Genomic DNA, 70,732 nt, shown 5'->3' with positions numbered 1-70,732 from the left:
AATATGAATCAACTAGGGTTCAAATTTAGAACCTTAAATACCAATCATCAAATTCTTTGTCACTTGCATTAGGAGCAGTAGGTAAGAGAATGATTCATTTTAAAATAAAAAAGTAAGATACATAAATGCAGTTTTGTCACGTAATTTTCTTAAACCAAATGACAACAACATGCACTTTCAGTTCCTTTTCATGCATGCAACTCACACGATTCGCTACAACATACAGTAAGCTACTCGATCATTTTTGTAACCACTAAATAAAACATCAATAAATCGCCCCTGAAGCACTAGATCAAGAACTTGCACTCTCCTGATCACCTTCCATTTTCGCAATCTCAAACTGTTTCGATCCGGCCGATCCGTCCGTCGACCTCCGCCTCCTCCTCCTGCTCGAGCTGAACACTTCCTCCATCTCCTCCAACGGCCTCCCGCGCGTCTCCGGACAAGCCAAGAAGAAGAACAGCCACGCCAGGACCGCGATCCCCGCGAACAGGAAGAACGCGCCGCCGATCGTGATCGCCTTGTAGAGCGAAATGAACGTCATCGACACGATCCCGTTCATCAACCGATTCACCGCCACCCCCAGACTCGCCCCCTGCGCCCTCAGCCTCAGCGGGAAGATCTCCGAGCTGTAAACCCACGTGATCGGCCCCAGCCCGATCGAGAAGAAGGCGAGGAACACGAACACGGCCGCGATGGAGAGCGCGATGTCCCAGCCCAGTCTCTCGCCGGAGCACTCCACCATCGTGAGTCCAAACCCTAGCCCGGCGAGGGACAGCGCCATGCCCCCCAAGCTGGTGAGCAAGAGAGGCCGCCTCCCTACTTTGTCGATGAGGAACGTGGCGATCAGTAGGAAGCAGGTCTTCGTCAGGCCTACGCCCATGGTGGCGATCAGCAGCTTGTTCTGGGTCCGGATCCCGGCTTTCTTGAAGATTCTGGGGCTGTAGAGAACGACGGCCTCGATGCCGGTGGCGTGTTCGAAGAAATGTATCCCGATGGCGGCGATCAGGATCCGCCGGACGGCGGGGGTCGGCCGGAGCAGGAGCTCCTTCCACACGCCCTTCCCTGCAGGCTGCTTCGTCAGCTGGACGGTGCCGTCGTCGTCGGAGGCCTCGGATATCCCCGCGGCTGACTTGATTTCCCTCAGCCGGAGCTCTGCCTCTTCAGGCGCGTTCGATACCTAAGAAAGCATGTTTTGTTTATCCTTTGTATATATATACAAAAAAAAAAAAAAAAAAAAAAAACTTCAAATACACCTATTGTGGTTTCACTCTTTCTCACTTTAATACCCTATGGTTTAAAGTGTATCAAGTTAGTACCCTGTGGTTTTGCACTTTTTTACTTTAGTACCATGTGGTTTAAAGTGTATCAAGTTAGTACTCTGTGGTTTCACACTTTCTCACTTTAGTACTCTGTAGTTCCGCACTTTCTCACTTTAGTACCCTGTGGTTTAATATTTCATTAAGAGAAAAATAAAATCACATAGTACTAACTTGATACAAAAATAAAATCATAGAGTACTAACTTGATACACTTTAAACCTCAGGGTACTAAAGTGAGAAAGTACGAAACCATAGCTACTAACTTGATACACTTTAAACGACAGGGTACTAAAATAAAAAGCTGCGAAACCACAAGCGAGTTTTTTGAAGTTTTCTCAAAAAAAAAACCATTTCTATGATTTTCTATTTTTCCACTTTAGTGCTATGTGAGTTTTTTTTTCTTTTCATTATTCACTCTGTTAATTTTTTTATTAAATTAGTGAGAAAGTTAAAATTGTAGGGTACAAAAATAAAAATTTGATAAAATAGAGGATATTAAAGTGTATGTTCGATAAGTTACAAGTGAGATGTCTAAAGTGTTTTTTATATGATTTAACGGAGAATTAATAGAGATTCCAATGTAAAAAAAAAAAAGAAATGACGGAATAAAATTTAACTAGTTATGTAAAACAATCAGCTTTCCAACTTTGGATTTTGGACAGCGACCATCAAATTCTTAAATAACTAAAGTTCTATAGAGAAACAATTGTTTTACATAAACGTAAGATATATAGAATCCATCTAATGTTTTATAATTAAAGAAAATATATATATATGCAAGTTTAATTAAAAGTTTCCATCTCAAGTATGAAGGAATGCTAATTAAGTACGACAAACAAAAAAGGTATTCTTCCGAGATCTATTAATTACAACTCTTTTCCCTCCAATGTAAATTTATTTTCGAGTATCTTTTTGCGTGCAACCATGCATCATCTCAGTGCTTGTTTATTTTGCTGGAAAGAGGGATAAAGTGACTTATGATGGTGAAAGCCCATTTTTATTATTTGATTTATTATAAATTAAGTTTGGACGTAATTGATCAATTTTTATAGTATAATTACAAAATAAATAAATAATTATTGTAAATGTATTTTCAAATCTCTTTACCAGTGAGGAAATTTTCAGCAAAACAAATACAAAAGGTGAGAAAATTTCAATTTCGAAGATATTGACTCTCCATTAAATAAACGGTACAGAAAAAACTAACTTTTATCAATTGGTCGATAGTTGGTAAGTTCTGTTCGTTTTTACCTAAAAAAACAAACTTTTCCTTATTTACCTTTTATTATTATTTAAAATTTTCAAATTTATTCTGAAATTTCAAAATTATTTTTTTAAAATCCAATCTTATTAAATCCTAAAAAAAATAGGAATATTTGAAAGAATCAATTAAAATCTACATAGTTATTTTGTTTCTGTATGTATATATAAATATAATATTTTTGCTTCTAAGAATATAAAAAAATTAGTGCTTTCAAATTTTTAATTCTTGAATCAATCCCCGACCACTAAATACACCACTAGCATTCCAACCGCCGAGTTCTTCAACTAAGGATTAAAAAGTTGAAAGTACCGACTGACTGCTGTATACTTCTGAAAAAAAGTATAGTAGCTCCGCACATATTTAATTTCGAAGTTTTAGAAAAAGGGAAAAAAATTAACATTACCCTTAGAAGCACTTCCCTAGCCTCCTTGATCTGGCCCTGCATGACCAGCCACCTGTACGCCAGCGGCAGCTTGGCGAGCAGGTAGTTGGCGACGTAGCCGAGCAGGATGCCGACGCTGATGCACATCTCCGGCAGCGACGTCAGGAACCCGCGCGTGGCCGGCGCCGACACCTCCGCAGAGTAGACCGGCGCGATCATCAGCGCGTACCCGACCCCCACCCCCGCCACGCACCGCCCGGCCACCAGCGCCGCGAAGCCCGGCGCCGCGCCCATCAGCGCGGAGCCGACGAAGAACACGGCCGCGCCCACCGCGATCGTGCGCCGCCGGCCCAGCCAGTCCGACACCCGCCCCGCCGTCAGCGACCCGCCCAGCGCGCAGATGTTGATGATCCCCGCCAGCACCTCCACCTGCCCGTCCCCGATCTTCAGGTCCTTCTTGATGAACAGCATCGCCCCGCTCATCACCCCCGTGTCTGCACAAACATTTATATATTCGCGCACTGTTTACAGTCGAATAGATTCATTCGCTCGCGCGCGAGCTGAGCGAGCGAAAAATACTAATAATAATTTTATGAACATATGTATGTATATATATATACCGTAGCCCATTAAGATGGAGATGATCGACGCAATGATGCAGCAGGCGATCGCATACTTGTTCCGCTTCTCCTCCAGGTGTTGTTCCATCTTCTTTCTTTGAGATGTGTTGTTACCTTCCATTTTTATGGAAATGCTTAAAACTGATCATCCTATGCATTTATGTGGGTGTATATGTGTATATATATATATACACACACGGCACGCGCGCGCAAAGGAGATTAATTAATTAATTAATTAAGTGCTTGCCAAATCTAAGCTTTTTAGGCTTTTGGTTGGGAGAGGGAATGATTGCGTGGATTTGGTCTACTGCAGCACCTGTGGACCGCTCACTGGTCATTTTTTTTTAATATATTTCAAAAACTGCATCTTTGTCGTCTTAATTTTATTAAATTTTATTTCCAATTTTAATTACTGTTTTGTCCGCCTCTCTGAGAAGAAAGTCTGCATTATAACACTTACGTCACATCATCTATTTCTAACCAATCACATCGCATCTCTTTTTGAGAGCAAAATACAATAAAAATATTTTTTCTAATAACCATAATAGAGTGGGTGAATTCAAAAAAAATGATCTGATTCATTGGAACGCCTTATTAGCAATATAACTAGCACATTCTAGACTTTTTTTTTTATCCAAGGGAATCATCTATTATAAAATTACTCTAATCTTAAACTCGCTCAATTTTTTTAACCTCTTGAGCGTAGCTAACCCTCAAAATGCCACATCCAAGTTAAAAGATTTTGCTCTATTATAAGCTTATATGTAAAATTATTCTATATTTTAGGGGTGTAACCATAACAAACCATCGTTTCACATTCCAACTCCAGTTGGTTCACAAATAATGTGGTGCACAGAGTCCACAGAATAGTTTTACAGGGGGGCAAATGGTCGTGGGTAAGATTCGAAATATTAGGAGTGGGAGTGGGAAAGCATTAATCCGGGTACTGGGAATTGTTGTTGTTTTTTTTCAAGAAATTTTTAGTTTTTTTTTCAAATTTTTATCCTCAGTGTATATAATTTGATACTTATCCATTATTAATTCCCTTCGCCTACGCCTTCGGTCAAAGTCAACGGTTGGGATCCTTGCTGTGCCCGAGAGGGAGCACGGAGAGAAATTTATTGCATGCACCGTGGTGTATACACCAGAGTCTTCAAAAATCAAATTCAAAATATTTTACGTTTTAAATATAATATTTTAGATGTAACTTACAATACTTAATATTGAATAGCAAAATATTAAAATATTACTCTCTCTCTCTCTCTATCTCTATCTCCTAATTTAGAATTTAAGGGGTGATTAGTAGTCTGAAAAAATATTTTTATTTATTTGATTCTTTAAAAAAAAGCAGTTTTTTCAATTTTCGATGAAATACTTTTTAAAACAATATATATAGTTTTTTATTATTTTTTGAAAGGAATAATGGTTGTGTAGGTTTCATGTCTGATTCTCGTTTAATGAATTTTGTGATTAATTTGATGTCTAAATAACAAATTTCTACAAATTATAATTTTCGTACGTAGCCCAAATCAAAAAATTTCTAAAAAATTTTAAAAAAAAATTTGATACTTTGCACATATGCATGGTGCACCAAATAATTTGGAAAGCATATATACGTGGGTGGGATATAATAATAAGTAAATAATATCCAAGATCTTTTTGATGTTGAATAAACTATCCAAATATGCTTTTGTTTTGATGTTGAATAAAACTATCCAAATTTGCTTTTGTTTTGATGTTGAATAAAACTACCCAAATAATTTGGAAAGCATATGCGGTGGGATAACTACTATTAGGATAACTTTGTCTTATTATCTTATAAGTGTCCAAATTTGTGATGGATTTGGCAAGTGCTAATAAAAGTAAAAGCTAATGAAAAAGTTATAATAATCAGTGACCGATCCAGACATTCAGTATAACAGGTAAGTGTGAAAACAGTCGAATACGGTCGGATTTTTAACAAAGCCTTATCCGCATCCATATTTTTGTTTTCGGATGTGAATTCGAATGTTTCGTTGCCATATCCACTTAAAAACGGATTCGAAAATATTATTCAGACAATAATATCCACTAATATGTATTTATAAATATGTGTTGGACGCGTGATTTTCTCTTGTACCAATTGTTGGAACTGGTATTTTTCCTGATACCGATTATACAATCCAAGATCTAAAATTAGAACAAAATAATATGGAGAAGAGATATATGTTGGATGAGAAAGAAGATAACTAAAATAATAAGCATTTAATTACATTCTGGACGACACCCTCGGCCATATCTATTATGGCTTATTCATCTAATTAACCAATGCCTAACTATATATAGCCATCAAATCATAACAAATGATAAATTCAACTTTTACTTTGGATAACTACAAATCCTAACCATAATCAAATAAAAGATTTAAATTTATCTATAACTATATTTTAATTAAGTTTGGATTATTATTTCCAACAATATGAACCAAAAATAACCGCAAATTAATATAACACACAAAGCAATTTAAGGTTCACATCCGTACTATTCAAACTTCATATATCAATATTTTATTCAATAAAAATTAATATTTTAATAAATATAAATATAATTGAAACATAAAATTTATAATAAAATAAATAAAGAGCACAATAGAAAACCACTTTATCCCCTTCACAATATATATTAACATCTTTTTTTTTTAATTTTTTTTAATACCAATTCAAATACGAATATGTATTAAATGCTAAATTTTGACAGCCACATTCGCATCCTATCGAATCCGATGTCGAATTCGATCGGAATTTACTCTAACCACCTCCACCGCTAATGATAAATTTAATATTTTTACAATCAAAAGTTATTTGAAAGTTAAAAATATGCACATTTAATTTTAAAAATACAGAGACAAGAGTGCAAATTTAGGCCCTGTTTGGATAAGTGCGTGGATAACTTTGTCTTATTCTCCTTCTTAGCATCCGAATTTGAGATGGATTTGTCAAGTGCTAGGACAAGTAAAAAAGCTTAAAAAAAGTGAAACTCAAGGGGAAACGAGCATGAAATTTAGTTTAGTGGAAACACTATAAATAATAAATTAAACTTATTTTTACAAAACCCTCTAAAGGATTTGGTGGTTGGTACCCGAGATCCCAAGTTCAAATCCTAGTTGATTCACATTTCTAGCTAAGTTTATTTCTAAATGAAGTAAACGAAGCGGGTAGCATGCTACCTATCTCTCAAAAAAAAAAAAAAAATTCTGTTCATTTTTTTCGCCAACCATCAAATTCTTTGCCACTGGAACTAGAGACGATCAGTAAAAATTATTCTAAAGTTAATATTATAATTCATACATTCAAATTTAAAAAAATATAATAACATTATAAATATAGGGAGATAATTAGAAATAGAATTTTATTTTTTGCAAAAAAAAAAGTTCTATGTCCATTTAAATATTTCTTTTTCTCATCTTTCAAAATACTACCACACAGTAAATTTAGTTTTCTTGAATTAAAAAAAAAAACTTCTTTATTGATGACGATATAAAACTAAGGAAATATATATATATATATATATATATATATATATATATATATATATATATGATTAAGCATATATATTTAAAAAATAATTTGTTTTTTTGTACAAATATAGGAAAATGTCTCAATCAAGGGGGACACGTGGCCCCTTGTTTTTGCCTCCACCCCTTCGAAAGTGATGGAGTTCATGTGTCTGATCCGCAAGCTAAAAATAGCAATGGTTACGTAGGTTCTCGACGCATGCACATGCGATGTTGGCATAAGATAGGTATGTATCCATTTCCCCGTAAAGGGAAATTAAAGTTTGTTTCTTTTTGTTTGTTTGTTTTTGGTTTTTTTTGGTCGAAAGAGCCAACAGGTTAATTTATTAAAAGCAAAAATCGATTACACTTTATGCAAAAAGATTCTACCTGCAGGGTCTTAAAAAAGTATCCTAACAAAGTCTATGGGAAGGTCACTGGTAGAATCAAAAACCAGTTTACTTCTTTGAATTAAGCGCATGACTTGCTAAACCAGTTTCTTTTATTTGTTAGTGCATAACAGTTCATATAGTTAAAAGACTAATAATAAGAATAATAATAATAATTTAATAAGAAGTATGAAATAAATGAAACAACGGTTATACTTCTGATACCATATAAAATTATATGAAACAATCATTATACTATAATTAAGAACTTAAACTAATAGAGAATAGTATTTAAATATTTTTATATTTAACAAGAAGAAGAAGATGCTACGTTACAACGAACTCCCTACATGCATACTTATTAGTCTAAAAATTTAAAATTCTCTTTGGGACTATTAGTATTACAACAAAGAAGGGAATATTAGTCTTTGGATGCATGGTAGTGTATAAAATTTACATCCTATATATAGGTGTACAAACAGGAGTGCTCTAAGGGACAATTTGGTCGGGGATGTAATTAAAAATAGAGTGTAGCTGGAGATACATGTAGTTAAAAATGCAACACTTGTTTCGTTCGATATGTTAAAAAACATAACAACTATAAATAATTTGCATGTTTGGTTTTATTTGAGAATTGCGTTTCAAAATTTTATTACTTTATATATGTGATGGTGAGGTCACTTCTAATAGAAAAATATATATATATACTTCTATTTAGAAGTTTATTAGGGAGGTAAACCTATTTTTTATTTAAAATAACTCTCTCCAACTGCTGCAGTTGAAACTGTCTACAACAGTTGAATTCAAATGTATCATATCAAATATCAAATTTGAATCTGCATGCAACCAAACGACTCCTAAAATTAACTCAAGCCATCACCCGCAGCGCATCATAAGAAATTCTGAATCATAATTTAAGATTTTTCTTAAGACTCTATATTTTTTGTGAACTGTAATGAAGTACAATACTGAGATTAATATAATTTTTGATGTAGAAAATAATTGAGACATAATTTAGAGTGTGCAAGGGCTTCATGGTCTTCAACAGGTACCTTGGGTAAGCTATATTGGTCGACCACAAATTCCTTTTTCTTTTTTTCCCCTTATGTATAGGGCAAAACAAAATTTGGTTCAACTTAAACTGAAACCAAAGCTCAATTAGCAACCAAGCACAAAAGTTATTCATGATAATCAATTGTTGCCCCAGTATTAAAGATATTAATTACTTTTCTCATTTTTAAGAGCAAATTATGTCAAAAATTATTATCACCCAATGTATTCATACATCTCATTCACTGTACTCCATCTATCGTTCATTTCATCTTATACTTCAACTCCAATCATCTTTTTAGATTAGTATCTTTTTTATTTAAAATTAAAGAGTTGAATTTAAAATATTAAAATATAAATGAAGGTGCATGAGATATACAACAACAACTGTCTAGTACAGCGGTTCTTATTCTACAGGGTTTTTAATGGCAGGGAGTCGAATCTCGTGCGTGCATATTTACGGAGCTTGATCCTCCAACCTTCTCATATCTAGTAGCAGATTAGTTTGGAATAAGGTGGGGTTATTGGCTCTACAAGCAATGCTCTAAAAAAAAAATAAAAAAAAAAAGAAAAGAAAAAAAAAACCTTAATAATTATAAAAGCCCCTTACACTTTAGCAAATGTCTCAAGAGCAATACTAGATCTACAACATTTCGCATTCAAGGACTAGTTTTTGCTCCCTTGTCCCTTCATTTTTTCTTTTTTTAATTGCTAAAACCCATTTTGGGTTTTTAAACCCTAAATTAAGGGAATTACAACCCTCTTAGATGAGGGTTATAATCGCCATAGCTCTTGTTGGGTAGTAAACATAGAGTTTCTCAAGTCTCAATTATCTCCTTGCATAAAAAATTATATTAATTACCTTCATACACTTTGTAATTGTTTAAATAGGTTCAGCTTTCTAGGATAATTGTTGAATTCAACTATAAATTTTATAAAAAATGAATTTGCAGATAAAATTATGTATAAGTAATGCAATTTATACATTTCTCAATAAATTAGCTACCAATTTTGATAGCACAAGCAAAATAGGAGATTTTCTTTATTTAAATATTTTAAAATATTTTTTGAGCTGAAATTTTGATATATATTGAGATGTGAAATAGTGCGATTTGCCTATTCGTTTTAGTGAAATTTTACAGCCTAATTTATTAATTTTCTAAACTTTTTGGGATCTTTTTAAAATGATGACAAATTGTAGGATGGTAATTGATGCAATTTTTAATGCAGCGAGTAATTGAGATTGGGGATAAGGTGTAAGAAGGCTTTTTATATTTTAGCAAAAAAAAGAAAAAAAAAAGGTGATGCACACATGATCGTCAACTTCCATGGCTGGATGTAACTTTGTGACAAATATTCATTTTGTATGTTATTGACTTATATTTTAGCCTCTAGTAGTGTCACGTTCCTGAACATAATTTTTGTGCATCGTTTGGATCACATCATCACTGTGGAGTGAAACAGTGAAACTTAGTTCAGTTTCACTTGTTTACTTATCTAATTTTTAATACTTTTATATATCCTTTTTAGGTTGAAAACATAATAAACTTATCTATTGTTAACACCATAGGTAATAGAGCAAGTCCTAAATCTCTTTTGTTCTAAGAAGTTTAAATTTAAATCTTATGTTTGCCATTTAATGACATAAATTCTAGTTTTTCTCTCCTATTAATTGGTGTAGTAGGATTTGCTTGATCTCCAGAAATAATAAGACTAATTTTGAGCCGCCGCCAGTTTGTTTTGTTGTTTTTTCGGAGAGCATTTGATTTTGAAACCAAACTAAAAACTGATAAACAGAGTTTATGTATTATGATTACAAGAGATTTTTTAAGGAGTAAGTCTATCAAATCTTTTTTGTTCCAGTAGACTTGCAATTCACTGGAACCTGGGTATCACCTGGGCCACAAGCCATACATAGACTTTATAAATATGAGGATAGCAGCATGAATTATTAATCCTATAGCTCAATCTTAGCCAGGATTAATCTTAGCCAATAGATCCAGATTTTGCGTTCAGATCAATTTTGTCTTTCAATTGACTCCAAAATAATTTGTCAAACAACAAATACAGGATACCATCCATCAATTATGATCAGAAGAGATAAGTTCTCTCTTCCTTGCATGTTTTCTTACAATCAGTAGCCTTCCCTAAAGACAAGTTAGAAAGATTTTCCTTACCAAACAACTCTCTATAGCTAATTTAGTAACTTATGTCACACTTACAACGAGCCTGATCCGACAGAATCCTAAACTTTCTCTTCTGGCAATAGTTTAACAACAACTGAATGGCAGTACTCTAGCATTATTGCCGAGGCACATTGAGATGAGACTTTGTACAAGTGGAGTCGTCCCAGCAATCTCACGATCTCTGCGTAAGGAGCTTGCCTCGGAATTGTGCAGATTATTTAGCTTTCTTCTATGAGGATCATAGACATAGAAGGATGCTAAAAATAGTTTTGCATCTTTGTTTTAAGACCCAACTTTCTCGGTTTCAGGTCCGTCAAGAGAACTTGCCTGTTGATTGAAAACCTTAACATGGCAGAGCATGCCGCCTGCTTCATCTGCAAAAGTTATCTTCCTCCGGCCCTTGTGAACACCATTAACAGGAGAAGCTGCGTTGTTCCCTGCTGATCTCTGCCCATTGACCAACATGATTTAGATTAGATCACGAAGAAGCATGGGCATGAGTTGTTCAGAATTATAGAGCTTCAGAGAGAGATAGCAAGCAAACCAATATTTTGCAGAAACGGTTGCAATCTTTCATCATTATATTTAGCCACCTCCTTGTTGTCCTCTCAAGCTCTGTTGCATTCTCTGTGGTTGCTTTGATCTGTGTTGAATAAGTTAGAAAAGAATAATCTCCGTAAGATTCACGAGTTTAAATAATATGTTATCCACCTTGAAATTTATGACTAGCAAACACTAACAGTGCATTTTACTTCACTAAGGCAGATATAGAAACTAGCAACAAAGCATATAGAATGCGAAATATAAGCTGCATGGAGGTTGGGAAACCTGGCTAGGACTAAAACGAAAATAGAGAAGAATCTAAAGTCTCTTTAGTTTTCAATAGAAACACTAAGATATAATTTATACTTAAAAATGGTAAATAACATAAATCAAAGTAAAATTATCAGTTATAACATGTGTTAAAGGCATCCAATGTTAAGTAGCATCTCAGTTCCAATAATTATGGCATAGAGGTGAAGCAAGCAAAATATTACTAAATTCAGCATCTAAGATGCACTTATATGATCAGCACAAAAGGAATAAATGTTGTAAGTATCAAAAACATTCCCTTACAAACAACATAAAAAATATGGTTATGGTTATACGAGGAACTAAGATAGAACTGCAATACTTGATTATTGAGGAGCTATATCGCTATGTCAAGCTCAAAATTTAGATGATGTGCAGTGAATTTAATGGAGGGATGTTGCTAAAGCATGTTAATTCATTATGAAAAGCCTCAAAGCTAACTTTACATGCACGTTGGTTCATTATTAAAGCATTCCTGCACAGGGAATCACCATGTGCCTGAACAGTCAATATAAAATAAAATAAAATAAAATAAATTCCAGATTATTCAAACTATAATATAAACAGCTAGCAAATGGAGATAGTGTGTTTACCTCATCAACAGTGTATTTTGAAAGCAAAGAATGTGCCTCTGAAGACACCGTTTCCTCCACTATGCTTTTCATGGACTTCAAACCCTTTAGAAGTTTCACTGCAACATTTTCTATGCCGCGCATCTGCGACTGTGAGAATTCAATGGCCTTCTCTATGTCTACGTCAGGCGATGTACTCTTCATGCAAGAAGAAGCTGTCGTGCGAGAAGTTTCTCTTGATTTGAGAATCCCTTTGGGTACTGGTGAAAGAGAACAATCCCTACTGTTTTTTGGCTTCTTAGGGGTGCTATCAGTTTGTAGCGAGGATTGAGGTTCCCCACTTCCAGACAGTAACAAAAGCCTCTTCCTACTCCCTGGAAATTTGTATTAAGCCACAAGTAAGCATAATGAATCAAGTAAAAAAAAAAAAAAAAGGTAACAAAATATAGACGATGCTGAAGTACTTACTGGGCATTTCATTCCCATCGCATAGATAAATACCAGTTATAGCCCGACAAAGCTTTTCCTGAGAAGTTGGAGAAATAGTCTGCAAAAATGCCATAACTAATATGATTAAACATAAGTGGTAATTATGATTGCTAAGGTGGAAAAATACATGAGGCAATCCATACCATTCTATTGGATAATAACTTTTTCGGAGGATGTTCTTCTGGCAATATTTGATTATTTCTTATATCTTGTTTCATGTGACTGACTTCATCTTCCGCTTCCAGATAAATTGTAGCTGAAGCTGGCTGTTCAACAGTGATTTGCCACTTTTCCTCTGCTTCAGAATGTGAAAGCTCTTCCACGTCAGTGTTTTCCATGTTAGCACATGGCGGTAAAATCTGAGCAGACTTGACTTCAAGAGCTTCTGTAGATCCCTTATCATCATCATCATCCATTTCATACATATCACCAGCATAATAAGTTGTTTTAGCTGTTTGGTTATTCATACTTTGCCACACATTTGAAGATAAGGCAGTGTCAGTTTTAGGCGAGCTTACATTAAATGTTGGTGAGTCTTCCACAGTATTAAAGCATTCAGATAACTGAGGCATGGATGTACGCCAGGTCCCTTCTGCAGCACCATCTGCTCCATGAGATGACGTGGTTTCACTAGTCTCTATCTCTGAATAGTTATTAATGGCATCATACACTATGCTTTCAAGACGCCCATCCTGTGCACCAAATTTAAAAGTGTCGACGAGACTACGTGCTTCATTATAAAGAAAAACAGGATCAATGGTCACATCCTTTGTTTCAGTTTCTATTGGCAACTCCTGCAAAGGTAATCCATCATCTTTAGAATTTTCACTTGCTGTAATGGTAATACAAGTATCATCACCACTGTTTTCCCGATTGCTGCCAGTGAGGCATATAAACGATGGATCCAATTGATTTACGGTGCTTTTGTGCATGCTTCCCTCAAGTGCAATGCCTTTGATCGCCAGGTCATGTTCAATATTTAAAGCTCCACCCAGGAGCTCTTGAGCACCTTCAGAAGCACAGCAGTACTCGCTGTTTTCCACATAATCAGCAGAAGATTTGTTTAAAGAACAAGTAGGATAATCACTATCACTAGAGGTTATATCTTCATTACTTGCTGAATTTCCATTATTAATCTCAATCAGATCAGAAGAGAGGTTCAATGTGCAATTGTGTTTTGCACTGGAATCATTTGAAGTAGAAACAACACTATTTGCATTACCATACATCATACTAGCACTATCATTTTCAATGGTACAAACTAAATCAGGACTGCTAGGAGAAATGTAAGCTGGTTCAGCTGGATGGAGACACAAATCAAGGAGATTGTTAGTGAAACGAGCTGATTCTGTACAATCTGAATCGACTGATTCTACCTTTTGAAATAGCTCACTCGATGAACTGTCAAGAGGGCTGATGTCTGAAAGAGAATTGGCATCTACATCTAAGTCAATTGATGAACAGATCTCCGAGGCCTCACTTTTGACATGATAAACTAAATCAGGGCTGGAGTGCGGATCCCTCCTTAGATCATGTTCTGATGACAGGAAAGAATCATCTTTTTTGATCAAAACTATCGTTCTGCTCACTCTAATATTTTCTTTATCATCTGCTGGAAAAGAGAAATCATCATTAGTCAAATTGATTGCAACTCAATCAGGCAATCCAAAACATCGCTAGCATTAGAAAATATAATAAGTCACTTACCTGCTGCACTCTTTGTATATTGTAGGTCTGAAGTACTGTATTTTGCATTGGGAGAAATAGAACACTGCGAAGATATTTGCTCACTCTTTCTCATCGTATATCTTTTGGAAGGAGATACTTTAGATCGCTTCAACTTTAAGATGATAAGGGGCTCCTCAAGATCGACTTCCTCTTCTTTTGGCTTAAGATTAGTAGGATCCTTCTTTTGAGATTCATCATTAGTAGGATCCTTCTTTTGAGATTCATCAAGATGGAGGATGCCGCAAACATCACCTTCTTTGGAAGGAGAAGATTCTAGGACTTTGCGCTTTTTAGCTTTACATCTGGCTCGTAGATCCTTTAATGATATGTCCTGAGGATTTTGTTCATCAATGTCATAGTTGCTTTCTTTCTTGCAAGAATTCTTGTCACTTCTGCTGTTAGCGGCAACAGTTACACAATCGTTTAGTATGGAAGAAGAGGTGCTTTCTTCAGGATCTGTCACCTCAACTTTGATACGACTATGAGAAGTTATTTCACCACTAGGGCCCTCTGATATGCCATTAATTCCCATAAGCCTTAACGAGCGTCTTCTTGGGAGATTCACATAATGATCCTTCAATGGCGAGCGACCCATTAGAAGTTGAAAGACTGTTGTTTTGCTTATCACGTTGTTGCAGGAAGCAATATTGTTCCTTCAGGTTTCCTACACCTCAAACAGCCATTGACTTTGAAATGTAATCCTGAAAGCATGAAGATAGATGGACAGACTAGTTAACACTGATGCTGATAAATTAATATGCATGTACAACAAGGGCAAAATTTATCCAAAACAATAGTGTTATGACTTAAGTGAAGGGTGAGAAAAATAATTCAAGGGCATAATACACTCCCAAGTAGCTGGTATGATCAAATGTGGCCAATAAATGAGTTAATGAGTCAACATGCCTAACATACTTTGATCAAAAACTGCCACGAATCATATAGGTATACTAGAGCTCAATTCAATAATCATCCTTCCAACTTCAATTTTTCTATTTTAAATATCCTACTTAAGTCACAAAACAAAGTTTAAAGCGAGTATCTGCAACCACTCTATCTATTCTACATATATGTGTTGCTTTTTCTGCGAATTGCAATGTTTACACCAAAGTATTGACTTTCAAGCTGGCTGAAATTGGCTGCTATTGGTGAAAACCTTGAATGTAGTATTCTACATTCCTTTTCCTTCCTTAGTAAACTTATGACAAAATCTACTCTACATGTAGAATCTGATAGTTTTTTTTTCCTTTTTTTTCTGGAAAACGAAAGTGAATTTGAAAGCACCAGTGCACAACTATTGTTATCTAGTGGCACTATGGAATATCAAAGGGATGAGAATATAGACTTCTTGCAAAGAGAGAATACGGGCATATTTCATCATTTTCACAAGTTACCCAATACTATTATACCAATATCTAACCCAAGAAGTGATAGAATACATTGCCATTCATGGAAGTGGCTTTATCAAAAAGTTGCAACCTTTACAAGCCCCCTGGAAATTTATAGTAGTATCATCTTCTAAATCAAACCCATTTCCTCAAGTTCATAAGTAATTGAACGACCCTAGGAGAAGATTCATGAAATCCAAAGAAAATGGAAACTAGTGCGAGAGAAGTACACGTTGCAAGAGAAATCCTAACCAAATCGGATCTAAAATTCCCGAATTAGAGCCAAAGCACCAAATAGTCGAGAAAATATGAAAACATACTGAATGAAAGTAAAATTAAAAAAAAAAATCAGGAGACTTGGGGAATAAACCCTAAAAGTGGTACCGGAACAAACCATAGCATGATCGGAACTCAGATCCGGTAGGGTTGGAGCACGGATCCGGAACGGAAACGCCGATACTACGAGAATCGGAGAAAATTGCCCTAATTTGCGGAGATTGGGCGATCGATCGAATAAAAGGAGATGAGAATCGATTCACCTGCTCAAAAATTGGCCCCTGTGGAAGTGATTCGCATAGCGGGAGGCTCCAAGGAGGGGGATTTGGTTGGGGCTTGGGAGGAGAAACCCTAGAACGAGAGAGAGAGAGAAAGAGAGAGAGAGAATAGTTAAAAAAGAAAAAGGAGGGAAAAAAACTTCGCGCCAACCCTTTGGCGGGAAATGGGAATGTGTACTTGACGTATATATGTTCGGCGAACCCATAAATGTACCCCGAGTTCTCCCAAGGAAACTTTAGGGGTAGAAAGGTAAATTTTCCAAACTGGGAAAATTCCCCTCTCTTTAAAATGTACGAAGACCCCTTAAACTAAAGATATTTTAAAACAGCTACCTCAATGGTTTTTTCTCTTTTTTTTTGTTGAAATTCGCTCAACTTTTATTTTTTTATTTAAATTCTCATACTTTAATTATGTTAAGAATTTTATCAGATTTAAAGGCTAAAATTTAGTTATTAACCTCTAATTAATGTAATTTTATTTTCTCAAAAGTAATTAAATTTATTAAAGTGAGTGAAATTATCAATAATTTGATAAAGTCCTAAAAAATTTTGACTTAGATCACTTAATTTCAAAAAGTTAGTAGTTAAGGGGTCCCAATTAAAAAAAAAAAAAATCTGAGAAACCTATTTCAGAAAAGCCTATAGTTGGCGGGTCTCTATGCATTTTTTCCACTTTTTTGTTCCACTCTTTTTCAACAAAAATACAATAGAATTGATTTAATTAAACTTAATTCAATTGATCTACAACTTTATTAAACTCTATTTATATTTAGTGCCAAATCAAATATAAAATCAACATTTGACATCACGACTTAATGCGAATTTAATTCACTTCATATCATATCATAATGTTTAGCCAATTCTTGTAATTTGAGATTGGAGTTGATGAAAATAAAATAAAGAAAATAATTCACATATACTTCTTTTTTTTTTATCTAAAAGAGAGTATTCAGTTGTTCCGTCAATTTTTAGTGGATTAGTGAACCAAACCAAATTTCTCAATTTTATAGTTTTTTGAACTATATAAATAAAACTATTATTCCCACCAAAAACCAAACCCAACGGAAATTTTTTGATTAGGTTTTGTTGGTTTGGGTCTTTTTAAAATGCACTTTCAAAATTGTAATTAATTTATATTAAAAGAATTAAGTGAAAATAATAGTAAAATTTTTCTTAGCTCTGATATCAACTGTGACACCCCACTTTTCATAGAAACACTCATCCTAAAATTATTTTTGTTATAGCACATTTAACTCTCTTAACCTCTTGAATCTCACCATCGCTCGGAATACTATAATTGGATTAAAAATTTTAGCTCTATTATATTTTATATATATAACTATTCCAAATCTTAAGGATGTCGTACATATAGTTGAATCTTTAACATAAGAAAAGAATAATTTGGCTCATTTAATCAATTAATTCGCTCAGTTCGAGTTTCAAGTCAGACACTCGAACTCAACACCAAAGTCAAAATTTCAAGTCAAATTGAATAGTTAAATCAAAAAATTGATCGAACTGAATATTTTTTTTAATAGAATTACGCCAGTTCAGTTCGATAATTCCGTTTTAACTCAAATAGTGCTCACTCTACCTAATAGAGTAAATAATCACGCCAAAATAATTTATTCTCATTCACTTAACAACAAAACAGAGTAAAATTTTATTAAACTCTTTGTATCTTATTTACATTTTTTATTTCTTTTTTTTTTTTATAGGAGACGTAACTACGTCCAAAGTTGAGCAGTTCACGCAACCGCCGTAACGGCCTCTCACCATCACAACGCCGCACGTGCCGCACGTGCCATTTTTCCGCTACGTGGACGTTATTCAAATCCCGTTCCGTTCCTCCCCGCGTCGGACCCAGAATAACGAACTCATTCTCGCTTAAAATAAAAATAAAAAAATAATATAATAAATTAAATTTTAAAAAGGCAAAAAATGTAGAAAGCTCCTGTAGTATTTGTTTTTTCGACTCAGCTTCTTATCTTTTCAAATAGACTCTAAAATTTTAAAATCGTACCATTTTGTCTAACAACCATTACTATTCTATTCGATCACTATTTTGTATAGATATTATAATATTATATAGTAAATTTGAATAACTTATCGAAATATTCATTATACTGTTTTCAAAATAGATATTTTATGATAGTTTTTTTAATATAAAAAATAATAACGCAAGTTTAGTGCTACAATTTTATATTTTGAGAGGTTTTTTTTGCAAATGGCCTTCTGAAAAAATTTTATTTTAAAATAATCTCGACAAATTTATAATTGGCCCTACCTTGCCACACAGGTGCCATACAAGCGTCACGTGGCGGATTGGGCGCTTGCTTGGCAAGTTGAACACGGTTAATCATTCACCGTGTTAAAACACGGTGAATGGTTCATCGTGTTTCTTTTGGTTATTCGCGCCGCTTGATATAAACCCAAAACATATTGTACATCATTTTTTTCGGGATAGAATAACTAACTGAACACGGTGAATGATTTATAGTGTTCAACTTGCCAGACCAGTCACCTAGCTCGCTCGAGTGGCGCCTACATGGCAGGGGTAGGGCTATTTTTGTAATTATAAATTTATCGGAGGTATTTTTAAAATAAAATTTTTTTAGGAGGCCATTTGCAAAGAAAGCCCTATTTTGAGAGACTAAATAAAGATTTTTAGAATATAGAAGAGTGCAGAGCAAAAATAAGATATGTATAGGGGCTTTCTTGCATTTTAGCCAAAAAAAAAAAAAGAAGAAGAGAGGGTTAAAATAGAGTCGAAATGTTTTTGAACGTCTCCCTCGCTCACGGGGGCGAGAGAGAACTCTTTCTCTCTCTTCTCTCTCTCTCTTACACCCGTTTGACTCCCTCTCTCTTTCCCCTCTTTCCACCTCTCTCTCCTCTTCGACCAAGCCCTCGACATCTCCAAAACCCTAGCTCAGAGGCGATCGGATTAGGCGACGGGGATTGGACTCTAGGGTTTTTTTTTTGAAGGGGGGGGGATGTTGGATGGCGATGGAGGAGAAAGAAGGTAAGGGGGTTGGGATTCCAAAGGGGCTTAATCGGATCAGGACGCGGCGGATCGCCGGGGATGAGTCGCCGCCGCCACAGAGCGATCGGGGCGGCGGCGGAGCTCGGGCTCCGGCCAGGGCCGGTAAGATCGATGGCAACGGCAAATCATGGATAGGAGATTGGAGAGGTAAATTATTTCCATTGGATTCCTCAAGAATTTTCTCTTTTTCTGGTTGCTATGTTTATGAAGCGTCTGAAATGTTAATAGTTGTCTAGAACTAAGCAGCTCGATGAAAGTTAAATGGAGCGTTTTAAGTAGAATGAGCGCAATTACTTAGAAGGTTGCAAACTAAAGAGTGTAAATTAATTTTGAAGTTTTTGTGAAGATGGTGGTTGTCGAAACGTGTTCTATATATTTGTATGATTTGCTTTTGTTTAACTGTTTTCAACAATCTGAAACAAGAATTTAGTTTTTAAAGCAGGAATGGTCTTTCCTGTTTTCGAGCGCGATTATGCAAACCCCAATTTTGCACATAAACCAAAGATATAACACTCTTCAACCTTTTTTTCTCTTGAGTATATGGCCGTGTCATCCCAGGTGGTGGTGACTTAATAACTAGGGCTACCACTGTAAGCATCTCATCTCCAGGGCAACCATTGAAAGAACAAGGTATATATGCCACAGAACACCGTAGGATGAAATGTTTAAGATTGCTTGGCCACTTAAGGGAGCGAAAAGCAACCAAAATATTCTGTGAACACTTGATGAATTAGGCAAATGCTCAACATACCATCAGCTAAGATATGAGTTTGTACGGGGACATATTGTGAAGCTCTAGACTTTGTGACCCATGCATTGGAACCATTCAATGCAAATGCTTTATCCTTTGGGTTCGGACCCAGTAGAAAATGTCAACTCTATACTCTCTCATTCATTTTCTGTAGGGGACTGTTTTTCACATGCCAATGCCTTGACCAATCGTACCTTCTTTTTTCTGCCCCGTGGTGAACATGTACCAACTAAACTTTAATTGCAATGACTACTGTAGACTAAGGAACAATTTTTACTAGAGCGGTAAGTGATTATTAGTTTTGATTGAACTTCAGTAATTTTTGGCACCGTTTACAATTAGTTTGGCTTGCTCTGAAAGCATATGTCTCTGATGTGATAACAGAGGTCAGAGCCAATATTTTCTTGAGTCCTGTATTAGTGTTGTTCACTTAATTAAATTCAGGACTTCGTGAAGGAATTGCACACTGGTTTATATCGGAAGGCACTTCCAAGAAGTCTAATAAAGCCGACCATTGTACTACTTCCTGCTCTAAGGTAACAAAGCACAAAGATCTTTTGGTGCTTTTTAATGAGGTCGTGTTGGCCTTATACATCATTGCTCAAAATTTTTATGCATGAAATATATTGCTATGAAGCAGATTCGTGAATCAGATTTTACAATGCTCAAGGGGGAGGAAGATTTGGGATCCATACGTTCTATAAAATGGAGATATTTTAGTGGAAAGCTATCACTGCCAGAAAGCAGTTTCCTAAGAAATGCTCCACATGAGAAGAAAAGCTTTTCATATGAACTAGGACCAAGAGGTGGTATTCCACTTTCTCGTCTCCGAACACACAGCTACAACGATCTAAAGGTACTGTTGATACCTTTTAAATTTTTCTTGTTTGACGTTGGATGACGCAATATCGTGACGATAACTCTAATGATTTTAAATCCAGGAGATTTGGCAATCACTAAATTCAAAATTTGATGATGCCAAAGTAGTGGTGAATGTAGAGCTAGCTGCATTTGTAGAGGATGTTTTAGAAGCATTGGGAAAGGGCTTGCTATCAGAAGCACAAATAACAGCGGAAGAGTTAGTAATTCTGTCACGGCAGTGTATAGAGATGTCCTTATCTCAGTTTCGTGAAAAATGTGAGAGAATTGTTCAGGTTCTTACTGAAATGAGGCAGCAATCCCAATCAGTTCTTGTGAAAAAACTCGTAACACGTATGTTATATATCTTAACACGATGTAATAGGCTTTTGCAACTTCACAAAGATGGGGGGGAAATGAATGTGAATTCCCTTGAAAAATTCAGACGATGCCTGGAAAGTGTTCCTAATGTTGAAATGAAATGGGTTGATAGTTCTGCGAATGCTGAGATTGGTTTAAATAACATTGCAGAGCGGCCAGACCTCTACAGACATGAGATAAAGGAGCAAACTGAGGTACTTCTCACTTGGCCCACTTTGTGCATGTTTTAATGTTTTCTCAGTTTGTGCAGAAGTAACACTTTGTTCCTTATTTGATGTTTCAGACTCCTATTTGTTCGACAGGACGCTTTGAAAATTTCAGTTCTCCTTGGACACAGAAAATTCAGTATACTACGTATCTATTTCACGACCAAGAAGGATATCATGAAGGGTTAGATATGGTAATATGCAGGATATGCGAGGAGAACGTTCCAGCTTCTCATTTGGAATCCCATTCATACATTTGTGCTTATGCTGAAAAGTGTGTTTCAGAAGGTCTAGATGTGGATGAGCAGCTAGTAAAGATTGCAGACTTATTGGAACAAATTGTGGAGTCATATAACACAATTTTGGGTGAATTATGCAGCAGTCCTGAGAATTCAAGAGTACAAAATGCTAGCCTTACTCTTGAATATGAAGGTCAATTACCTAAAGCACAAGAGTGGCACACTAAAGGTGCTGAAGGGATGTTCGAAGATTTGCATCAGATGGATACTGCTTACCTAGATGATTCGCACATTGCATGCACTAATAGTATAAAAAGCCTAGCAGCAATAAAACTAGGGGAGTTGAATCTCACTTGTACCAGTGGTAGCCTAACTCCTGCTTCATCAATAAACACTCCAAATGCAGGTCACTTTGACTTGTTTTGGTTAGAGCACAGCAATCCATCCCAGCATGAGGATGTGAATCAGGTGAGATCCTCATTTTAGCTATTTTCGATGAGTTAAAAGTTCTGAACTATGACCACATTTTATGTTGAAAAAAAAATCTAATAATTACCATAAAGGACAGACCGGTACATCGATCAGAAGGCTGTGCTGGTTTATTAAGGTGATTGTCTGACATTTTGATGGGTTAGTCTTTTTAGTTTGCTATCCATGTCACTTTGGATCCAATAAATCTCAGCTGTGGAAGTTTAAGTGTTCCGTATAGTTTCATGCATAAGTATTTGGGCTTCTCACATATGCATGTTTGTGTAGATGTAAAAAGAGGGACTGCTACAATAAAAGTTAACTGTTTCATATTCTTAAAAGTTGAAAGGTACCCCAAGATGCAATACCGACCCTTCTTTTGAGAGGAGAGCAGTGCCAGCTTGGAAGACTCTGGCCTCATAGGCACATGACTGAAGACGCGTTGTTAAAAATGTGTTCTAGAACTAAGTAATAGCGAAATTCAGGTCGATCTTAGTTTGGTAGTTTTATTGCCTTTTGCATAATCAGGAGATGCTGATGGATTTTTTTCTTGTATTTTGTTTAGGGCTAGTATCTATGCATCGGCTAGGCCTGTAATACAGGCCATGTGGCTTGTGGGCTACCCCAATCTATCCTGGCCTTAGGCCATGCTAGGCTCTGCAATTAGAATGGTTCGCAGAAACCCACTGCACAGCCTATTTAGTGCCATTCTTACTATGCCAGCATGGTCCATGATGACTTTTTGGTTTAATTTTTAGCACTTTTTATTATTTTTTGTCAAATATAATTTGAACTACTAAGATTTTGAATAATTTTCTATAAAAAATTCATCTAAAATTTATTTGCTGCATAAATAACAATAAATACTTTATAAACTATGAATAACAATAAACTCTTTATAAACTAGTGTTTAAAAAATATTTAAGATAAGATTACAATAACTTTAAATAATTTTTAAAATAAGAAAACGAAATGCTTGCAATTTGGCGACTTTCGATTTCAACTAGACCACAAAAGAGTTAGCATGGCGCAGCTTGGACCCGTCCGTGCCAAAGGCTACGTGGCGGACTAGGAAGTGCAGCTCAGCACAGCAGACTTATTTTGTGCCAGGCTTCTCCATCCCATGTCAGCACATACTAATGTGGGGCCGTGCATCAGGCAAATTGCCTAGTATCTTGATAATGTCCAATTTCTACTGGCCAAATTGCAAAGCTGCTAATAATAATGATATATTTGGAAAGACAGTAGGTTGATTTGAGTAACTTCTTTCATGGCGTAAAACAAGGATGGGGAATCATATTTATAAATTTATCCCTGACCTGATCTTTTGATATTAATAATTTGATAAGTTCATTTTGTTCTATTAAAATGACACTTCCACCTTGTTTAACCTTACATTACTAGCGCACTAATTTGTTCCATCTTGGTTTATTGTGTCATTGCTTTGCACATAATTTGTTTGATGAGTTTTTCTACTCAGTTTTTTGAATGAAACTGTGGAAAGAAGCCAAAGGTGCCTGCATCTATTTGGCACTTTTGCACCAGATGTATTACCTTCTCTTTTCATAATTCAAACTCTTGCAGTATATTTTTCTCTATCATGAAGCCTACTATTTTTCATAGCTCATGGACTATGAGATTTGACGTTTTTGTGTTTATCTTGTTTGCAGATGAATGAGTTGGCTGATTTAGCTCGTAGAATTGCACATACTGATTGTGCGATAGAGGGAGCTGCGGGGTGTTTGGATATATGGTTACATATTTTGCTGCAAATTCTACGACAAGAGAAGCTTAAGGCTTTAGTGGTAGATACATTTGGAGGCCGAATTATGAAGTTGCTGAAGTAAGCTTTTGTTTCTGATATCCCAAGTTTCGTGGTCCTTTCAAGTTTGGTAGTAGAGGCCTATTTCAGTTATATCAACAAGAATACTTGCTAATTTTGATTTGTCTAATTTCATTCTGAGGATCTAGGAATAAATATCAGCTGGCTATGAGAATGGCGGATACTATCTGCTACAGAAGTATGCTTCAAAGTGAACAAAGCAGAGGATCTCATATTTTGAATGGATCTCCATGTTTATTAGCTCCTTTACATTCCTCGCGCAAGGAAAGGACAAGTATTGAAGATTTTGATATCATCAAACCAATCAGTAGAGGAGCTTATGGCAAAGTCTTTCTTGCACGAAAGCGGACAACTGGAGATTTATTTGCTATAAAGGTACATATTAAAGAGTTGTTTATCAACTTTTATTATGGTCTTTGTTTTGTGTCAGACTGTTGCTATGTATTAAATCAACAGCATTGCAATATAGAATTCATCAAAGGTTTAAATATTATAATTTTATCTCTCTTCCTTTTTCAACTATAAGAATCAAAAGCAGTCTGACTATCGGAGGATAAGTGCAGGCTGCCAAAGTGGCTTTATATGAAGTTCTGACCTATTCGGACTTTGTCTGAGCCATACATGAACTTGGCACTATATAAGCTTATAGATAATTCATGAGAAGATCTATTATAATATTGGAAATTGGAGCCAAAGATGAGGATGTTGTTGACCATTATGCAGTTGTGTGTATTTGAAATCTCCAGATCTTCTTAATATAATAGGCACTTTGGTTAAAATCCTCCAGCAATGTCTTCAAAAGAGTCTCACTTTTCATATGTTAAGAAAATCCTTACTGGGTTCACCTTTTAGTGTGGTATTGTGTGACCTGAGTTAAACAGGATTGTTTGTCTTATTGTAATACAAGATATGTTAAGGCACATTGATATTCATATATATAAGAAACATAACTACTTAGCAGAATTAAGATAGCACTATATGGGAGGATCATCTGGCTGCTCAATACATTACTCAATGCAGTGTCAGCTGCTGAGCTGGACAAGCAACCGGTCAATGGGACTCTGCAAAATGATTGACTGTTTATTCTCTTACACAGGTCAACTGCTTGAAGTTGCCTATTGCTTACCACTGTATTTGAATTTTTTTTACGTGAGTTTCTTAGAATCACTTTCATTCTTAGCTTCCATTCATTATGTACTTTTTAGTCAATATCAGTAGTTTTTTAGGCCTTCCAAGGTATAATTATCCATGTAGTAGAGTAACAGAAGCTGGAATTTTTAAGCAAGTACCTTGCTAAAGGTACTAAATCCTGGCTCTTACTCTCTTTGCATAACCAATTGTGGTGCTTTAGATTTCCCTCATCTGATGCTTTAAAATAGTTCTGGATACCATTGCCACTAAACATGTATTGTGAAAAAAAAAATTTCTGGATAACGAGCTCAATTGCATTCATGGTCTGAAGAATAACACCTTTGTTTTTCAACCGAACACACAGATTTCCAGTTCCATGTATTGTGACTCTTGTTGTCGAGCTAAAGCTTTGCTAGTAACTTTACTGGTTTGCAAGTGCAATTCTCTGACTAGTGAAAACTCTATAGACAGCAGGCAACGTACTCACAGAATTATAGAGCAGATCTGACATGGAGAGTTTATGATTTTCTATGGTGGTTCAGGTACTCAAGAAATTGGATATGATACGGAAAAATGATGCTGAACGCATATTGGCAGAGCGGAATATTCTGATTACTGTCAGAAATCCTTTTGTGGTATAGTTCAAGCTTTATTACTTGTTGCTTTGTTTTAACATAAATTTTGAAAATTCTTCTTTTTTTTTTTTGTAGACAGCGGCACTTGTCATAAATTTTCTTCTTGCTTGCAAGATTTATTTTTTGAGTTTCCTTTTTCTTCATTACAGTAATGACTTTATTTCATTTTAGCTCTGTACTGATTTCGATGTTTTGTTTCTGTCCCATACTCCAAGCAGTTAAACAAAATTGAGTTATAATTTGTACTGCATTTGTTTGTCTCCATATATTTATGTTACTAATGTTATAATTTCTACTAATATTAGTGTCCGCATTACATTATTTGCTTTTGGCAAAAGCATCAACCTTTTGCTTTTCTTTTTCTATTGCAGGTTCGTTTCTTTTACTCATTTACTTGCCAAGATAATCTTTATTTAGTAATGGAATATCTCAATGGAGGTGATTTATATTCTCTACTTAGAAAAGTTCGTTGCTTGGAGGAAGGGATAGCTCGCATATATATTGCTGAGCTGGTATGTCTAGAATGAAGCATATACAATTTATTTAAATTTGTCAAATGCTACCTTTTGATATACTACTTTTCCTATACTAGGTTCTTGCTTTGGAATATCTTCATTCGCTTGGGATCATTCATCGTGACCTCAAGCCAGACAACATACTTATTGCTCCTGATGGCCACATTAAGGTTTGACTTAGAAACTTGAGGCTTTTGTTGGATTAGCAAGTTACGAATGTTTATTGTTCATTTGTAACTTTAGAGGACTTACTATGATTGTACTTCATAAAATCATGGAAAGTATTGAGCAATCAGTCATAAGGTTATGATGGCTTGTCATCTGACTCTTAATAGGTGAAGCAGGTGCTTTTGTCATTGGCTAGTTCATGCACTAGTCGTAAGTCTAGAATGTAGTTAACTGTCAACCATAAGCTTTTTATTTCTTGTTGTTTTTGCTCTTCCAGCAGTGCCTGTAAATATCCTCAAGTTCATGTACTAGAAGCTTGCCCAGAGCATCCAGTAATTGCTCTCATGATAGTGAAATACATCACTAGAGAAATGAACTCTTAATGGTTCTTGACAATATATCTCCCAAGCCTGCGCATAAGGTGAATTGCTTTTGAATAGATTCTGAGATTGGGAAACATTTTATAACTTCATTCCATCATTCTTATTAGCAATTGCATGCAAGTTTAAACACCTAAACTATCAATTTGTTGAAAAGATAGTGAACCATTCAGAGTTTGGTACCCAACAGTAAAGGCTTGTAATGTTCAGTCAGTTGTTGAATTCTTAGGGTCGCAAGGTTTGGTTAGTCAAGCAGGAGTTACCAATGGAGCTATTCACCAGAGTCTAAAGGATTGCACAGTGCAATCAATCGAACCTTTTGCCAATCTAGTTTTATGTTGATTTTCTTTGAGTGCTCAGGAATTGGTTGTATTATTCGAGTCTGGCAAGTATAATCACCTTTGCCTTCATATTCACTAAATCAGTAGTTGCATGCTTCTATAGCTTGAATCCCAAGGAAAGAATTGACAGATCTCTGTTAATCGTCAAGTCTTCATCTTGTACATCAGGCGGCTTTAGTGCAATCTGTAACTCCGATTAAATAATTGAAATCTTTTTGTTTGACAATGGGGGCAATGGGAAAAACACTAGGGGATTCTTTGAGAGTCGAAGAGAGGATTAGAATTCGTCGTAGATATCTCATCTTGTCGACCTGTTGAAATTTCATATGGCTTTTCGGCCGACTAATCTGATGGCAAGTGTGTAGCTTCAATTATTTCTTGAACTCGAGGCAAATTTGCGTTTGCTTCTGGAATTTTGTCAGAAAGTTGAGGGGCCAATTTCAGAATGCCCTGTAAGTGAGGTGGTCTCCATAAATTTTTATCTTTTGGAAATAAATGCAAAATGAAAATAAGTAGAGATTCAAAGATTTATAGTTCCGATGGATCTACTCACAAGGTCAAGGCAGTAAGATGGGTACATCAGCAACTATTTTCAACTTGTGATTGATTAAATTAGTGGGTCTTGAACCAGATATGGTGCTTCTGCAATGAATTGTTCTTAGCATGAAAATCATGAACCTCTTGCTATTTTTATCATTGCTATATTTCTATTTGACAAGCTATGAAATATTGGTTCCCTTATGTATGATTGTGAATGCTTCTAGCTGTTTGAGATACCATGAATTTATGATTTGCCTGCTTTACAGTTCATTTAGAAATTCTGTTTGTGAAGCACAGATTCTTTTTTCCCTTTGCTTATAATTTTGTCACCTCTATCTATGTTTTACTATCTCTGTCGAGAATTTCCTATTTTCTTAATACTTTTTTTTAACTTTATTGCTTGGGTTTTTTTTTTTTATTTTTCTTTTTGATAGCAAATACTAACACTATCTTATAACAGCTAACAGATTTTGGACTATCAAAGATTGGCCTGATTGATAGTGCAATTCACTTAAATAGATCTAGGACAACTAGTTCCATCATACCAGATCCTCAGAATCAGCATGATAGTCCGGCAAATGCTAATGGAAGGCAGAAAAGAAATCGACGTTCTGCTGTTGGGACACCAGACTATTTAGCCCCTGAAATTCTTCTTGGAACTGCACATGGTTTGTCAATTTCGTTTTTTGAAGCTTCGATGTTTGTTTCGTGTTTGTTTCGTGTGATGGCAATATCACCTTCCTGCTTGTGTTCTTTTTCAGGTTATGCTGCAGACTGGTGGTCTGTTGGGATTATATTGTTTGAGCTTATAACTGGTATCCCACCGTTCACAGCTAGGCTTCCTGAGGTTTCTTCTTGATTCCCCAACTTTTTTCGTCTAATTTACTGGTTATATGCTATATCTTGTCGTAGTGAGTATTCATGATGTGGTTACCTTTGACATCATCTACTACCAATGCTATTCCCTAATAATATTAGATTAGCTGGAGCAGGTCTTGAAATTGAGAAGGCTTCATGAAGAACGGATAAGCATTCTGTGAAAAAAAGCTTACAATTAACTCTTTTCATAAACTACAAAATTTATTTGCAAAAAGATTAGTTTAGTTGATATATATATATATATAGAGAGAGAGAGAGAGAGAGAGAGAGAGTTGAGCTGGAATGCTATCGATAGCAAACGGACTCCGTTGCCACCCATTTGTTTTCGATGATGATGCCTCCAAATCGACGATCAGCACCGTTGAACATGATCTATACCACTTAAAGTGTCTAGAAATCAAATTTCAAATCTTTTCGACATCATTAGCCTAATGATCAAAGGGTTTCAAAATTTGTAATTTTAATGGTAGATATGAGGCGTTTTCTCGTTTAACGGTGTAAAACTATCTAAATCAATTGAATTTTCGTTAGAAAATTCTTTAAACTATTTAGAACAAGATCTATACTCTCGATCTTGATTATAAAATTTCTATCATCACTTTTTAGAGGATATTCATTTTCAGCCGTTCATTTTTACGCCCACTTGATGGACAAGAGAACATATTGGAAAAGAATGAAATTTGATTTCTAAATACTTCAAGTGGTGTAGATCATTTTCAACGGTGCCGATCGTCGATTTGGAGGCTCTATCATCGAAAACAAATGGGTGGCAACGGAGGCCGTTTGCTATCGATAGCATTCCAGCTCAACTATATATATATATATATATAGAGTAGGGCTACTATACTATTATGAGTATAGAGCCCATCGTACTCATAAGTTATTTTTGATGTTAGGGTTTTCGAATCGACGATCCACACCGTTAAACATGATCTAGAGTATTTGAAATTTCTAGAAAATAAATTTCGTAATTTTTCGAAATCATTACAAAGTCCATCAATCGGGTATAAAATGAACAGTCAAAATCGAACGACATCCTAAAAATGGATGATCGGATCTTTCAATTTAAGATCGGAGTTATTGATCTTTATTTAGATAGTGAATAGAATTTTCTATCAAAAATTCAACCTATTCCGATTCTTTTACACCATTAAACTAGCAAATATTCCATACCGATCGTTAAAAATTGTCAATTTTGTGAGCTTTTGATCATAGGGTAAATGATATCGAAAAATTATAAAATTTAATTTCTAGAAGTTTTAAATACTCTAGATAATGTTTAACGGTATGGATCGTCGATTCGAAAGCTCTATCATTGAAAACAACTTATGAGTACGAAGTCCATCGTACTCATAAAAGTATAGTAGCCGGACTCTCTCTCTCTCTCTCTCTCTCTCTATATATATATATATATATATATATATATATATATATATATATATAGATAGTCTCTTATACTATCTATAGTACCGGGGCTCCGGTACTATATTCCCGTTTTCGATCTTAGGGTGTTCAAATCAACGATCCACACCGTTAAGACTAATCTAGGATATTTAAAGTTTTTAGAAATAAATTTTATATTTTTTCGACATAGTTTACTTTATGATCAAACCATTTCAAAATTGTCAATTTTCAATGGCTGCTATGGCGAGTTTGGAGTTTAACGGTGTAGAAGAATCTAAATTTCTTCAAATTTTGATAGAAAATACTTTAAACTATCTAGATTAAGGTTAACATTCTTGATCTTGAATTTAAAAGCCTATGCTCAAATTTTAAAGATTATTCAATTTCCACCATCCATTTTGACATAATTTATTTACTAAGTAAACGATGTCAAAAAAACTAAAATTTATTCCTAAGAACTTATATACCCTAGATCATTTTAACGGTGTGGATCGTTAATTTGAACACCCTAAGATCGAAAATAAGACTATAGTACCGGAGCTTCGGTACTATAGATGTATAGTAGCCTAATTCTATATATATATATATATATATATGAGAGAGAGAGAGAGAGAGAGAGAGAGTGGGCTGGTATGCTTATGGAAGCACGGAGCCCTCCGTGTTTCCAAGTTGTTTTCGATGTTCGGACTTTCGAATTGACGATCGGCTCCGTTAGAGTTGATCTAGAGTATTTGAAGTACCTAGGAAATAAATTTTGTGATTTTCGATATCATTTGCCTAGTGATCGAAGGGGTTCAAAATCAATAATTTAATGGCCGTAGTGAGCCATGTGCAAGTTTAACGGTGTAGAAATATTCAAATCACATGAAATTTGATAGAAAATTCTTATACCATATAAAACAAGATCAATAACTTTGATCTAAAATTTTAGAGCGTGTTTGGTTTGAAGTCGGAGTCGGCATCGGAATCGGAATCAAAATAAACTAGAATCGGAATCAGAATAACTCATTACTTAATTCTGTTTGGTTCATCACCTGAATCGGAATCGGAATAAATCATTCCCTTGTCGTGTTTTGGTTCAGGTGGATATAAAAACGTAATTAAATTAATATACTAACATTATCTTTATAATATATTAATTTAAATTCAAATTAAAAATTAAATATTAAAAATCAAATTTTGAAATAATGTCAAAATTTTAAATCTATTTTTTTTAAAAAAATTAAACTTTGAAGTTGAGTGGATAATTCAAAATATGAAACTAAATTTTGATTTATTCAATTTCAAACTTAAAATTACAATTTAAATTTTATTTAAATTTGAAATAAAATTTGAATAAAAACTTTATATAAATTAAAATTTAATTTAAATTCAAATTCATAAGTTAGATTCGAAATACTTAATTAAATTTTAATTTTTAATTTAAGTTCAAATTAAAATTTAAAATTATATATTTAATTTTTAAATTTTAATTCATATTTTAATTAAAAAAGTTGAAAAAATAAATTTAATTCGAATAAATATCCATTTCGTCCAGATTCAATTTCCAATCCGGCCTCCTAGGCCGGATTGAAAAAAGAGGTGATTGGGACTGGGAGACTCCCATTCCATTCGGGAATCGGAATCGAAATGGGACTCCCACGTACCAAACACCCACAAACGGATTAACCCATTCCTATTCTGATTCCATGGTGAAAAAGAAGCGAACCAAACACGCTCTTAATGTCATGTCATCATATTTTGTAAGATTTTTATTTTCAGCCGTTGATTTTGAGCCACTTCGATCACTAGGCAAATGATATCGAGAAATCGCAAAATTTATTTTCTAGATACTTCAAATACTCTAGATCAAGTCTAATGGAGCTGATCATCGATTCGAAAGTCCGAACATCGAAAACGAAGTGGAAGCACGGAGCCCTCCGTGCTTCCATAAGCATCCTAGCCGCACTCTATATATATATATATATATATATATATATATATATATATAAAACTTCAATAAAACCCCTAGGTAAGAAACAAAATTGATGTAAGATCGGTCCTTTACCTCAAGATTCCTTATTATAGCTGCATATGCAATGGAATATTGGACAACTGAAATAGGATTGTAAATGATCCCAACCATCTGAAAATCTTCAAAGCATTCCAACCAAGGAGGAAATGAACTACGTATTTTTGACCAGATAACAGTCTTTTCTTCGAAATTAGGCTTTGTATCACTTGTACTTGCAAAGAGAGTACTTTTAGTTTATTAAGATATTTAAGTTATTAATTAGTGTTGCTGCAAAATACAGATAGGGATAGTGATAGGAAGCTATATTTTAATGTTTAATAAGAACAGTAGTTGTTTTATGTTTGTGCAGATTATCTTTGACAACATTTTGAATAGGAAAATCCCATGGCCTGCTGTTCCCGATGACATGTCATATGAGGCCAAAGACTTAATTGACAGGTTTGTTTGCAATCGTCGGATTCCTAGCCTGAGTATACCTTTAGATTTTACCGGAGAACTTCACTTTGTACTCAGGGCATTGACTTTTTTATGATACCTTTGAAGCCTGCTGTGCAGAATAACTAAAGTCTGCGCATACACCTGTGGTTGGTTATAATGTAAAATCAGCAAAGAGATGAAACAGAGAAACAGAACTTACAAAAAAAAAAAGAAGAAGACAAAATAGAAGGAAAAATGGTTTGGCCGGTTTAACACAGACAGAAGTATGCAACCATAACTTTCTATTACACGGTCACACCAACAAGTTTCTACTGCTTTCTTTACTTCAATCCAAATGTCCCACTTGCATTTTGCACCCATACTCAAGTCTAACAAAAGCATAAATGTGGTAGAAGAAATTGAGTTCTCGTTGTAGCAGTCCTTGCATTTCGAAATGATAAAAAAGAAATCCCTTCCGCATGTAAAATAGTAAAAGGTGCTTTTGGTCCTCTGTCATTCACAATTATGTGTTCACCAAATTATGAGGTGTAGGATAATTTAACAAGGTCTTTTACTTCCTACAGATTGCTTTGTCAAGATCAAGATCGCCGTCTTGGAGCTAACGGGGCATCAGAGGTTGTATTATATATTTAATATGACTCTGAGTACACCTAGATTTCTCTAAATGTTACTTAACTTTGTGGGTTCTCCATCTTATATTGTCAAACCGACATACAGGTAAAGGCACACCCATTCTTCAACAAAGTTCACTGGGGCGACCTTGCTTCGCAGAAGGTACAACTTAAATTATAAATGAACATCGTAGGAAACAAGCCTACCAAGAATGTATGTTCATGTGTTCCTGCAGTGGTGCAGACATGACCAAGTTACGACACATGATCAAATTAGGACCAAATTTGGTAATGCTTCCCCTAAGACAACCACTTTGAAGCTTTAGAGATCCAAACAAATCCGAAGTTGCCTTAAAGCACCACTCTTCTAGTGCTAAATAATGGTGGGACCTTCCAGCAGACCTTATGTCTGAAACTTCTGTGGAAGAACAAGCTCAAGTATGAAATGAATTGCAACTTAAATAAACATGGCAATTTATTCATACTTCCTTTCATTAAAAAGAAATAAGAAATATATAGATATTGTAGTCGTTTTCTCTCTCTCTCTCTCTCTCTCTCTCTTTTTGAGATTTTACAACAATTTATGTGGTCTTTGGTTTTAGGCTGCATTTGTCCCACATCCTGACAGTGAAGATGATACAAGCTACTTCATGTCACGGTACCCAAATAGTGTCCCCCGAACTCCTGATGAAGAAAATTCTAGTGATTGTGCTTCTGATGCTACTAATTCTAGCTCAAATACTAGCAGCGTTGGCACAACTGTAAGTATGATCTTAATTTATGTTTGATGAATATGAAACCAGTTTCCATAGATATCCTAAAATTCTTAGTAGGCCTACCTTATACTTCAATCGTGTTTTCAGATATTTACTTGTAGCTACTCTAAATTTTTGCACTAACCTAATCTCTACAGTACTAGAAGCAATTATATATATATATATATATAGAGTTGAGCTAGAATACTATCGGTAGCAAACGGGTTCCGTTGCCACCCATTTGTTTTCAATGGTAGAGCCTTCAAATTGACGATCGGTACCGTTGAGCATGATCTGTACTAGTTGAAGTGTTTAGAAATTTAATTTTAAATTTTTTCGACATCAATTGCCTAATGATCAAAGGGTTTCAAAATTTGTAATTTTAATGGTCAATATGAGGCGTTTTCTCGTTTAACGGCGTAAAGATATTCAAACCAATTGATTTTTTGTTAGAAAATTCTTTAAACTATATAAAAGAAGATCTATACTCTTGATCTTGATTACAAAACTCCTATCATCATTTTTTAAAGAATATTCATTTTCAGCCGTTCATTTTTGTGTCCACTCAATGGATAAGAGAACAATATCAGAAATGTATGAAATTTGATTTCTAAACACTTCAAGTGATATAGATCATGTTTAACGGTGCTGATTGTCGATTTGGAGGCTCCATCATCGAAAACAAATGGGTGGCAACGGAGCCTGTTTGCTATCGATAGTATTCTAGCTCAACTCTCTCTCTCTATATATACAGAGTAGCAACTACCTCTCGTTTGTTTAGGAGTTTTGCTCTTTTTTTATTGCCTTCTAATCACTGGCTTGTGTGTTGCACTTTTTTGTTAAAACCAGTTTTTCCATGAGAAGAAAGTGGTGCGTTATCTTTGTAGATTTCTTTTACTTGTTTAAACTTAGTTGCCAGCCCATTCTCATGCTTTGTTCACTCAAATCTTCAGATGGAGGAAAATAGTGAGTTAGCCGAATTCGACTCCCACTATTGTGTTGATCTTTCTTCAATCGATTTCTCCTTTAAGGTAAACTATTTCTTGCATATTAATGTTAGAATTCTTCTTCTTCTTCTTCTTTTTTCCTTTTCTGTTACAATCTTTACTGTAAGCTTTTTTGTATCGTAAAATTGGTAGCTATATTCATTAACACAAACTCTTTCCTATTTTCAACTTCATACATAATTCATTACACACATAATTGGGGTCTAAACCTTTGACTAAATAGTGTAATTCTTGTATGCTCATTTTGAACTAAATAGTATAATTCTTTTCTTATAAGCTCATCTTGAGTTGTTATTTCATGTTTACAGAACCTGTCACAACTGGCATCTATGAACTACGATGTCCTTCTAAAGAGCGGGAGAACATCAAAGAATTCATCCCCATCGAAGGCTGAAAAATCTTAGGTCAATACTCGTGCACAAAGCAAAATCTCTTGCAGGATTCTCGAACATATTTGTACAGGATCTGAAAATCAGGATAGGTGGCTGTGATGCGTCACGTGATCACAATGAGATCAAATTGCGGGGTGGTTGAGATTTTGGTTGTTTATAGTACATATTTCCAATTTCCAACCTCGACGTCCAGCTGCATAATACAAGCATAACCTCTCCTTATCAGAATTGGCGTACTCCGATTCATCACTTACAAGGCAACACAGCACCAAAATATACATACACTCTATGAGGCCCTTCTTTGTGTGTGTGTGTGTGTGTGTTTTTTCCTTTATTTTTTCTCATTTTTCTGTTCTGTATCTGCCGTGCGTTTGTATTACCCAGCAGGAACATCCCTACTGTTGGCCGTTGTTACCTCATAAATCAACATCTTGGGCTTAAACTCTTGCAATGTAAATATGTAACTCTAGAGATTTGCTTGAGATGTTGAGGGCATGGATTATTACTTAAGTAACTTACCTACAATTTCATGATTTTTGTGCTTTTGGCCTTAAAGAGTTTCATATCAAATTGATTTTGTCATTCTATAGTCGAACTGTTATTATTAGTCAACCCAAAAGTCCCACCATACTCTTTTTATACGGCTTTTTTTTGCAAATGGCTTCCTGAAAAAATTTTATTTTAAAAATAGTCTTGTCAAAATTTAATTTGCAAAAATAGTCTTGCCCCTGCCACGTAAGCGCCATGTTAGCGCCACGCAGGCAGGACTGGGGCCAGTGTGTTAAGTTGAACACAATAAATCATTCACCGTGTTCAAACACGGTGAACATATTTATATTCCTTTTCTTCTTTTTTAGATATGTCAACCGGTCGGGTTTGGATCGGATTTTCAAAAACCCGAATCCGAATCCGAATCCGAAAGTTAAATTAAAATCCGAACCCGAATCCAAACCTGGCGGGTTTTAAAAATCCATATCCATTTAACTTTAATATATGGATATAAGTATGGATTTTTAAAACTCGCCCGACTTGGATTCGTGTTCTGATTTTAATTTGATTTTCGAATTTGATTTCGGGTTTTTAAAAATCCGATCCAAACCCAATCAGTTAACATCCCTAAAAAAGAAGAAAATGAATATAAATATGAAACACGGTGAATGATTCGTCGTGTTTGAACACGGTGAATGGTTCACCGTGTTCAACTTAATACACTGGCTCCAGTCCTGCCCGCATGGCGCTGACGTGGCGCCTGTGTGGCAAGACCAGAGCCATTTTTACAAATTAAATTTTGACAGGACTATTTTTAAAATAAAATTTATCCGGAGGCTAAATTGAAAAAAAGCCCCTTTTTATTACCCTTTTATAAACTTTCCCAAACTTCCTCCCAAAACCCACCAAATAAACAATACAAATATACAATGACCACCTCCTCCCTCATCCTCCTCCTCGTCATAATCGCCATTATTACACCATCCTTAATCCACTCCACTCCCCATCCTCCCATCAACGTTTGGCCCAAACCCACCTCCATTTCCTGGCTCCCAAACCCTAACCCTAACCCTAATTCCTCCTACCTCTCCCTCTCCCTCTCCCCTTCCTTCCGCATCTTCCCCCTCTTCCCCATCCACCTCCACCCCCCTCTCCGCCGCGCCCTCTACCGCTACCACCGCCTCCTCCTCCGCGAGCGCCACGTCCCCCTCCTCCCTCCCCCGACGCCCCCAATCTCCCCCGCTCCCCTCTCCCTCCTCCTCCTCTCCGTCTCCTCCCTCTCCGCCCCTCTCCACCCCGGCGCCAACGAGTCCTACCTCCTCTCCCTCCCCATCCCCACCCATGGCGCCGCCAACCTCTCCGCCAACCTCTCCGCCGCCACCCCGTGGGGCGCCATCCGCGGCCTCGAGACCCTCTCCCAGCTCGCCACCGCCGTCCNCCCGGCTCCGGCGCCGGCGACGGCGCCGTCGTCGTCCCGGCCGGGGTGGAGATCCGGGACGCGCCGCTGCACCCGCACCGCGGGGTGGTGCTGGACGCGGCGCGGAGCTACTACCCGGTGTGCGACGTGATGCGCACGGTGCGCGCCATGGCGCACAACAAGCTGAACGTCCTCCACTGGCACCTCTCCGACGCCCAGGCCTTCCCCCTCTCCCTCCCCTCCGAGCCCAACCTCGCCCGCCGCGGCGCCTACCCCACCCCCTTCCCCGCCACCTACTCCCCCCGCGACGTCCGCCGCGTCCTCCGCTTCGCCCTCTCCTTCGCCGTCCGCGTCGTCCCCGAGATCGACGCCCCCGGTAAACCCATCTCTCTCTCCTGATCCATTAGGACGCTTAGTGAGTGTTTGTTAGATTTCCTCACAGAAATATTCCAGTGTCTAATAATTTTCTAGAACCTGGGAAAAATTGTAAAAACAATAGTACTTTCATTTTCTAAATTTTGAATCCAGAAACAAAACCTATGAACTAAAAACTAAACTTTTGCGCTTTTGCAAGGAAACCGAACAACCCCTTTCGATTGTTCTTCGCGCTGGTCAAATAAATTTTTTACAGATGATTTGATAACTTATAATTTTTAAAAAAGTTAAATTGAGAAAAAAAAATCTAAATCTGAATTATATGTAGTCTTTTTAGTAATTGTATTGTAGTAGGTATATTAGCGTTGAAATGCTGCTTTTAAAACTATAATAGAAAGAGACTCAACCGTATATAGGGGGCTTTTTTTGCAAATAGCCCCCTGATAAAATTTTTTTTAAAATTGGCCCTGTTAAAAATTTATCTACAAAAATGGCTCTGCCCCTGCTACGCAAGTGCCACGTCAGCGCCACGCCGGCGGGCATGGTGAATGGTTCACCATGTCCAATACAAATATCCCCACTTAGCCAAAAACTGGCTAAGTTGAGTTAGTTGTTCACCGTGTCCAATACTAATACAGCCTTAGCCAAAAAATGGCTAAGTTCTATATAATTGTATTAGACACGGTGAATGGTTCACCGTGTCCAATACAACTAACTCGACTTAGTCATTTTTTGGCTAAGTAGGAATATTTGTATTGGACACTGTGAATCATTCACCGTGTTCAAACACGGTGAATGGTTCACTGTGTTCAACTTAAACACCTGGCCCCAGCCCTGCCCGCGTGGCGCTGACGTGGCGCTTGCGTGGTAGGGGCAGGATAATTTTTGCAAATTTTTAATAGGGCCAATTTTAAAATAAAATTTTGTCTGGGGCTATTTGCAAAAAAAGCCCTATATAGGAGATTAAAGTGCATCCATATACGCCACAGTTTCTGCTTAATCCACCTTTTAAATAATTATTATTTTTTTGTTTCGAATTGCAAGTTATCTCACTACTTTATAGCTAAATGATACAATTAAATAAATTATTTATAATAATGAGTTTGGCTATTACACACTTATCATAATAGAAATTTTTGTACTCATAAATTTTCTGCCATTAAATCTATCGTTTTAATCTTTTCAATCCTTTAGATTATACTATTCACAACCAATCACTCACCGAATTTTAAAAAATCAATTGGAGACTACTATTATACTAACCGTACATTTTTTTTATCCAACAGTCAAAAGTTTATAAATATAAAAAAAATCTATACTCATAAAAATATAATATTACTAACCTTATAATAATAATAATAATAATAATAATAATAATGAGCGACTGGACCTTACTTCATTCGTCAAACTTTTGATGAGTGACTGGACCTTACTTCATTGAGCGATCTCCATCACCCTTGTTACACCTCTCTCTCCTTACCTCTCTTATTACTGCTTACTTATTACTAGTTACTTTTTATTCCTTTCTTTTATTATCTCGTTCTTTTTTTGTACCTTTTCTTTCTCGAAGACCGTAGTTGTCTCCACTATGTACGCTGAATTCATCCCGCTTTATGAATGAAGCAGGTAGCTTGCTACCTATTTTCTCAAAAAAATAATAATAATAATAATAATGCTTTTTAGTTCAAAATTTTTGCTTATAGTGTCTCTGTAATTTATTCTTTTTTGCTGTGTTTGTAACGAACAACTGAAGGGCACACGGGGTCGTGGGCCGGGGCGTATCCGGACATCGTGACTTGCGCCAACAAGTTCTGGTTGCCGCCGGGCGGGCCGCCGCTGGCGGCTGAGCCCGGCACGGGCCAGCTGAACCCGCTGAACCCGGAGACGTACCGCGTCGTCCGCAACGTGTTCCGCGACGTCGCCGCCTTGTTCCCGGACCCCTACATCCACGCCGGGGCCGACGAGGTCAATGCCGCGTGCTGGGACGACGACCCGGCGGTGCGGCGCTTCATCGCCGCGGGGGGGACCCACGACCAGCTGCTGGAGATCTTCGTCAACGCCACCCGGCCGTTCATCGCTGACACGCTCAACCGCACCGTCGTGTACTGGGAGGACGTGCTCCTCGGCCCGAACATCAAGGTCGGGGCCGCCGCGCTGCCGCCGGAGACCACCGTGCTGCAGACGTGGAACAACGGGCCCACGAACACGAAGCGGCTCACGGCCGCAGGGTAATATGAAACAACCGTCTTTCTCTAAAAACTCAGATATCGGTGGATAACGGTAACGGTAACTTAATATTCGATTATTTTTAACACTTCTACATGAGCTCGAGATATTTTGATAAGTTTACGATAAGTGAGCTTTAAAAATATTGAAAGAAAACCAACTATCCAATCCTAACTTTTATGAAACTTTTTTTCAGTTAATTATAGCTTATTAAGGTCATTTGATTCTTCAAAATNTTTACAAGGTTTTTTTAAACTATTAATTGGCAACTATATAGACATCAAATAATCTTCCAATTTATTTTACCAAATAAATAAATAAAATAAATGTAAATATTGAAAGAAAACCAACTATCCAATCCTAACTTTTATGAAACTTTTTTTCAGTTAATTATAGCTTATTAAGGTCATTTGATTCTTCAAAATTTACATTTATTTTATTTATTTATTTGGTAAAATAAATTGGAAGATTATTTGATGTCTATATAGTTGCCAATTAATAGTTTAAAAAAACCTTGTAAAATGTGTGGTAGTTCAGAGGTTCTTGTATAATTATTTTCCTTTCTGAAATTATACTAGGATTCTGAAAGAATTAAGACTTGGAATCATCTGCCCCAAAATTATATGTGAACTAATTGTTATTTTTTAAAAGCATAAATTGGAAGAGTCTGGCTTGTATACTATCCGAAAGACTTGTCGCGGCTCTTCTGAAATTATGTGAAATAATTATTATTTTTCAAAAGTATAAAGTACGGTTTGTATGTTATTGGTAGTACGGAGCGTTCTGTACAAGCGAGTTATTTTTTATGATAGAACATCGGCATCAACGATCAATTCTATTATACATGATTTACACTATTGGAAATATTTAAAAATTAAAATTTTTTATTTTTTTTCGACATTGTTTGACCAGTGATGATTAGCAAGTTTCAAAATTAACAATTTTAAACCGTTGCTATGTATTTGTAAATTTAAAGATGTAGAACAATTTAAATCCAGTAAAGTTTTGATAGAATATATTTTTTTAAACTATTTATACCCTTTAATATAAAATTTAAGTTTTTGTATTATTATTTTTATGATTTTTTTCTCAGCAGCTCATTTTGGGACTATTTGGTCTATAAGTAGGCTATTTGTTCTGTAAGGAAATGATGTTGGCAAATCATAACAAATTGGTTTTTGATACTTTCAATAGCTTATATCATATCTAATAAAGCCGATCGTCGATTTGGATGTTTTATTATCGAACAGCCGCATGGAGGGTTCCGTTCTACTGATAGTATTCAAGTCTAGTTCTTAACTAGAACGAGGTTTTAAAATTTCGTAAATTCAACAGGTATCGCGTGATCGTGTCGTCGTGGGAGTTCTACTACCTGGACTGCGGGCACGGCGGGTGGGTCGGAAACGACAGCCGGTACGACTGGCAGGACAGCGACGAGCCAGGGCACCCGTTCAACTACGCGGGGGGCAACGGCGGGTCGTGGTGCGCGCCATTCAAGACGTGGCAGCGGATTTACGACTACGACATACTGCACGGGCTGACCGACGAGGAGGCCGGGCGCGTGCTGGGCGGGGAGGTGGCTTTGTGGTCGGAGCAGGCCGACGGGACGGTGCTGGACGGCCGGCTATGGCCGCGGGCGGCGGCGATGGCGGAGGCCCTGTGGTCGGGGAACCGCGACGAGACCGGGAAGAAGAGGTACGCCGAGGCGACCGACCGGCTGAACGAGTGGCGGCACCGGATGGTGCAGAGGGGGATCCGGGCCGAGCCGATCCAGCCACTGTGGTGTGTGCTGCACCCGGGCATGTGTAATTTAGTTCAGTAGCAGAGAAAAAGAAAGAGAAAGGGAGAGTGTTATTATCTATTTATTCGAGGATATTGAATAATTAGATTCTTGCAATTATTTGGCGATAGAATACGAATTATGTTGGCAAATTTGTGGATAATTATAGAATTTAATTGCGCCCGTAAAATTGTACAATTATTTGAGATAATTTAAGACTTTGATTTTTTATTAGATGATGGATTATAGCTTTTGCGGAAATACTATTTGATGAATGAAATTTTAATGGGCTTTTGTATGGTCATGCTTATTTTTTATTTTTATTGTTTTATGTATGCACACGTTTCCCTTCTATGAGTTCCAGTAGTGGTAATTCAGCTTTGCTGAATTGAAACCAATTATTAAGGCTTCGTTTGGTTCAGGAGTAAGTAAGAACTACTTATTTTAAAAATAGATATAAATTTAGGTGTAAGCTTGTAATAGATTAATTTTATATTTGGATGAAAATTGAGTTGTTTCGAAAATAAAAAAAATGACGTTTGGATAGATAAGATGGAATAAGAAAAATAGTCGGCAGTTATAAATAAAAAATAAAAATATTGCCCCTTAGATTTGAATTTAATTTTTTTAATATTTATATTTAAAATTTTAAATTTAAATATATAATTTTAAAAATAAAAAAAAACTAAATAAAAAATTTTTAAATCTCAAATTCAAAAGTTTAAAGTTCTAAATTTTAAATTTAAGATTAAATTTAAATTTAAAAATATCAAATTTTAAATTTAAAAATTTAAAATAATAATTTAAAATTACAAATATTAATTAAGATTATAAATTCTTAAAATATAAAATTTAAATTTAAATTTAAAAAATTAAATTATAAATTTAAATTTAAAAATTAAATTGGGGTGAGATTAGCCCCCCAAACACCACCTAATTATATATTTGTTCCGATGGAAGTGAGATGGGAGTGGACAGCGGAGAAGTCGTTTACGTCATAACTGATCACTTCTTTAGTTTGATTCACCGTAAAATTTGAGTTACGATCGAAACTTGAGTTAACCCAAAACGACGTAATTGGCTTTGGCCAATTACGGTGAAAATGACGAAGAAAAAATAATAAAATAATATACTAGATAAAGATAATTATATTTAAATATGTTTAATTATGGTATTAATTATTTTTTTATTCAGTTGGAATATTTAAGATATGATAAAAATTGATTAGTTAAGTTTTAATTATTTTTTTATTTAGTTTGTATAATTAAAATATGATTGATTAATCAAGTATTAATATATTTTTTTACTTTATAATGTTATTGTTGTATTATTATAATTTATGTATAAAAATAATTTAGTTGTTTTAAATTAAATATTAATTATCTAAAAATATAATTATATCATTTTTATTTATTAATTTATTTATTATTTATACATAAATCAGACGATATAATATTCTCAGACACATAGACCAAAATTATCAGACGATATAATATTCTAGAGGTGTCTCCTACGTATTCAAGAGATGACTCTCACCCAATTCGTGGTGTAGACGTCATGCTTAAGGGGCTGTTTGGTTGAATGTAGTTGTAGAAACAGTGTAGTTGAAAATACATGCAGTTACAAATGCTGCAGTTGTAACTACACTTAGTCTGTTTGGTTTTACGCAGTTGCAACTGCTGTAGTTACATTTCTTCTGTTTGGTAATATGAAGCTGATAGTTGTATTTGTGAATTTTGTCACCTTTTCAGATAGAGTGGTGAGATTACCTTCACTAAACATAAAATAATTGTATAAGTTTATTAATCATTTAAATTTACTATTTATAAATAAATAAGTAGATATATATAATATTCTTCAACTTATTAATCGACACATTTAAAATTTTTAATTTATTTAATTTTAATATGTAAATCAAACTTTAAAATTTAAACGATTCTCTCTTTTTTTTTTATCAAATTTAATAATTATAATTAATTAAAACTTATTAAATTAACATACACGATCACATTCTATAAATTTTTTTTAAAAAAACTATATTTATATTTTAAATAAAATAAATTTAAAAAATTTAATTTTTTGCACAAAGCTTGTATTGTCTAAAAAATTTTATTAGTATGAGTTTATTTACAAGTATTTTTATTTACCTATATACATATATTATTTATTTATTTAGCTATTTATTTATTTATTTATTATTGTTAATTTGTGGGTGATCCTATCCCTCACCAACTGCTGCAGTTGGAACTACGGCCAATTTGGATGTAGTTCCAACTGCAGCATTTGGACCTTCTTGTGTAGTTGGAACTGCGGCAGTTGAACTCAACTACACTAAACCAAACAAAGGAATTGAGGCTGCATGCATTTGCAACTGCACTGCAGTTGCAAATGCGTGCAACCAAACAGCCCCTAAGTGCAGTCATACATGTAGATCAAAATTACAATTACACACATAAACCAAAATTATCACACGATGAGATTTTAGAGGTGGGCAGGTTCAAAAGGAGGCTCCTACAAAATCCGCGATATAGCACTTTGTCCAGCATAATATTTAGCCGACACTTTTATCTGATATTCAGCTTCGTTGACTGAGTATTCTAGGACCAAATCCACTCCCTCAAAATGCTTAAGTTCAATTATTATTACTATAGCATGTGATCTTTTATATTCTTAATCAATTTTTTTTTTTTTTTTTCCATCGGACGTCAAACTATTTGAGTGCTACAGCTTTTCCTCCAAACTTGAGCCAAAAAAATATTAGCATTTTGGTTGGATTTGGTTTTCCATTAATTTTTGACAAAAATGTAATCCTCAACCAGTCAAAAACCTAATCTAATTTCGAATTCAATGGAGTTGGAAGAAAAAGGTCTTTTTTTTGAGAGATAGGTAGCACGCTACCCGTTTCGTTTATTTCATTTAGAAATAAACTTAGCTAGAAATGTGAATCAAACTAAGATTCGAACTTGGGTCTCGAGTACCAAACACCAAATCCTTTGCCACTTGCTCTACGGATAGTCAGTGAAGAAGAAAAAGGTCTTTAGGAATGAATAGTGATAGTAGGATGTTTAAATGAAATTCAAAAAAAAAAAAATTATATAGCATCGACATAAAATGTGTTACACCACAATAAATTTTTTTCTTTTATTTTGTAAAGACGAAGCTAAAATTAATTCTATCATTATAATTTTAGAATGACTGAAACATCCACTTTCATCAAAAAAAGAAAAAAAAAAATTGGTACTCAAGTTGTTTGGTTTTGCTCTCATTTCTATTTTCAATTATAGTGGTTCGTAATAAAGCGAGTGATAATTAAAAACTCTAATGCAGAGGGAGGCAAAAATGTGATTTTGAAGCTCAAAATCGCATGCTGTAATTTGCAAGTTTTGATTTCGTTGCAGTGAAAATATTTGTCAGAAAAAATTTACTTTATATAGAGCCAATTGGCATATTATAGGTAGGATGTATTGTGATAATATTCATTTAAATAATTAGGAGCAACACCATATAAATATACTGCCATTATTTTTTTTAGGTACTAAAATCACAAGCACTAGATTAGAACTTTTATTTAGAAGGCTCAAAATTTTATTCTCCATTTTTAGTTGTAGCATAAGCTTAAAATCTTTTCTTTGCTGAGTGTTCTACTAAAAGTTATTATTATCGAAAGCAAAAGTGCTTATATTAAAACTTAGTCGACCCGACTATGGGGCGGGACTATCTTATCGTATAACACTATATATGTTAGCTCAAATCTCACAATTATTATCGTGGAAACCACACTCTCTAAGAATGGTGCATTTCTATACCATTAATGTATTGACGCTCATAATATACAGAATGTTACATGATTAATATAGAATACACTTTAAAAATAATATGTATGTCATTAACAGTTTATTTAATATTCAGAATCATCTAACGCTGCTAGACAAAACAATGATCGGACAAGAATACACATGATATGTTTTTTCGCTTTCTAGCGGGATGTTGAAATTTTGCTATAATTGATTCATTACGAAGTGCTTGAAACAACATTACTTATCGTAATTTAATCATTATGCTTTTTAATCATAAGTAACATAATTTTCTGCCGTTACAATCAAAACTTAAGCCTATTAAAAGAATGTAGTGATCTCGGCTAAAATACTATTAATAGCACTAAGTCATTAGTACCATTAAGTTTTCGGCCCTTAGATGAAGAGATGTAATGGTGAGAAACTTACAAGCATCAAATGCCTGGTGCTATTAATAGTATTATATCAATATTATAGCCGGACTCAGAATATAGTAATATATTTTTTTGGGGATAATTGTCTATATACTTTTCAAAACTTCGAAAATATTTCATTTATCACTACTCTTTTTTTTTTTTCTTTTCAATATACCCCTCATATGTTCCTTCGTTATTTCAAAACTACCTATATAGTTGCCACCCGTTAAGTTAACTTGAATTAAACATGAGTTAAATTTTTACCAGAGTTAAAAAAAATTAAAATATCTCTTTTGCCTTTAACTTAAGGGTGCGTTTGGTTCGAGTTATCCTGACAAGATTACAGGCAATCCTGTCAGGATTACTGTGTTTGGTTCATCCGCTATGTAATCTAGTCGTTAATGTAGCATTACAAATCGAGCAAGATTCACCGAAAATATTAACGAGAGGGGGATCGTGTATCTTGCATTACTGAAAACCAGTAATACTACATATTATGTAAAATGACAATTTTACCCTCTAACTCTCGAAACCCTTTCAATACGTTATTTTTAAAAATTTAACTTAAAATTTTGAATTGTCAACTTTTAATTTTTAATTTTTAATTTTCTAATTTAAAATTTTAAATTCTAAATTTTAAATCTTTAAATTTCAAATTTAAATTTTAAATTTTAAATTTTAAAGTATAAAGTTTAAATTAAAATTAAAATTTTACATTTTAAATTATAAGTTTGAAATTTGAAATTTTAATTTTTAAATTTCTAATTTCTGAGATTTTAAATTTTAAATTTTAAATTTTAAAATACAAATTTGTATTTTAAATTCTGATTTTTTAATTTAGATTTTAATTTTTTATTTTATATATATTTATATTTAAATTTTAGATTTTAAATTTAGAAATTTCATATTTTTTATTTTAAATTAAAATATTAAATTTATATTTTTGTTAAAATTTAAAATTTAAAATTTAAAAGATTAAATTATTTAAAATAAAATTTGGTAAAAAAATTATTGTTTGTAAACAGTAAAAAAAAATTATGAAATATGACTACGGGCAATTTTGGAATAGACTATACTTTATTGTTTAGATTACTAAATTTTATAGAGAGAACCAAACATAGTAACTCTATAAACACTGCAATCCAGTATTATATTACTGTATTAAACCAAACACACTAATGCAGTATCAGTAGTAATCTCATTTAAAAATCCATGTTACCTGAATATATTGAAATACTCTGTAACATTATATAACTTGAACCAAACGCGCCCTAAGGGCAAAAAAAAAATATTGGTGATGATAGAAGAATATATTTAAAAAGACTAAAAATTAAAATACTTTTTATACTCCTAACTGAAGGACAAATAAGAAAAGTTAGTGAAACAAATTGGAACGTAGAAAAAATATTTTTACTATTAGCCTTCTAAGAAGGATAAATTAAAAATAAATTAAAAAGTCAAAAAATTTTTAAAATTATATAAACAATTAATTTTGTTTTAAGAAAATTCCCAATTCCTAACGGCGCTTCCCAAAAAAGCACTTTCTTTTTTTAAAGGGTTTTTTTTATAAAATGATCCTTCAGAAATTTAAATTTGGCAAAATAACCATAACAAAATTTTATTTGTAAAACTAACCTCCTTTCACCACGTGGGCGTCACGTCAGGAATTACTCGAAAAGACTGTGAATCGTTCACTGCCTCCAGGGATTCCTCAAAAAGACGGTGAATCGTTCACCGCCTTCATAAGGCGGTAAACTATTCACCGTCTTTAGTACAAATCTATATTCTGATGCGCAAATTTTTCCAAACCCAGGATATGGTGTCCTTGATAAGACGGTGGATCGTTCAAAGTCTTCATAAGGCGGGAGAAGTGTTCGACTCGTTTATTAACGAGCCGAACACGAGCTGGCTCATGAGTTGGCCAACGAACAATAAATTAAAAAAAATTAGATTAAATATATATAAAAAATAAATTTATCAAATCTTATCTATTAGACTTTGATCTAATAGTTGAAATTTTACATATAAATGAGTCTTTTTATAATAAAGCTCGTATTTATATTTTTATTTTGCTAAAATAAAATAATAAAAATATATATTATATATAATTATTCATTTATGTATAAAAATATAAATTAAATAAATTATATAAATATAAAATATATGTATTCAAGCTGTTATCGAGCCGAACACGAGCGAGCTGACCCCAGCTCGTGTTCGGCTCGTTTATTAAACGAGCTGAAAAATTCAGCTCGTGTTTGAATCATTCTCCGTCTTCTCGAGGGCACAGGAATGACGGACTTGCAAGGGTGGAAAGAGGGAAAGGGAGATTTTGCATTGAAGGCGGTGAATGGTTCATCGCCTTCAGAAGGCGATGAATCATTCACCGTCTTCACAACAAATATTATAAAGACGGTAAATAATTCATCGTCTTTGTAAGAAATCCTGACGTAGCGCCCACGTGGCGAAATGAGGGTTAATTTTACGAATAAAATTTTGACAGAGTTATTTTACCAATTTTGAATTTTTGGAGGGTGATTTTATAAAAAAGCCCTTTTTAAATCCCACACCCACAATTCTCACGCCGAAGTCCGGCACCTCCGTTTGCGCACCGTTCGCAACTCCTCCCACTTTCCCCTTTCTTCTTCTTCTTCTTCTTCTTCTTCTTCAACCCCTCCCTCTATTCCCCGTCGCCATCTCAACGACTCCACCAATGGCCGAAGCTCCCGCTCCCACGAGCGCATCCACAGGTCACTCCCTCCCCTTTCCCTCTCCCTCTCCCTCTCTCTCTCTCTCTCTCTCTCTCTCTCTCTCTCTCTCTCGTGAACGCGATCCCGAATATGAGAATGAGTTTAATCGCATCTAAATTTACCCTAGATGTTTATATCTCTCCATGAAGTTGTTCATGAATCAATTGCTTGTGCTAGTTTAGTTCCTTCGCTAATTGTTGGTTTTTAATCTGTTAAATTGCTCGATTGTGAAATCTTTGATAGATGCTCTGTGTTTACCCCTTTTTTTTTTCGTTTTAATCTGAAAAAATAAAAAGATGTTGGTTTGTAGGTTAATTTGCTTCTGTGTAAGGCGTAAGCCTAAGGCCTTGTTCGGTATCGTTGCTCCTTTTTCTAGTACAAAATCTATATGATTGGATATGTCGGCGGGTGGACTTTTCAATTCTTGTTACTGTTTGTTAGCTTGCAGGAACGACGATTTCTTCAAAAAATAAATAGAAAGAAGGCAAATTTTTTTTTTAAAAAATTCCTTTTTTTTGGTGTTTCCAAAAAATTAAGCTTGGATGAAAGGATAACAAGCAATTTTTCGATCCACTTCTATACTCTTTTATATAGAAATTTTGTTTAAAAAATAAAGAAAGGGGAGTGGTACCAAACAAAGTGTAAATTTATGTTCTTTTTTGACATTTATGTATACTTGGCGCTTCATGGCACTTGGTACTTGTAGATGCTCTTCTCGACTCACATTGCACGCTTTCAGCGTGGATAGCTTACAGTTTAGTGTCTTACTTGTGGATTAAATTCTTTGTGCTTCTAACTGCCGAATTGCCAGGATACACATGCCGTGCAAAATCATGGTAGTTTGGATAGAAGATTGGTCAACGGCATNTGGCTCGCGGATTAAATTCTTTGTGCTTCTAACTGCCGAATTGCCAGGATACACATGCCGTGCAAAATCATGGTAGTTTGGATAGAAGATTGGTCAACGGCATTGTGATTGAAAATGAAACATTCATGCTTACTTGAAAAACTGTGGTTGAGACTTTCCATTTGTTGCTTTTCTTTTCTCTATCCAAAAATAAAAAAATAAAACAAACTCTGTGGAACTTTCGTGATGATACTCTCCACATTTTATCTAAATGCACGTACATGTGATTGTGTATTCCCTCCCCCCCCTTACGGTGCCTTTGCAAGCTATGTAGGAGGTTTTGTTTATACAAGTAGGTTAAACATTCCACTCTTAACAAACACAGGAGGGAATGCGGAAAACTTTGTTGTGCCTCCTGTTGAAGGTGTTGCTGGAGGTGGGACTGGTTATGGTTGGGTTGATGGCGGCTTGCAAGGTTCAAATCTATTCACCGGCAGTGTAGTTGACCCTACAAAGATTCCATCAGCAGATCTAGTGCATGTGTGGTGTATGCCAAGCACAGCTAACGTTGGGCAGCAAGAAATGCCGCGAACTTTGGAGTCTGTAAGTTTTTGTTTCGCTCTTTTTTCTTGTTTCTCATTCCTTCACTATCACAAATCTTCTGTTACTTGAAAAATTGGATGTGTGAATACTAGTAGGCACTTCCAAGTTATCTCTTGAGTATTCTTACTGCTTACTAGCTGAATATTAGATTATTATTTTATCTGGTCAGTGCCTTTTCTGCTGTTCTTCAACATCTATCTTTATTCTTTTAAGATTGTTGAAAATCGTTCATTCATATGGTGCTGCAACATGGGTTGGGTTCAACCCTGAACTAACTGACCCAACTTTGTCAATTCGTTTGGCTCGTTCATTTTAAAAGTTGTGTTGGGTTATCTCAGGAAATCTCAACCTGACATTAATTTGGGCTAGGGTTGATATCAACCTGAAACAACGGGCCATCCTGATCTCAACCTAACAGTAATTTAGAAGAGTAAAACCTTTCTTAATAGCATACTTGTTTGTCCATAATTCTTCCTTTGACATTGTTTTCCTTGTACAGTTTTATGAAATTACGTTAATGACTTTCTGTTTGGTACTTTTTGCTGACATCAAGCCATATGTGACAACCATATTGGTAGTTGGAAGCAATAATGACACGATTTGTGATTATAATTCTTGTAAAATAACTCTATTTCCCTTTTCCTGTTCATTAATGCAAATACTTCTCTCTACATTATTATGCTTTTATCATATATCATGTAGTACTTTACAACTCATAATCAGATTTATATTTTGTATAAAGAATTTAGTTGCAGCAACTATACAATACCAACTCATTTAGGAAGCCTTCTAAAGTATCCATCCGCCATAACACAGTTCATCAGTTTCAATTTAATGTGCATAATTTGGACTATAGTTTAACCTTATTTGAATGGTGGACATTGATCTAAACTTACTGATTCTTCTTCTTTCAAACATGATCTATTTGATACTTCCTTTTTGAAACATGCACGCACATGAACATGCACCAACACTCTCCCTTGCTTTGTATCATATCTGAGAATGTTTTTTGGATGAAAGATATCTCTGTTGGCGGCAAGAAATGAGAGGGAAAGTGTTCAGATTGCTTTGCGTCCAAAGGTTTCTTGGGCCAGTTCAGGTATTGCAGGAACTGTGCAGGTTCAAAGTACTGACCTGTGCTCTTCCTCAGGGGACAGGTTTGATCTTTTTTCCTATTTTAGACAAGGTCTTCTTCCTCTACTGTTCTCGAACCAATCTAACTAAATTATTTTGACGATATGTCCCATGGTAGGTTGCGGGTCGGGGAATCTGTAACTTTGCGACGTGTGGTACCTATCTTAGGTGTTCCTGATGCTCTTGTGCCTCTTGATCTACCAGCCCCTCAAATAAATCTATTTCCTGGGTAATGTTTGAACTAAATGATCTGAAGGGTGTTTTATAGTAGGTAAAAATGTACATTCCTTACTTGAACTATAGTACATTTTGCAATTGTTACCCAAACTTCAAATATTTTGGTTTTACTACAAAACCTTTTAGTGTTTTCGAAATGGCACCTCATTTGAGAGTTTTTGATTTTGCTACTAAGCTTAACTGTATTTGTAACATTTTTGGTTGAATATTTCATAATTTGTAGGAAATTCTGTTACTTGATGAATGTTGTAACAAAAATGTTAGAAATATGCTTAGGTTAGGAAGTAAAAGGAGAAACGTAAAGAACTATAGGACATTTTGAACGAGAACAGTCAAGTATTTTTCTTTCTATTGACACCCACTAACTTCCGGTTTGTTTTTACTTAAGTTATTTTCAATATTTTAAATTGGGGGTTTTGTTAAACGTATCAATGGTTCTATCAAATTTAATTGTTTAAAATGTTTTTTCAACTGATGGAACTGCAAATTTCATATATTTTTAATGGATGACAGAGCTGTCAATATTAACGAATCTCCAACTCGATTAAGGAAAATTTCTCAAATTAAACAACTAAAGAGTTGAGAAGAAAAATATGAAGTTAGTTGCCCTTCCAAAAACGGTCTATAGTCAAGGGATCTTCATACAATTTTATCTAAAAGTCAAATCTTTTGAGGACTTAAAGTTCAGTTACCCATTTCAAAAGCATAGCAAAGCTAGGCTGTAAAATCAGATTTGTCAAAGTTCAGCTAAGGTCTTTGTTTTTACCTTTATAATATCCATTCTAGGTGATACTTGTTGTTTGGCTGTCCTTTTTGTCTTTCTGTCAATTATTTGTTTTTTCTTTTCCTCTGTACAGCGAAACAACATCCATTTGGGTCTCAGTAGATGTTCCTTGTGGACAACCTCCTGGACAATATGAGGGTCAGATTTTTATTACTGCCGTGAAGACAGATGCAGAGTGATTGTCTACCCTGTCTGCCTTTTCTTTGTAGCTGCATTGTAGCTTATTTAATTTTTGAACTTGTTTTTGAATTATTTTACCTTCTATAGTTAGTGAATTAGTTTTCTTTTTAAAATTAATTGCAGATTGTCAGAGCTATCTCTAGCTAAAGCTGATAAGTATCAACTGTACAGAGAATTAAAAAATTGCCTTGATGTCGTTGAACCTGTAGATGGAAAGCCACCGGAGGAAGTGGTGCTTTTGCTGTTACTTAAATGTTTATTCTTGATCCAGTTTTATAGAAAAGCCTTGTGATTTCCTTTTATCATGTTTAGGTTGAAAGAGCTAAATCTGCTAGAGATGCATTGAGGAGGATACTTTTGCTACCGACATTTCAGGAGTTTCAGGAAGATAATGGCTCAGGAGACATGATGGATGAGGATATTTTCACCAATATTTCAGTTCGTTTAAAATTTACTGTCACCGTCTGGGATTTCACTCTTCCGCTGACCCCATCGCTTCCTGCTGTATTTGGTGTATCCTGTGATATGAACTCTTTTTCGTGCTGGAGATGGTTATTTCCAGTGCAAGTATTATGATATTTGATATTTGCATTCTTTTTCATTGTCGCATTGAATATTCCTAGGGTGCTGAGTTCTCAACTTTCTCGTTTGTCTTAGTTTCCCTCTCTGTGCTATACTAGTCAATGTTCTGAAGCAGCAAATATAAACAAGTGGCCTATCACTTGCATATTTCCTTTGCAGAAGGTGGTTGCATTGTGGTTCATGTAAGTAGTGAAAACTGATGTTGCAGAAATTTAACAATACGAAGAACGAGAACTTTTTGAGGCCTAATTTAATTTCTTGTACGATATTGAAACACAGTAATGCCCATGCCAAAGTTTGTAGTAACTTAATCAGGAAAAATATTTTAATTGCAAATGATAAATTATCAGAATACAACTTACAAGGACACATGCAGTATTTGTGTCAAAAGTACCTAAGCATCTTCATGCTTAAGCCGCTTTTATCTTTCTAAAATGCATGCTAATAGGAGTCATCCTCATGTGCTCATTAGATATACCCAAGCAGTATGTGGAAATGGTTGATGCTGGATGGAAAAGAGCCTATATCTGTATATACAGTCAAATAAGTGGTTGCTTCTACTGCTTTTATGCACGCTATGATTAATCTGTAAGTATATATTTCATACCTAAACCATTTGAGAGTTCCTATTGAAGACTCTATGCTGATTATCAGCTATGAAGTCACTTTTCTTTCAATAGTATTTTTCTTTGTTTTATTGTAACTTGTGAGTCACTAAACACAGCTACATGTAAGAGTAAACTTGTTTGAGTTCTTCAATGTGCATTTTTATATTTCATATCTTTCTGTGATGATGCCTTTCTCTAAGCAGTCATTTATCTTTACATTCCAGATTATTAAACATAGTGGAGTCTCTTTCTGGAAAGTTCTAAAAAAAAAAAATATCAACTACAGGGATATGGCATTAAGCCTCTATCAGAGAGTACAATCCCACGATGTGCTTGTAAAGTACATTGGATGTCATAATGATACTATCAGGACTTCAGCATGCCCAATAACTGATGAGAATTCACAATTCGGAGCCTCAGAGGAAACAGTTTTCCCTTTAACTCTAATTCAGATATCTGAAACTGTGATAGAGGATCGCTTTTGTCTGGAGCATGGTAGTGAAGGCTGGTATGATGCATTAGACCATCACTTTAAGTGGCTTCTGCAGTACAGAATTAGCCCTTTTTTTTGTAGATGGGGTGATAGCATGAGAATTTTGGCGTATACTTGCCCTTGGCCAGGTTCTGCTTTTATGCTGAACGAACATTTCAGTTATATAGAAGTCTCCTTTTCCGTATTCACATTTTTGTTTATCTTCACACAACTTGGTTGCTGTACTATGCATAAAATATTTCTCTTTTCTTTTTTTTTTGTTTCGTTTGCCTTTTCAGCTGATCATCCAAGAGCTGATGAATATTATTCGGATCCAAGATTAGCAGCGTATGCTGTACCATACACACCTATACTTTCATGGTATGCCTCCTCTTCGTTATTTCTTCTATCGTCTGTAGGTTGGTTTTATGATGTAAAAATTTGCACTTTCACATGCAACAGCACTGACAGTGCAAAGGTTGCCCTGCAAAAGGAGGTTGAGATATTGAAGTCAAAGGATCATTGGAGAAAAGCTTATTTTTATTTGTGGGATGAGGTATATAAATGCTATTCGAAAATTCATTATTTTGTCTATTATGCTCTGTCGGTGGTTAGCTTGATTTCACAGAATATAATTAATTGAGGCAAGTTAAAACAGTGAGATGATTTTGCTACTCTTTTGTTTTTTTGGTTGAGGAGATGTTGCTTTGTTTGCTTTTAAACTCTTACCCTAGCTATCTCTCTTTTATGGCTTTGCCTTGTGGCATTGTATGCTAGCATATGCAGTGCTGTTACATCAAGCAATTGCCGACTTTCTTGATGATTAGCTAATACATATTCTTGAATTTTCAGCCAGTGAATTTGGAGCAGTATGATTTGATCCGTAGCATGTCTAGTGAGATACGGGCTTATGCACCTGATGCTCGTGTTCTAACAACTTATTACAGTGGTAAATATTTTATACAGCTTATCTGCAACTGCTGTGGCAACCTACTTCCTCTAACATATTTTTCAGAGGAAAAAAACTGAAGAAATCTTATTTAAAAGCATGCCCCTCGTACTACTCTCAATACTATAATTACCACTAAAGTAGAAATTAGAGTCCTAACTAATTGGGTTTGGCAACATGAATATCAGTGTTCTCATCAACTCTATCTTACTTAATGTCCTCCATAAAGAAAAGGCCCATCATAACTTTTCATAATCTTTTCATTTAATTGCTACTACTGAAAACTTGCAATGAAGAGAATAAATTTACATCTTGTTGTTTTCTTTTCTGATGCCATTCATCATGTTGGCAGATATCAACTAATTGTAGGATTGATGTTCATGGAGTGATGTAGTTTAGAAAGTAAGAAAGTTATGCTTATTGAGTTGAATGGTGGTCCCTTTAAGTATTAGATAGGACCTCCTCGTTTCATGTCCTTATAGGCAGAATTGGTTTGTACAATTCTTTGTGCCTAGTTATTAGTAGTAAATCCCTAACAAGTATTGGCATACTCTACCTATTGATAATATTTCTTTACTTGCGATGGCTCTTCATGTAGGTCCAAGTGGTGCAGATCTTGCTCCGAACACTTTTGAGGCCTTTGTCAAAGTTCCAAACATTCTTCGACCACATACTCAAATATTCTGTACAAGGTATACTTCTTATTCCTTTGCTCCTCCCAAAAAATTTTGCTTCATCAAAATTTCTTATCTCGTTATTAGCTACATTTCTTCTGGGACTTGACAAAAAGTACTCTATATCACGACAGCACTAGGGTTTTCATTTGATATTTTGGTTGCTGCAATCGTAGATGACCTATTGTGACGATCATGAAGACCACTCAAATCAAATCAGCATTAAGTTGAACTCACCACATGATAAATAGATAAGCTCTAGGTAACATAAAAAGGGCGCTAATATGCATAGATAAGATTTTGTTAGGGGAAGAGCAAATTTGCTGTCTTACCCACTGGTCTCTTCTATAGAATGCCAATACAGGTAGTAAACGACGAGTAGAATTGGAAAGTGGTCAAAAAACCGAGCCTTAACTGAAACTCGAGCCAAACCCGAGACTCAATCGAATCAGAAACAGCATGAGAAACCCTGAACCTGCGTACCCAAAATGCGAAATGACCTGAACCTGAGCAATTGGATGTCTGAAGTAATCTGAACCCTTGGAACTTGAACCAAAGTTAACTAACTATTTGTCGTATTATGAACTTTCAACCTTTATTCTTGAGTTTTAATCTTGATAAAAAAACTATCTAACTAATGTCTTAAAGATCAAATTATTTTTGGGCATTTATTTATATCTGTTCTTTCAAATAGAAACCTGATCAAGGTCTGACATTACTTTTCATATGTAGGAATCAGCTGAAACTTTGTATTTTGGCCTATGCTGTACAAATCTGTTGAAAATGGAATGCAATACTTTAGCTGTACTAGCTAAGTGGACATGCAATGCATGTCACACACATCTAAGAAAACACAAATAAGTTTTATAATTTTTTAACTTCAATTTTATTTTAAATTCATACTTTTTAACAGTATGTCATCCAAATGGCATAAAATATATCAATAAATTAAAATTAAAATTTTTATTTAAGATTCTATAAGAAAATTGTTGATTGTTGTGTACGGTGCACTAGGCTTATGGGACAATAACGGGGAACAGAAGGGAGGGGAGGGGAAGCAGCAACGGATAGAGAGAATTTTTTGAATTTAAATTTTGTTTTACATCCATACTTTTAAATAGTTTGTCATCCCAATGACATAAAATATGTCATAAATTAAATTTTAAAAAAATTGAATTTATGATTCTATAATAAAATTGTTGATTGTGGTGTACGGTGCATTGGGCTCATGTGACAAAAATGGGGAACGGAAGGGAGTGGAGGGGAAGCAACGGATATACAACGGATATACACACACACAGCACGAATTCCACTCATGAGTAAAAAACCAGGAATTGTTAGTTTCTATAATCAAGAAAAATTTATTTGCCGATAATGTTTCAGGCTTAGTCTTACAAGGGTATTTTTGGAATGTAATTCGACAGATGCATTTTTTGCCATCCATTAGATTAGGTCCAATTTTTGAAAATTAATTCATTAAAATTATTTTAAAACTAGAACTTTGAAATCTATGGTTTTTAAGTGATAGATTATATAGTTAATGGATGAGATTATCTGGAGAGGAGTGATATCAGAATTGAAAAAAGTTGGCAATTTTGGAATAAAACCTCTAACAAATCTCCCTCTATTATAAGCAGTATAGCTTTAAATCTGCATGCGGATATGAAAATTGATTTTATAGCTGAACAACTTAAATGTTGTGCACAGTATGTTAATCCTTGTAGTTACTACTGTTTATCATATCACAAATGATATATTGCTATTCTTTGTACAGTGAGTGGGTTCTTGGAACTAGAGAGGACTTAGTGGGAGATATTGTTGCTGAACTTCAGCCAGATAACGGTGAAGTAAGTTGGGAAATCTGATTTCTTTTCATTTAATGAATTGTCAACAATATGGTTTGTTTTCAGGTGTCAACTGTAATTTATCTTGATACTTGGCAATGCCAATTTGATATTTTATCATCATTCTCGAGACCTTGAGACTTTTATCATATTTTTGGTATAGGCCTATCACATGCTTGTAGCACCTGCTCCAAGAAGCTCATTGTAGTGGTTATGTTACCTAGCATGCAATACGTAAGTAGGCTCTTTCTATTACGAGTAATATGCAAGATTTGTTATGACTCGTCTAACTCAAACACATATTTACCAACTTTGGTAGATTTAGTGGCTCTCAAACCATCAAGGCATAGCATGTTCTATTTATGTTGAGTGCATATAAGAGAACTCCAAAGTATTTAGTAGGAAGCAATGATAAATGTTTATGATTGTTGTATTAATTGCGATTGCCATATTGCTGAATTTGCACTGCCAGGATTTGGTTCCGATTGCCAAGTTAGGATCTAGTCTTGCAAAGCAGAATCCCCACCTCCTCTCTCCAGCACACTAGAGAAAAAAGAGAGAGAGAGAGAGAGAGAAAGAAAAAGAAAGGGAAAAAGGGTAGACGAGGATATAATTAAAACCACACTGCATACTTACTGATAATGAAGGTTTTTTTTTTTCCTTTTTGTTATTGCATGCTCATAGTTGTTTTCATTTACGCCTTCCAGAAAATTCTTATTGACATATTTTCTTTCGGAAAGTTGAAATAGTGTGAGCCTACCATTGTGTTCATATTGATGGAAAAAGGGTTGATGTATCTTTTCTGATGAACTGAGTGACTTTGACATCACATATTTTATAATTCCCAGATAACCAAGCACGTATGACCATTGCGTTCTAGAAGCATGTCTGGATCCATCTATGACCAACCTGTTGTTTCACTGAACTGGATTGAATTTTCCTCAATTGCACCATTAATGGATACCTTGAATGCTCCAACAGATTGTGAATCTAGTGGAAAGTTTGCATTTGCTTTCATTGGCTTGTGATTGTTTGACAATACTATCCTATCTTTTGGGCTAATACCCTTTGTAAATGAATTTATATGTTGGATTTCCTGTTTTTTACAACATTCATATTTGGAAAATTATTATGAATTATGCATTGCTGTCGTAAGTCACACCAATTATGCTAGATCATGTGCTCTTTTCTTGAAGTTAAGACTAAAGAGTAAAGAGTATAGTTTGTTTAAACTGTCACACACTAGTTAGGCAGTGTTTCATTTTTCTTATATAACACCTTTTTCATGTTTAGTCAGGTTTACCTATGGTTATTACTAGTTTGTCTATTCTCATTATTTTATGCTTTCATGCTTTTAATTTTGTGTTTTCCTGAAGTCTCCTTTTCCAAGTGTAGGAATGGTGGACTTACGTTTGCTTGGGTCCATCTGATCCCCACCCAAATTGGCATCTCGGGATGCGTGGCACGCAACACCGTGCAGTGATGTGGAGAGTCTGGAAGGAAGGCGGTACAGGTTTTCTTTATTGGGGTGCTAACTGTTATGAGAAGGCCACAGTGCCTAGTGCTGAGGTACTATCCAGTATTTAAATTTTGTCATTATGATATCTTGTTCTTCCGAAATTTTTCCTTTGTCCTTCTCTTTAGCATCTCCCAACCTCGCCTCCCCTAATGGATGCTTTGTGGAAACCTAATAATAATAGATAATAGCGGTAAACACTATAACGTAATGCTTGTAAACAAGTATTTAGCTCAGTTGCATGCGCAGTATCAATGAATGACCCTTTTAGAGTTTACGTATATTGCTCTAAGACTCGTCATCAAAGTTTCTTTCGGTCATAACACCTAATTGGTGTCTGAAATCGGTAGTGATCAAGCAATCAGCTTAGTCTCAAAAGTTCCACAATTTCTAGGGTGCCCTTTAGTTGATTGGGTTAATAATTTTTCAAGCTGGTTGAGCCAGATAAAATGTGTCTGAGTGGTCAAAGCACATGCCTTTCTTCCACCCGTCCAATTTGTTTAATCCACTGTGCCTATCTCGATGTTTCCTTCAGTTGACATGATTCATACTTCTATCCTATAGTAAATTAGTAGGAGATGGTTGAAATCTGTAAACATTTTTCACGAACAATGCAGATAAGATTCCGACGAGGTCTTCCCCCTGGTGATGGAGTGCTGTTCTATCCTGGTGAAGTTTTTTCTTCATCACATGAACCAGTTGCTTCAGCTCGGCTGGAACGGCTTCTCAGTGGCATGCAGGTAATATAGCTCTTAGAGTATATATACTTTATGTATTATGATATATTATTAATTGAGTCACATGACTACTCTACATCGTTTATAAATACTAGCGGCATGCTCTTTTCTCCACGCTTTCATAGTGTCAGAGTAGGAGATTATGAGTTCGAGTCTCCTTAGGTTCCTATTGTTATTTAATTTTCTTTTATTAAATTAAGTTTATGCCTTTGGCTTGTTAAAAAGCTTCGAGCCCAAACGTGAGGACGAGTGCTGAATGTAAATATTAAAAATACCGTACTCTAACAGCTTAGACTATTGGAGAAAAACAATTGTTTTATATAATTTAACAATAGCCACGATAAAATCCTCTTGTTGTTTTAGTTTTACTCTGTTGCCAATAGATTGAGCTCAATCATGCGTGCAGAATATTGTATCAAAGAACACAAGCCCATCCCAATGATAAATTAACATCATCGAGGCACCGTAAGTCGTCCATTGATGAAACCTCCATTGAAATACAGTATGTCGTCTGTGTACTATTCACTGCAGTACTACTATCCCGTAAGCGCGCGCCTGTTTATCCATAACTATTCATCTAAATAAAATCTCGATGTCTCGATGGATGACTTATTGTGCAGTTCCCTTAAGATATTACAATGTAAGATTTATTGTGGCTTTCCATTTTGATTGGCTACTTAGGTTTTTTACTTTCTCCTTTTGGTTGATGGTCTGCAGGACATTGAATACTTGAAGCTATACTCGTCAAGATACGGTAGAGACGAAGGATTGAATCTTCTGGAGAAGACCGGTATCTATCTCGGTCCCGAACGCTACACGCTCGACCACGGCCCGATCGACTTGATGCGAGCGGAGATCTATCGGACCTGCAGATCCTGAGAAAGTGCTTTTTATTTCATTTGTTGGGTTTTCTCTCGTCATTCCTCTGTTTAGCAGCTTTGTTTGATGCTGAATCTCGCTGCCACTCTTTTTCCTTCTTTTTGGCTACATTACGATCCATTGTACCTGCAAACTTTTTGCATACAAATTAGGAACACTCCTTATTTTGTAACCTGTGGAGAATTATATAAACCTAAAATTTAGGTAAAAATATTGCCCTTTTAGATCTGGCCATCTAATCTTTAAAAATTTCGATTTTACTATTTAACTTTTTGATAGATTTGAGCCGACTAGTGATTATCTAACTTCAAAATTGAATGCTTTTTTTTTTTTTTTCTCTCTCTCTAGCAGGTTTAATTAGTCCATTTTATGTAATTTATGTACCTATAAATTTATTAATTATCTTTAATTTTGTATCTGAATGGCCACCACATGACTTAAATTAAAGAAAATTGATATGTTGAGTAGTAACAGCAAAATTTTAAAAGGTTGGGTAATTAATTTAAAATGACAATTTTATGACTTGAAATAGATTTGCGGTAGGAGATCGTGAAAATATTAATTTACCCGCAATTCGTCCCAAATCTGCGTACCAAATTCTATCCTAAATTTGTCCGAATAATATTTAAATTATAAGATAATTTTTAAATTTTTAAGAATATTATTTGAATTTTAAATATTAGCTATTTTGAAATTAAATGTGCTTTAAAAGGTAATTGCTTTTATGGTTTTTTTTAATTTTTATTATAACAATAAAAAATTAATATTATTTAATTTGTACTTGAATAAAAAATTTAAAAATAAGGATTAGAGGGCGAGCTCAAAATGAGTGTCGAAACGAATTTTTAGGTGGGCAGGTTATTGAATATATATTTTATCCCGTCAAGAAAGTGGGGCGGGAGGCAAGGCAGGTCTCCTACCGTCAAATCTGTCCGGCTTGCATCCCTAGTTCTATATCACAGAACTATATAGTGGATGCACAGAAATTTTCGCGCAGCCATATTTTTTTAATTTTTTGGCATGTATATATATCGTATCCAATCTAATATATTCAAATTAGATCTATATGAAATTTCTTACATTAAATTGATCCATAATCTAGTATATGCTAAATTGTCTAATACCATAAGTAAATATAATTAAAATTAATATTTACTTTATTTTTTGTGATTTAAGTTAAACTAACCTATGCCCTGTTCAAATTCAAATTCAAACTCAAACTCAAAAACTAATTTAAAAAAAACTTTTAACCAAATTAGAAATTGAAAACCCACAAAACCAAGCAGTAAAGTTCTTGTAATATAATTTGGCCCTGTTTTGGCCCAATAAGAGCCCAAGTGATAAAAATGACCAATAACGATCCATTTAACAAATTCCACGCTTGCGTTCGAAGAGAGGCCCCGAACTCTCTATCTCTCTCTCTCTCTCTGTCGCAAAACCCTAATCCGATCTAATCCCCGTCGCCAGGTGGGAGAAAGAAGGAATCGGAGAATCGCGCTCCGCGTACTCTTCTCCTCTTCTCCGATCCCCCACTTTCTCTTTCCACTATCTATTTCGATTTCTAGGGTTAGGGTTTCCTGCGGAAGAAGTGGAGAAATCGCCCGGAGGTGCTGGATCTTTTCCTTTTTTGTCATTTCTTTCTTTCATCGCTTGCTCTTTGTAATAGTTTAGGTTTTGGGCTTCCAGGTTGGATTCAGAATGCGAAATCTATACAATTTTGCTTGTTTTTCTTAGTTTTTGGTGTATTTTTTCCGATAATTGGTATGTGAAATGAGAAATTATATTGTGGACAGGCGAATGTTTGGGGATAGAGATAAAAATGGCTCTTTTTGATGATTTACATATATTTTGTTGAATTATGAAGTTCCTATCCTGCTCTTTTTGGAACCCTAGCTGTTTCTTCTATGATTTTACTTTCTTCTCCATCTAAAAGGTGGTTTTTCTCCCAGGATTCAGAGTCGAATTTGATTTGTGAGTTATGAGATTTGCCATTGTAGGCTGCTTAAGGATTACGAAGGGACAAAACTGCTTCTTTTACTAGGATAATATGCGATCGTCTTCTTCATATCTTTTGGGTTCGAAGGCGCTTCAGATGTCGCTCGAGTTCCTGATGGGACGGCAAAGCTGCAGCTTGTCGACAGGCAGTAATGGATTCCAAAATTTGCGCCCATTCTCCAGTCTCGTCAGCAATGTCTCGCAGTTTCATATATCTGATCAACAAGCGGCGGCATCTCTTTCCAGAAAGGTCTCGCAAGCTCTTTCTCGTGTGAGTCATCATCTTTCCTTCTTGAAGGATGTGCAGAAATTGAGACCTTTGGGAATTGCCAGTGCTTCTTTTCACAATGGAAATCTTGATAATTTTGGACAAGTTGGGAGGAGGTTCGGTTTTGTAAATCGAGAAGAGCCGTGGATGAAGGAATCTTCATTTTTTTGGCCTTCCTTCTATTCTTCTGGAGCAGCTCCTGATGTCTCTTTTGATGGGTCTCCGCGTGATGTTCAGGACCAGCAGCTTGAGAACTCTACGGGCTCCTCTGACCAGTATGTTTTTCATCTTAATTATATATTCTTCTGATTATGTATGGTTATATGCTCCAGAAGAAAAGGAAAGCACAATGTAGTGTTAATCGTTCATAGCTGACTTATACACTGCATATGTAGTTATGCACCTAATATATGGAAACTGGTCAGTAATTTCCCATTTCTCGTTGTAGATGGGACTTTTCAGTGATGGCTTTATCTTAGTGAATGGTTATTCCAGTCATCTAGGAAGTGTAGGTTTAACTTGCGATAATACTCTCATCTCTAATTTAGGTTAGGTTGAGTGCATTTTGCACTCAATACCTGCACTTGGTGGAGCCTTCTGCACTGGGATGTTCTCTTTGGCTGGGACTTGCACTTATTATGTTAGTTGCATTTTCTGTTTGGGGGAGAACATGATCACCTAAAGTGCAATTCTTGCTTTGTATATATGAAGAGAAATGAGCAGCTAATATTATTTGGAAAGACTAGAAAACAAAAAGTTTGGTTGCTGTTGGGAAAGCAGCCCATAATTGTAAGGTTGTAGGAGGATTTGCTAGTCTGAAGGCCTACACCAGAAACAATTGAAATGGCCTGTGTCCTAAGATAAAATAAGCATATTAATGTACACAGTTCATTCCTTCATATTACATCTTTTGGGGTGCCCCATGTTTGATGCTGTTTTTATATAGACAACGGAGATGCCAATAATTGTGTTAATTTTGAGAACTCATATTAGATTCAATAGTTCTTACTGTCCTGGTACATATTCCCCCTAAACTTGCATAAAACATGGAACAGAAATTGAAAGTATAGCAAAAGTGTATGTGAATTCTTTTTTCTTTTTTTTTTTATTTGCATTGCTTCCTCTGTTTAAAATCTATGAGCAATGGTTGAGATGAAATTTCACTTTTACATTTAAGAGGATCCCAAGTTTGTTAGGCTGATTTTACTTTAAAAAATAAGGAGAATACCCCAGATTTATCCTTATTTTCCACTAATTGGCTACTGAACTGATCGTGGAGAAAATAGAATCCCTATTTCCCGGTTATCAAATTTCACCAAATCATTTGAAATTTTTGTTATTCAAAGAAGATCAAAATGGAAGAAATAGTGAAACATGGAAAAATGTGGAATTAGCATGTTTTCACTTTATGAGATAGATAATTCTGAAACTAATTGAAAATTTACTATGGTTTATTATCAATTTAGTTTTGTGAGCTTTGTTGTCTGCTAATTTTATCAGGCATTTAGTCTTTTTCTTTTGCTTTATTATTGCTAAAATATTTGTGAAGATATCTAAGCCAATAAAACAGCTAAAATGGAACCATCCTTTTTCCCACTTGAATTTTGTTGGTTGGTGGGACCTTTCCCCTGTAAATAGCCTCCTTAGCTGGGATATTTTTAGAGAGTGCTTCTCACTCTTACCATAGATGTGTATCTGTAAATTTAGTCAAAGATGAATAATGTTAAATATCGAACTATGTAGGTTGGTAAGTTATTTATATTTTATACAATTCTTGTTACAGGAACAAACCAAGTGAGAGAACCCTGAAGCTGCTATCTGGATCATGCTACTTGCCACACCCCGATAAGGAAGAAACTGGTGGAGAAGATGCTCATTTTATATGTGATGAACAGGCCATAGGAGTGGCTGATGGTGTTGGTGGCTGGGCAGATCTTGGTGTTGATGCAGGACAGTATGCTAGAGAGCTTATGTCTCATTCACTGGTGGCTATACAAGAAGAGCCAAAAGGATCCATTGATCCAGTAAGAGTGCTCGAGAAAGCTTACATGAGCACGAAAGCCAAAGGATCATCAACAGCATGCATCATTGCTCTCACAGATAAGGTTTGCTCATTCCTTTCTTTTATGTACTGTTTCGCGGGTTATTGTGCACCTATGGTTTCTTTCTTTGATATCATCTCTTTCAGGCATTTCATATCATTTACCTGCCGAATTTTTCAAATTGCAAGCCTAAATCTGTTGTTGCCACACCAAGCAATGACACCTAGACTACAAACTATTATTGCGTATGCTGTCAGCCCAGCTTCTCCATGCCTGTCAGAATGATATATAATTTCTTTCTCACTTTTGAATAATCATGGCAGAAATGGAGATGGGCCCCTAAGAAATGCACAACCAACAGAATTTAGCGTTGATACAATTGTAATAACTTGGTAAGAGGAGTCCTAACAAAAGATAGTGAGCTAACTAGGGAAGTGGGTTCAGCATAGATTGGTTCATCAGGATGACTATATGATCGATTGCAGTGCTCATTTGCTGCCATCAGACAAAGCATCATCGATCACTAGGCAGATATCTTTAACATTTGAGAGTACTTTATCAGCCACTAGTGTGCTTCCACTGCCTTTTATTAGCCACTGGTGTACTTTATTAGCCACTAGTGTGCTTCCACTGCCTTTCATTGAAATTCATGCTCCTGAAAAATAACTTGTATGAAAGATGAATAGATACAGAGGTACAAATGTTTGAGGATCTGACAGTATTTGGAAAGGAAATATTCGTTGTTCTGGGTTTCTTGAATTGAAAATGAAAAGAGGGAGGGTGGTTTAAAACAGATATTGTCATAGGATATGTCAGAAAAAGCTAGAGAAAGGTTGAAGATTTGATGGTTATAGGTGATTAGTAGAGACTAGAGATCTTTCTGTTTTAGATTTGGGAAAAAGTATTATTATTATTTAGAATAAATTTGAGTGACAAGGGGGGAATTACAGGAGAGCATTAATTAGCTGCTTGAGTTGGATAGTCACAAAAAATAGGATTGTGTTTCCAAAGAGGTTCATTTAGACGGATCAAATATACAAACCCACGTTATGCCAAATTGAGGTTTGTGGGGTTGAGCTGAAGTTCTTGGCAAATTCTTTGCATTCCGGTAAAAGAAATTGCCATGGTATTCAAGAACTAAATAAAATAAAAATTTGCTGCATAATGGGCATTTTCGTGTATTTACATTTGTGCTTAGGTGGAGCTACATATGTATATTCTCATGCATAGCTCCACTCAAATCTTTATTCTTTTGGAGTTCTTGCTCGCAGAGCTTTTAGAATAACAAACAATCACAGCACTATTCTTTCTGCTCAAGGCAATTACTGCATTAGGGATAACCTTTTCATGCATACATATTCTCGTGAACTGTTCATGTCATGGTCAAATAAGTGGAGTTATTACTATTCAGGAACAAGCTTCACATCAAATCAAATAATAAAATTCTTATGCTGCTCTTTTCCTGCTAATTAAACAAAATAACCCAAGAAGGTAATGGGAGATTTGTTTTTTCCCTTTCTATCGAAAAATTTCTCTCAGAGGACCGAAGGGTGTGAACTTTCCTTTTATGTTCGGCATTTATAATTTTCTAGGCATCTCTAATGGCTAACCTCTCTTAGTTTGCTTTCTGGTTACAGGGAATTCGTGCGGTGAACCTTGGCGACAGTGGCTTCATAGTTGTTAGAGATGGATGCACAATCTTCAGATCACCTGTGCAGCAGCATGACTTCAATTTTACTTACCAGCTTGAGAGTGGCAATTCAAGTGACCTGCCTAGTGCTGCCCAGGTATGTTCATCTTCTCCTCTAATATGTTACATATTCGTTCTGAATATCTGGCTTGCAGGCCTTTTACATAAATAAAGAGTCAGATAAAGTTACTGCAGTATAGCTATCAAACATTCCCTACTTCTGTGCTGAACAGGTATTCACTGTTCCTGTCGAATCCGGCTATGTTGTCGTCGCGGGAACTGACGGGCTATTTGATAACTTGTACAACAACGAGATCACCGCCGTGGTCGTTCACGCCGTCCGGGCCGGATTGGAACCTCAAGTGACCGCCCAGAAGATAGCCGCTCTGGCTCGCCAGCGGGCCCTGGATAAGAACCGGCAAACACCCTTCTCGAGCGCCGCCCAGGACGCAGGATATCGATACTACGGGGGAAAGCTCGACGACATTACCGTCGTGGTATCGTATATCACCGCATTCGGCACATGAATCATGTCACCGACTGTTGTTTCCTTTTGTAGATAAATAGTTCTTTGCACCAACATGTTATAATTAGAAAGTAGCACTGATATCTTCTTTTCTATCTGTACCATACAAATGGTGTTACAGGAGGATTTTCTAGGGAATATCAAATCCCAGTGAACTTGCTTTTGGTATTGAGTTGCTCTCCATTCGTAGAAATTTGTGGGATTAACGCACTCGAGATGATACTCCTGTGTTGCTCTTTTTCCACCTTTTTATTACATTTGGTTTCTAACCATGTTTCTCTTTTCCTTGAGTCTACTGAAAGGGCCTTGCTTTTCTTGGTGCCATGCTATGTTAGATAAGATTATTACGTTATAAGATTAATTGAGAAAGTTTAAACTTTTTTCCCCTTTTTTTAAGTCTAATTAAGCTGAATTTGTTGCCGTGTGAGACGCCCCAAGGATCTTCTGATTCGGCGGGCCTAATATAAAATTAGGATAAGTTACACTTTTAGTCCCCAAACTGTGTGATGTGTGATATTTTGATCTTTTAAATTTTAGTTTACTATAATTTTTTATTCAAATTTTATAAATTATTATAATCAAGTATTTTACTATTAGTGCATCATCAATCTATATCACTTTCACATTATCGAATTATCAATGTTTAGTTCAAAAAATTAAATTGTGAGATTTAATGGTAACAATTTACAAAGTTCGAGCTAAAATAATTCCAAATTTAAAGTTTGAAGATCAAAAGGTCACGTGCCTCGTAGTACGATGACCAAGAGTGTAATTTACCATATAAATTATGTTAAAATAGTAATCTTTGCACTAAATTTAAAACTTAAATTGTATTCAATGGTATAGTTATTCCGTTGAGTTATTTTCACTTTATTCTATTAAAACTGTATGTTATTTTAAAATTAATCTGAAAAATTTTAAATGGTGCTCTATTTTGTTTACATTTATCTGTTTATTTTATTAAAATTATGCGGTCCAAATTTATGCTAGATTTCAATTTTTAAATTATAATTTAAAATTTTATTACTTTAAAAGTATTTTTTTAAAAAAAAATCAATAGTTGTGCAATTTTTTCAAAAAAGGGCCATTTTTCCGCTTTTATATATTCACCCCAAATTTTTTAAATAACCAAAATATTTTTATTCTCTCTCCTTGCTCTCTTTCTCTTCCCATTTTTTCTCACACCTTCTCCATCGCCCCGCGTCCCCTCACTCTTCCCCTACCTCATGCACGAGCAAAAGAACAATAACGACGCATGACTCGGTCGTGGATGTGGTTGTGGCTGTTGGTGTTTTCTAGCGAGGTCACTGCGGATAGACGAGGGTGGTGCTGCTCGCAGCATTTTCGAAGATGAAGGCGGAGGTGGCGGAGGAGGGTGATGATCACTGATTGAGAATGCTCTTGAAGTAGGTTTGCGAGCATGGTTGCGGGGGTGAAGTGGTGGTGATAGTGAGAGAAAAAAAATTAGGAACACGCGATTTTGAACTATTTAAAAAAGAAGTTGCACTATTCGAATATATGTTGCACTTTTTAGCCAAAAAATTACACTATTTGATACATATATTAAATAGCAAAATAGTATAACTTTGTTGCTAAATATTGCAAAATATATTTGAATAGTACAATTTTTTAAGAAATAGTGCAATATTGCGTTATCCACTAAATTTTTCCTCTCACTACCACCACCATCTCGTTGCCATCGGCCATGCTCACTATAAACATATTTCGTAAGCATTCTCGACCAGCAATCGTTGCTGTCCACCTTTGCTACTTTCGTTTGCCTCCGGCGAAGCGCTTTGAGTGGTCACGACAATGAGCATGAGTTCACCATATTCCATTCGCTCGTAAGGTGTTCATTACGTGAACGCGACAGAAGAGTTAGCATTGAGATGGTGGACATGAGAAAAATGCTTGAAAATGCCGCCAGTGGTGGAGGCATGGCTAGAGAAAGGAGGATAGATGAAGTGTTTAAGGCACCTGAATATTTTGATAAGTTTTAAAAAAAACTTTAGCCTAAGTTTGCAAAAATAAAAAAAAAAAGACTTACTTTTGCAAAAATAGAAAAATAGTAATATTTTTTTGGGAAAACTTTAAAAATTTTCTGTGGTTTCGCACTTTTTTACTTTAGTATCCTATGGTTTAAAGTGTATCAAGTTAGTATCATGTGGTTTCACACTTTCTCACTTTAGTACCCTATGGTTTAAAGTGTATCGAGTTAATACTCTGTGGTTTCATTTTTATATCAAGTTAGTACTCTGTGGTTTTATTTATTTTTTTTTATTATTCATTTCGGGGTATTTTTTTTGTTAAATCAGTGACAAAGTTAAAACTAAAAGGTACTAAAATAAATATTCGATAAATGTAGATAGTGTAACTAAAGTTTTTATAAATAATTTAACGAAATATTAAACCACAGGGTACTAAAGTGAGAAAGTGCGAAACCATAGGATGCTAACTTGATACACTTTAAATCACAGGTACTAAGTGAGAAAGCACGAAATCACCGGGGGTATTTGAAGTTTTTCTTTTTTTTTTTTTTAATAAAATATTTTTGTTTTTTTAAAAAAACTTTTCTTTAAACATTTTGCACGAGACTTACGGCTCCCACTTTTTTGATAGTGCCCCAACAAAGCTGGGACCCACGCGCATCCACGTGTCGCACCGCGGAGCACACGGCTGCATAGTCGCGGGCCCCACGTTGGCGCTTTTGTCGGCCATGTCCCGTTTCATGTGATGACCATGCATGCATGTATGCTGTGATGCATGAGCATGCCATGTGCATGTTCGGGTCTAACTCGTGTCAGCGTGCGGACCACGCTGACCTTTTAGATTTAAAAAAAAAAAAATCAGAAAAAAAAAAGAGAAGAAAAGGAGTTGAGAGTGTGACGTCACAAGGGAATATGTTCCGTGGTGGGCCGGTGGGCCCACGAGCGATTTTGTCCGTTAAATTGTTTGCAAATAAAAACTGAAATGTAAATGGATCCGGGTTGGTGGAGCTCTCGCTCCTATCCACTTCGAATGGGGTGGTAAGTAAAAGCAAAAAATATAGAAAAATATAATTCGTCTCGAATTCATTCCGACCCGTTAAGTAACCGGAGCGAAAGACGGGAGACCCTTTTTTTCTTCAATCCGTCAAAAATTCGCTTCCGCTCCGATCCGCCTCGAATGGAGTGATAAGTGGGAGTAAAAAATAAAATAAAAAATAATCCGTTCTAAATCCGTTTCGTCCCGCCTAAAAATAAAACGGGAGATGAAAAAATTCTCCCGTTCTGGATCCGTTTTGTTTGCATCCCTAAACAATATCAGCTCAAATAATTTTATTATTATCTAAGTTTTATCTTATCTTTTATTAAGTAAAATAATATAATTTACAGCTATAGAATAATACAATAAAATTTATGAACTATTATTACATTTTATTTTATTAATATGTGGTTTATAGAATGTAGAACTTTACAATCTTATTAAACGGCAAATATTTAAAATAAAATAAAAATAAAATCACAGAATATAGAAATGATTTTTTTCAAATCATCTAGTAAAATAAAAAATATGTTAAACTACCAAGAAACTAGCTAATTGGAGTATTCT

General features: G+C 35.3%; 7 protein-coding genes across 14 annotated transcripts; 5 read left to right on the top strand and 2 right to left on the bottom strand.

The window, feature by feature from the left end:
* On the bottom strand, positions 146-3,726 carry LOC109718312 (probable polyol transporter 3). Its single transcript, XM_020244489.1, has 3 exons — positions 3,589-3,726; positions 2,990-3,462; positions 146-1,180 (listed from the first exon to the last, which is right to left on the bottom strand). Exons 1-3 carry the CDS (start codon positions 3,707-3,709, stop codon positions 293-295), a joined length of 1,482 nt encoding a protein of 493 aa, XP_020100078.1. The 5' UTR covers positions 3,710-3,726; the 3' UTR covers positions 146-292.
* LOC109718514 lies at positions 10,609-16,387 on the bottom strand. Of its 2 annotated transcripts, none has more exons than XM_020244772.1 (7): positions 16,169-16,387; positions 14,366-15,087; positions 12,802-14,270; positions 12,638-12,716; positions 12,191-12,543; positions 11,290-11,388; positions 10,609-11,192 (listed from the first exon to the last, which is right to left on the bottom strand). In XM_020244772.1, exons 2-7 carry the CDS (start codon positions 14,979-14,981, stop codon positions 11,028-11,030), a joined length of 2,781 nt encoding a protein of 926 aa, XP_020100361.1. In that variant the 5' UTR covers positions 14,982-15,087; positions 16,169-16,387; the 3' UTR covers positions 10,609-11,027. The 2 variants fall into 2 exon arrangements, with proteins under 2 accessions (XP_020100361.1, XP_020100364.1); XM_020244775.1 differs by having other exon boundaries at positions 12,802-14,267.
* Positions 19,118-35,864, top strand: LOC109721944 (probable serine/threonine protein kinase IRE4). Of its 5 annotated transcripts, none has more exons than XM_020249784.1 (18): positions 19,118-19,518; positions 20,579-20,658; positions 20,763-20,978; positions 21,064-21,555; positions 21,645-22,274; positions 23,945-24,117; positions 24,246-24,492; positions 25,791-25,883; positions 26,255-26,395; positions 26,476-26,568; positions 28,288-28,495; positions 28,589-28,674; positions 32,474-32,562; positions 33,126-33,177; positions 33,280-33,336; positions 33,776-33,934; positions 34,882-34,959; positions 35,244-35,864. In XM_020249784.1, the coding sequence occupies exons 1-18, from the start codon at positions 19,329-19,331 to the stop codon at positions 35,337-35,339; spliced, it is 3,180 nt and encodes a 1,059-aa protein (XP_020105373.1). In that variant the 5' UTR covers positions 19,118-19,328; the 3' UTR covers positions 35,340-35,864. The 5 variants fall into 5 exon arrangements, 4 of the variants coding, with proteins under 4 accessions (XP_020105373.1, XP_020105367.1, XP_020105380.1 ...); XM_020249778.1 differs by having other exon boundaries at positions 20,567-20,658; XM_020249791.1 differs by lacking the exons at positions 26,255-26,395; positions 26,476-26,568 and having other exon boundaries at positions 20,567-20,658.
* Positions 36,696-37,261, top strand: LOC109716309 (beta-hexosaminidase 2-like; the record flags this gene model as incomplete). The annotated part of the gene is made up of 1 exon (XM_020241668.1): positions 36,696-37,261. A coding segment is annotated over exon 1 (516 nt), but the record flags the coding sequence as incomplete, so codon positions are not given.
* Positions 37,268-41,900, top strand: LOC109718452 (beta-hexosaminidase 2-like; the record flags this gene model as incomplete). Its single annotated transcript, XM_020244702.1, is given in 3 exon segments — positions 37,268-37,609; positions 39,362-39,836; positions 41,170-41,900. Coding segments are annotated over 3 exon segments (1,188 nt in total). The 3' UTR covers positions 41,657-41,900.
* Positions 48,414-60,844, top strand: LOC109714309. The gene is made up of 16 exons (XM_020238886.1): positions 48,414-48,574; positions 49,807-50,024; positions 51,045-51,181; positions 51,277-51,387; positions 52,253-52,354; positions 52,483-52,591; positions 52,672-52,872; positions 54,002-54,170; positions 54,321-54,402; positions 54,484-54,577; positions 54,874-54,970; positions 55,569-55,662; positions 57,419-57,491; positions 58,884-59,057; positions 59,622-59,744; positions 60,459-60,844. Exons 1-16 carry the CDS (start codon positions 48,538-48,540, stop codon positions 60,618-60,620), a joined length of 1,983 nt encoding a protein of 660 aa, XP_020094475.1. The 5' UTR covers positions 48,414-48,537; the 3' UTR covers positions 60,621-60,844.
* On the top strand, positions 61,997-67,462 carry LOC109716386 (probable protein phosphatase 2C 55). Of its 3 annotated transcripts, none has more exons than XM_020241813.1 (5): positions 61,997-62,227; positions 62,618-63,158; positions 64,667-64,988; positions 66,563-66,712; positions 66,849-67,462. In XM_020241813.1, exons 2-5 carry the CDS (start codon positions 62,668-62,670, stop codon positions 67,140-67,142), a joined length of 1,257 nt encoding a protein of 418 aa, XP_020097402.1. In that variant the 5' UTR covers positions 61,997-62,227; positions 62,618-62,667; the 3' UTR covers positions 67,143-67,462. The 3 variants fall into 3 exon arrangements, with proteins under 3 accessions (XP_020097402.1, XP_020097410.1, XP_020097393.1); XM_020241821.1 differs by having other exon boundaries at positions 62,577-63,158; XM_020241804.1 differs by having other exon boundaries at positions 62,570-63,158.

Source organism: Ananas comosus, linkage group 1 (genome assembly GCF_001540865.1).
Source record: "Ananas comosus cultivar F153 linkage group 1, ASM154086v1, whole genome shotgun sequence".
Classification (NCBI taxonomy): domain Eukaryota; kingdom Viridiplantae; phylum Streptophyta; class Magnoliopsida; order Poales; family Bromeliaceae; genus Ananas; species Ananas comosus.
Note: the sequence above shows the minus strand (reverse complement) of the source record. Positions and strands in the feature narration are given on the sequence as shown.

Bases quoted from the DNA above. Each gene is read 5' to 3' on its own strand.
- LOC109718312 (XM_020244489.1), bottom strand. From the start codon at position 3,709: ATGGAAGGTAACAACACATCTCAAAGAAAGAAGATGGAACAACACCTG. The intron at 3,463-3,588 runs GTATATATATAT...ATGTTTGTGCAG, and splicing joins CTCCATCTTAATGGGCTACG to ACACGGGGGTGATGAGCGGG. The intron at 1,181-2,989 runs GTAATGTTAATT...ATGCTTTCTTAG, and splicing joins CTAGGGAAGTGCTTCTAAGG to GTATCGAACGCGCCTGAAGA.
- LOC109721944 (XM_020249778.1), top strand. From the start codon at position 19,329: ATGGCGATGGAGGAGAAAGAAGGTAAGGGGGTTGGGATTCCAAAGGGG. The intron at 25,884-26,254 runs GTATAGTTCAAG...TTTCTATTGCAG, and splicing joins CTGTCAGAAATCCTTTTGTG to GTTCGTTTCTTTTACTCATT. The intron at 33,935-34,881 runs GTAAGTATGATC...TCAAATCTTCAG, and splicing joins CTAGCAGCGTTGGCACAACT to ATGGAGGAAAATAGTGAGTT.
- LOC109718514 (XM_020244772.1), bottom strand. From the start codon at position 14,981: ATGGGTCGCTCGCCATTGAAGGATCATTATGTGAATCTCCCAAGAAGA. The intron at 12,717-12,801 runs GTATGGATTGCC...GCATTTTTGCAG, and splicing joins AGTTATTATCCAATAGAATG to ACTATTTCTCCAACTTCTCA. The intron at 11,389-12,190 runs GTAAACACACTA...TATTCAACACAG, and splicing joins CAAAATACACTGTTGATGAG to ATCAAAGCAACCACAGAGAA.
- LOC109714309 (XM_020238886.1), top strand. From the start codon at position 48,538: ATGGCCGAAGCTCCCGCTCCCACGAGCGCATCCACAG. The intron at 50,025-51,044 runs GTAAGTTTTTGT...TTTGGATGAAAG, and splicing joins TGCCGCGAACTTTGGAGTCT to ATATCTCTGTTGGCGGCAAG. The intron at 52,592-52,671 runs GTGCTTTTGCTG...TATCATGTTTAG, and splicing joins GAAAGCCACCGGAGGAAGTG to GTTGAAAGAGCTAAATCTGC.
- LOC109716386 (XM_020241813.1), top strand. From the start codon at position 62,668: ATGCGATCGTCTTCTTCATATCTTTTGGGTTCGAAGGCGCTTCAGATG. The intron at 63,159-64,666 runs GTATGTTTTTCA...TTCTTGTTACAG, and splicing joins TCTACGGGCTCCTCTGACCA to GAACAAACCAAGTGAGAGAA. The intron at 66,713-66,848 runs GTATGTTCATCT...TGTGCTGAACAG, and splicing joins ACCTGCCTAGTGCTGCCCAG to GTATTCACTGTTCCTGTCGA.